The sequence below is a fragment of the Bos mutus genome, chromosome 23 (genome assembly GCF_027580195.1).
Source record: "Bos mutus isolate GX-2022 chromosome 23, NWIPB_WYAK_1.1, whole genome shotgun sequence".
Classification (NCBI taxonomy): Eukaryota; Metazoa; Chordata; class Mammalia; order Artiodactyla; family Bovidae; genus Bos; species Bos mutus.
The window spans coordinates 5,210,571-5,282,659 of NC_091639.1; the positions used below are offsets into that span (position 1 = coordinate 5,210,571).

The following is a 72,089-nucleotide window of genomic DNA, read 5'->3' on the forward strand; positions in this document are numbered from 1 at the left end:
ATCACCAGCCTCAGCATCACCAGCATCACCAGCCTCAGCATCACCACCATCACTCTCATCATCACCAGCCTCAGCGTCACCACCATCACCACCATCATCATCCCAATTATCATTTTTAACCCTGGTAGAAACCCAGGTATACACACAAATTAGACCTCTCCAACTCAGAAAATGTAATTCTAAAGTCACTGGCAATAGTACCCCAAGAGGACTCAACCTATGAATATAAAAAACCATTTTGCTATCTCAGCAGCATTTACCTTATAATGTTTTATTTTCATCTGAGCAGAATCAGAAGGATTGCTACTTGAACATGTCAGGGTTTACATGATGATACACAATGGGGGAACTGAAAACAATCATAGTCTTACCCTCCAAGTTACAAGGCGTCTGAAACTGCTGTCTTTAAAAACGTAGCTAACATTTGTTTTCTCATTGAGAAAAAAAGAGAGCAGGTCTTTGATTAACTGGAAATTACTCATCATTATAGACTAATATCGTAATGCTTTTCACTCCCTCTTTTATTCATATTTAAAATTTTGTGTTTGTAATTATCATGAGAATGTATCATGAGTTAAGATATGTTTGGAAAAGATTTCCATTTATTTAAAAGAAATGTGATTAACTCAGTTAATCACATTTTCTTTTTAAATAAATGGAAACCTGTCCAAACATATGGGATGTTTTCAGTTTAATTTTTCTACTCTACAATGAGGAAGCACATGGAGAGATAATTTACAGTGGAGAAAGTTGACATAGCAAAGATATCATGGTTTATGCAAATGCTGTGTTTAAAAAATAGCTGTGATGAGTTGTAATGCAAATAATAAATTTAATTTGCCGTTATTTAATATCTAATAAAAATATGCTTCAAAAAATACTGCCCAGGTGGCCCATATACTCCAATGTCAAGCTTTGCCATCCAGTGACTGACAGATGCCATTGCTGCACACTTTGTTTTACTGATGGCTCTTGTCTGCTGCTGCTGCTAAGTCGCTTCAGTCATGTCCGACTCTATGCGACCCCATAGACAGCAGCCCACCAGGCTCCCCTGTCCCTGGGATTCTCCAGGCAAGAACACTGGAGTGGATTACCATTTCCTTCTCCAATGCATGACAGTGAAAAGTGAAAGTGAAGTCGCTCAGTCGTGTCCAACTCTTAGCAACTCCATGGACTGCAGGCTCTTGTCTAGAGTGTTCCAATTTCTTGAGTCAACCACTGAAGACTCAAGCACATGCTGGATTCAGACTTTGGCTAGATCGTAGGCTTCCTGAGGATAGACTGTGTATTTCCTTATTTGTGACTTCAGAGCTCAGCCTCGTGTCTGCTGCTGATGGACTGATGACGATCTCTCAGCCTACAGGCTTCATTTTGATGAGTTTGAGATATGCAATCAATAATCACTTGTTGCTTCCCATCCCTTGTCCTCCCCGCAGTGAGGAGGTTATTACACAAATGTTGCCCACTTGGCCGAGAACCAGGCTTACATCCTGGAGTGAATGCTGTTGTTGGGTTCAGTCTCTAAGTTGTGTCTGACTCTTTGTGACCCCATGGACTGCAGCATGCCAGGCTTCCTTGTCCTTCACCATTTTCTGGAGTTTGCTCAGACTCATGTCCACTGAGTTGGTGATGCCACTCAACCATCTCATCTTCTCCTTTTGTCTTCAATATTTCCCAACATCAGGGTCTTTTCCAATGTGTTGTCTTCAGACTGTGAAGGAGTAAATGTCTGTAGTTGAAGCTGTCCAGTGTGGTCTCGGTTAGGGAAACTAATTCACGGTCTTTCCTGGTTTTATCTCAAGCAGTTTCTCCTCCAGTGTGCTGAGGAGGAGATTGGCCCCTGGCCCCACCCCTGCACAACTACCTTGGTGGATTTTTATTAATTGTTCATATGCTAATATACATGACATATGTCTTCAAGCATGCACTCTGATTCTGGAGACTGGGCAAACTCCAGACAGTGCCCATCTTATTTTCTTGTCAATACCACCTAATCAATATATACTTATTGATTGATTGGTTGTAGGAAGAATGCATTTCAGGACTTCATATTCTCTGCCAAGTGTGTTAGATGTGTGTGCATGCTAAGTCCCTTCAGTCACGTCTGACTCTTTGCAACCCTATGCACTATAACCCGCCAGGCTCCTCTGTCCATGGGATTCTCCAGGCAGGAATACTGGGGTGGGTTGCCATACCTTCCTCCAGGGGATCTTCCTGATTCAGAGACTGAACCTGTGTCTTTTGTGTCTCCTGCATTGGGAGGCATATTTTTTTTACCACCATCACCACCCGGTTGTTGGTTGTGTTAGGTAGCCCAACAATAATTTTTCTCCTTAGATAAGCAAAGCAGGTTTCACTGTAAGCCTGCATTAGGCATATAGTGGTGCTAAGGCTCATGGTTTAATACGGATGTTTGTAAATTCCATTTTGGGGATCCCAAACTGTGGCAACAAGTGAACCTTAAAGTCTTGCCTTTAGATTTGCTTTGAAAATGTTGAACTGCTTATTTTATTTGATCTCTCAGCCCCCTTCCATCCCAGTGGGGTAAGCAAAGATTCTGTTTTTCCTATTTGAAAGATTAAAAAATGAGGTTCAGAAAAGCCCTTAAACAGCTAGAAAAGCACATAGGAAGCTCCTGGGACACTGACCACTAAATTGGCAACCCACTCCAATATGCTTGTCTGGAAAATTCCATGGACAGAGGAACCTGGTAGCCTACAGTCCATGGCGTTGCAAATAGTCAGCCACGACTGAGCACTCATGCACACACAGGTCCTGTGATGAAATCACCCCTGAGTAGTTTTCATAGGAGGAACACTTTTTTCTCTTACATTTCTCTTCACCCCTTAACAAAAGTCCCCACTGCAACATGCGTGTGAACAAGCCAGAAACTTTTTCAGCTCTCTATGCCACAACTTCTTAGCTTTAAAACCAAAACTTGAATGTAATCTCCGTAGAATTTCTCTGGGGAGAAATGACCTACTTCATTTCCTATGCTCTTCCTTGTAGTCACTCTGAGTCTTGGGAATTACCTTGTCCATGTATTTTCATTCAGAATGAATGCTTTAATATATTTCTTTAATCATCTGTTGCATCCGAGAATATTGTTTCATGCATATTAAAGACTTGGGCATGTAATAGACCAGGGCTCTGACTAATAAAAGCACTCAAAGCATGTCACCAGTTCTTATTGCTTTTCTTGGCTTCAGGATAGATGTGTTTTATTTGGCAAATCAAAATAATAATAATGAAAACAATAATGATGATAATCATGCTTATATTAAACAAAAGGAATCATTTTATTTTGTAAGAGTGCTATGGCCTTGTATAGATCATTATTCTTTTGAAGGGATTGACCTTCCATCATATTTTCAGAGTGGGAATCAAGCAATGAGTATTAGGAACCTCCTATGGCTATATAGAGAGGCTTCTCAGGTGCTACAGTGGTAAAGAATCTGCCTGCCAATGCAGGAGATGCAAGAGACATGGATTTGATCCCTGGGTCAGAAAGATTCCTTGGAGAAGGAAATGGAAACCCACTTCAGTATTCTTGCCTGCAAAATTCCATGGACAGAGGAGCTTAGAGGGGTACACGACTGAGCATGCACACACACACACACACACACACACCCCTACTAGAAGTAGAAAGTCTTCTAGTCTGGTTTGTGCCTATGGGACTTTCACAAAATAAATAGTTAAATGTACAAACCACATGCTCTACGAAAATAGAGAAGGGAAAGTGTTTCCCAGGGGATGAGGTTTAAGTGTGATTTTGGGAAGAGGAGAAAGAGCAAGATGACTGAGCAAAGGGAGAAGGGGATTTGGGGCAAGGGATGAGAATTTAAAGATAAACACAAAGTTGGAATCACTGAATAAACGTTTACTAGGTGAGGCGGCCCCAGGACCAATGAAAGATGGGGTCCTGGTTCTAGGCTTATGAGTAGAGAAGACCCTCGGAGGTGTTGGAGGCAGAGTGGGAAGTACCATGTTGGGTCTGAGCCAGGGATGCTACCTGACCTCAGAGGAGGCTGCACCACACAGCTGGGGGAGAAACGAGAGGACATAGAAACCTTTCTCAGAGTTGGCAATGGCCAAGAAGAAACTTAAGGCATGAAGGAATTAGCCAGAGGAAGGATATTCCAGGCAGACGGAATCGTTTGGTGAGAGCAGGAGGAAAGAGAGAAGAGAGAGCTCATCATGTGTCTTAGTTTGGCTGGAGGGGGCATGTGTGCCAGGAGAATAAATAGGCTGGGGGACCAGGGAGATTATAGTAAAGAATCCTGACTTTACCCTGAGAGCAGTCAGAACAAATGCCATATTGGTAGAACAGCTGGAAGAAAGAAGGTCTGATTAGCGCACAGAATTCTGCAGAGGTTAAAAAAAAAAAAGAAGGAAGAAAGAGCGTGGAAAGGGAATGAGAAGGAAGACTTCACTGTCTTTCAAGAGATCAGGATTAGAGCCAGGAGGTTGCGTGGTCACTGCAGGTTCATGTTCTTGCTCTGGCGTTTATTTCTGAGACCCATTTGCTGTGACTTTCATGCGTGTGATAACACACAGTCAAAATAATCAGACCAGGTTGTGTGAACAGGGGCCATCAACGTTGTGCGGTCTGATTTAGCTAACGTCATCTAATGACAACGGGTGGAAGATTAGTGTTGTGCCCTCCATAATCTCAGTGAGTGCCAGTCTTTCTCGAATCACGTTTTGTCCCAGTTTCTGATGTGTTGAAACTCCTCGTAGGAAAGAACATGTGCTACAGTGGCTCTGAACATCACGGATGGTATGTATTTCTTTCTTTATTCTTAATTCCTATTTGTAGATTCAAAAATCTTTGGGAGCAGGTTTACCTGGTGGTGGTTTAGTTGCTAAGTTATGTCTGACTCTTGAAACCCCACAGAGTCCGCCAGGTTCCTCTGTCCATGGGATTTCCCAGGCAAGAATACGAGAGTGGGTTGTCATTTCCTCTCCGGGGGATCTTCCCGACCCAGAGATGGAACCTGGTCTCCTGCATTCCAGCCAGATTCTTTACTGACTGAGGGCAGACATAGTCTTCTTTCCTTGATCTCAGTCAATCAAGTACATTTGAATTGTCTTTTAACATTCAGATAATGGAAAATTGAAAAGTACAAGAGAGACTAATAATGGAGTGTTTCACCATGATCCTTTAGTAGGATTCTGAAAATAAATTCACACAATCTTGCTATTCAGTTTACCAGCCAGTAAAATGTCCTTAACAGCTTTCCTACACAAATGCCCTGGGGATGGATGATGCAACTAATGGCAAATTTCTGTATGACTTAAGGATTTATCGCTGAAAAAGGAATGTACTGTGATTCAGAGTCTTCTGGAGTAAGTGACTATTTTCAGTATGTATCCGCCTGTAATTTAGAAGTGGGGTCTTGATATGAGATGATAGAGTATAGCTCTATAGTCCAACAGGCTTATGCAACAGACAGAAAAGAGCATTTTCAAGGAATATTAAAGGATCAAGGTTAAAAGGAAATTAAACTGCTAAAAGTTTGGTGTAATGAAAATATAGGGTTTTATAAAACATAGAGGCCAATTTGAAGGAACTCTGAGATGTAATCTGGGAACTGCTGTAAACTGAGAAGCCATGAAAAAGAAGAAAACCCCCCCCATAGGTCAGGATTCAAGTCAATGGCCTTATTTCCATGGCCCTGTTATGTAGTCAGTTCATTTATTTAAAAGTAATTGAATTTTAATTACCCCAGTACTGTTTCTGCAATGCTCACGTTAAAAAGGACAGACTAAATTTCAACTGTGTTGAGAACAGAATGTTTTCTTTAAAAGCATCAGTTTTATTTAGCAAATGCAGTTCTTCATTTATTAGAGAATTCAAAATAGGTACACTTCTATGGGACATGTGTCATCACAGAATGACACAGTATATGGCTAAAATTTGTACTTTTTAGGACATGCATGACATCCAAATATGGCAGATGTCAATCAAATTGCATGCCTTACTCAATTTTTTTCTCAAAGGATCATGTCCCATAGGCACCATCAGTCAATATTAAGAGATGGTCACATCGACTGATTAGAGCCCGTCTCGTAATCTGACCTGAGAACTGCTTAGTCTGGCATTGATTTGAGCTCTGGTGTCGTGCGGATGTAGTGCCTGGATCTCCTTGAGGGATTTTCTTGGGAGGGCCTGAGAAAGCTGCTCCGCAGGAAGAAAACCACACACACACACAGAGAAGCCGGAAACAGCCATGTGGGCAGAAGGGACGGAGGAACTGCCTGGGATCCTGGTGACTTCCTTTATCCTTCTCCCGTCCAGTGGGAGGCCAGTTTGCATTTCCTGCTCTCGGGTTCTTCTAAGAGATATCGCAATGCCCTGGTAATAAATCCACTCCCACACTCTCGACAGACTATTTAAAGATGACTTTTTAGCACTTGTACTCACCAATCCCTCTATCATCAAACTTTATCTTGGCGAACCAATCTAGAACTAATCACATTTTTATTATTTTTTCAGCCAGTGTCCCCTTGTTTGCTCCTCCCCTAAGCAATTGTATATAAGTTGTTTAAATACTGTGCTAATCTGGCCAAGCATGGCCATACACTGGATTTTAAGGAGCTTCTAAGCCCAATTAGTGCTTTCCAGGTGGCTCAGGTGGTAAAGAATCAGCCTGCCATTGCAGGAGATGCAGAAGACGTGGGTTCCACCCCTGGGGAAGATCCCCTGGAGAACCCACTCCAGTATTCTTGCCTGTAAAATCCCACGGACAGAGAAGCATGGTGGGCTACAGTCCATGAGGTCGCAGAGTCAGACACGACTGAGCACAAACACACACACAAACGCAGGTAGTAAATTTGGTACAATTTCCAACAAACATATACCATCGGTTAAAAAGAAGCGGTTAGGTTTCAGAAAAGACATATCATTGCAAATCTATCAGTTGGAAATCCAACAGAAGATGCCCAATGAGTGTAAGTTAGTGTCAGTATGGGAAATGAATGATGTTCTTACCACGTCTGTCTTATCTATGAAATCATTTACATCCATAAATGCTTTATGATTGATTCCTAAACCTCTCCAAGGTTAGAATTACCTGGGAACACTTTGCAAACATTAATTCCTAGGTCTGTCCCAAAACTATAGAGTAAGAACGTAAGGGACATGTGATCTGGAAATCTGTGTATTTATAGCTCTGTAGGTGATTCTAAGGCTCAGCCAGCTTTTAGGATCATTGTTCTAGAATACATATAATGTCTAGGGAGAAGCTTGCCATTGAAAATAAAACACCAATCAATACAGAAAAAAATCAATTATATTTCTAGATATCAGCATGGAACAATTGGAAACTGAAATTTTAAAAAGTGTAGTTCATAAGAGCACCCAAAACATTAAATACTTGGGTATAAATCTACTGACAAGTGCAAGATATATATATTCTGAAAGTTATCAAATACTCACAAAAGAAATCAAAGATCTAAATATATGAAAATAAATACAATATTTATAGACTGGAAAATTTAATATGGTTAAGATGTCAATTCTTCTAAATGGATCTGTTGTTCCTACCGAATACCAGTTGAAATCCTACCAGCAATTGTAAGTTTCAGGTGTGCATGTGTGCTAAGTCGATTCAGTTGTGTTCGATTCTCCAGGCAAGAACACTGGAGTGTGTTGCCATGCCCTCCTCCAGGGGATCTTCTCCACCCAGGGACTGAACCACTGTCTCCTTTATCTCCTGCAATTCTTTTTATTCTCTTTGCTTATCTCTTTTATTACAAATTAGTGTATATACGTTGATCCCAGTCCCCTAACTTATCCCACCTTCCCTTTCCCACCTTGGGTTCATATGTTTGTTCTTTATGTCTGTGTCTCTAGTTTTGAATTTTTTGTCAGCTGTAGAATTTTTTTGCAAGAACCAGGTTGAATTCCTACTCCCATAATGTACCGTGAATACATCGTGGGTCAACCCAAGCCATAGGTGGGAAAAAGGTCCTTGAGAATAAATGAGGGTCTAGACACACCCAGAAATGCCAAAGAGGGTCACTTGGTTGTCTAGAACCAAGTTGCGACCAGCTGTAGTGTCCCTTGACCACATTCTCAACATTTGATGAAAAGTAATGTTCCATCATGGAAAGATAAGGAGTCCACATGGGATAAGACCAAAGTTAAAAGAGAAATTTCTGTTTAATGGATGAAAGCAAGATGTTTTGGCCGACTTTTTTCTTTTAGTGGTAAACAAAAAGAGGAGTTGACGTTAGAAGCAGAGTGAATTGTGTGACCCATGGTTTGAGTTTAGCCAGCTGAAACCTTAAGAAAATAAATGCTTTGAGAGTGCTTTCCAGTTTTTTTGCTTCCTGTCATCATAGCTCCTTTTTTAAAATGTATTTTTTAATTGGAGGAAAATTGCTTTACAATGTTGTGATGCTTTCTGCCATACAGCAATGCAAATCAGCCATAATTACATATATATCACCTCCATCTTGAGCCTACTCATTCTTATCAGATGTGTCGGTACTATAACTGTTTTAAGAGCGTTTTAAGATTTTGAAAGTATATTTCTGAGGGTAATAGAGTGATCAGAAAAGATCTTATGGTGAATATATAATGGCTTTCTTCTTCTTTGCTTTAGTGAAATGCTTGAAAGCCTACTCTTTGTGCTGAAAGGATGATTTGCTATTTTAAAACTATTATAGACTCAGCGAGATGGAGTTTGCACGTGCATTTTTAAATAACCAGGGCCGACTCCCATGGGACGAGGGTGGTGGGTAAAATGCATGATTCATGATAAGAAGCTGCTGCCTTGAAATCACTTCTTACCATAACACTGGCCACTTCATTAGAGTGGTAATTAGAAAGAAAGAAGGAAGGAAGGGAAAAAACAGACAAGGCCATTTGAGGGGGAAATTAGCGCTTAATTTCCAAGACTGTTTTATTTTAATGAATGCAACCCTGGCAGGATTTGGTACTTAAACTGCAAACTGAAGAATGATAAGGCTAGTGTTTTAGATCTGTCTTCTAAATGGAAAACGCTTAATGAAGAATGTGATGAAAACGTATCTAATGAGTGAATTCATCCCTACAGTCAAATATAGTGTCTTTGAAGAAGGATTTAAGAAATAGATGTATGTAGGTAGGCATGTGTGTGTAAGTCACATCCATTTAATCAGTTGCTACTGTCATTAAGCAAAGAAGGACTCTTTCGGCATGCATCCTTAGCTTGCTAAAGGTACTGGTAGGTCCAACCTTGTGTGTTTCTTTCGGCTGTGCTGTGTGGCGTGCGGGATCTTCTCCACAACCGCTGCTTTGGGAGCACAGGGTCCTAACCACTGGACCACCACGGAATTCCTAGATCAAGTCTTAAGACATTTCATTTGACTTCTTTACTGACAGGTGTCAACATCAAGACAGTCCTGAGATTTTATCATTTTGTGCTGCTTAGCAGAGAGATTGCAGAGAAACATTCTATCAATTAGAATATAGTTAGAAACTAGAGAAAAATGATTACTTACCTTTATGAATCTTCTCTGAATGTATGTACAAAATATATTCTTAACAGTTAGGATACGTATTGATAGTAATGGACATTTTCAGAAGGTACCAAAAAATCAGTCCCCAAATGGTCATACTCTGTTGAGTCAGAGATGAAACCCAATATACACTTGGTGGCTCAGATGGTAAAGTCTGCCTGCAATGCAGGAGACCCGGGTTCAGTCCCTGGGTCAGGAAGATCCCCTGGAGAAAGAAATGGCTACCCACTCCAGCATTCTTGCCCGGAGAATTCTGTGGACAGAGGAGCCTGGCGGGCTACAGTCCATGGAGTTGCAGAGTTGGGCACGACTGAGGGACTAACACTTCTACACACTTGGTCGTTCATTCCTTTCACTGTAACTGGCATTAGGAGGGGAAAAAGAAAAAGAGAGGGCAGTGAGACCTAAAGGAAATCCATAGACCTTCAGACCGCGAGGTCTCATTCTGTCATTCTCTACCGTGAATAATTATCCACGTTTTACTTATTTCATCTATTTAAATCTTATCAATCATGTCAAACTGATTAAAACGGTCTAATTAATTATGTTTTAGAAATTTTTGGGGTATCATAGGATTAAGGCATTTAATAAAACACGTTTTGTGATTAAAGTCTCCGAAGAATCCCATAGTGTTAAGCCCTACTTCCTGAGCCCTCTGTAATATACAGTTCATTCTGAAGCAGTGGTAAATCATTGCAGTGAATGTTTTCTTCATAATGTCACTGCAAAATAGCATAAAGAGTATTCTAACTACATGCCATGAAATTAAAACAACAGACCATGACTGGTAGGAAATTATGGGTTTATCTTAACTTTTGTGAAGATTTAAAAAAAGCAATGTTTATGGAAAAAGTAATGAATATTAAATCTTTCATACACCTGCCATGATTAAAGAATTCTTTTCACTTATAACAGCAGTGACTTTGCAACATGGTAAGATTTCCATTCCGTTTGAACAAAGAGACCCAGACAAGTTAAACAGGCTCAGGCCACAGAGAACAGTGAGTCTGAAAAGCAAGCAGAAGTCTATCGGGTGAAAAGTATTCAAATAATTCCAGATGTCCTGATATTGAAAACATCCCGAGTCTGTAGCTAAGACCTCCACACTGGCGTGTGGTCCATGGACCAGCATAACCAACGCCTCGTTGGTAAAATTTCAGGCCCCAAGCTAATCTTACTGAATTAAAATCCTGTTTTCAAAGAAGATGCTCAGGTGATTCATCTGCATACTCAAGTTTTATAAGAGCTACCATTGTGGGGAATTATCAATTATCATTCAAGGCTAGCAAGATCTTCCTGGAAGGAAATCAACATAAGTTTATATATTTTTATGTAGACATTACAGCAAATCTTCTCTAGAATGGGTGTACCTTAAGAGGTTCTTTATGTGTGGAATCTAAAAAGAAATGATACAAATGAACTTCCAAAACAGAAAGAGACTCAGATTTAGAGAATGAGCTTAAGGTTGCAGTGGGCAGAAGGATGAAGGGAAGGGGAGTTTGGGATGGACATGTTCACTCTGCTGTATTTAAAACGGATAACCAACAAGATCTACTGTGTAGCACATGGAACTCAGCTCAATGTTATGTGGCAGTCTGGATGGGAGGGGAGTCTGGCGGAGAATGGATACATGTATATATGTGTGGCTGGGGCTTCCCTGGTGGCTCAGACGGTAAAGCATCCGCCGGCAATGCAGGAGACTCGGGTTCCGTCCCTGGGTTGGGAAGAAACCCTGGAGAAGGAAATGGTTACCCATTCCAGCATTTTGCCTGGAGAATTCCATAGACAAAGGAGCCTGATGAGCTGCAGTCCACGGGGTCGGATACCACTGAGCGACTAACACCTTCACTTTGTCACTTTCACAAGTATGACCGAGTCCCTCTGCTGTTCACCTGAGACTATCACAACATTGTTAGTCGGCTACACCCCAAAATAAAATACACAGTGTTTTCCTAAAAAAATGAGGGCTGTATTTGATTCTTTTTGTGCATGAAAAAAGTGAAAGTGAAAGTTGCTCAATCATGTACGACTCTTTGCAACCCCATGGACTAAACAGTCCACAGAATTCTCCAGGCCAGAATACTGGAGTGGCTAGCCTATCCCTTCTCCAGCGGATCTTCCTGACCCAGGAATCGAACCGGGGTCTCCTGCATTGCAGGCAAATTGTTTACCAACTGAGCTATTTTTTGTGTGTGCATGCTCAGCATCTAATGTAATGCTTGGCTCACATTTGGTTCCGTGAGAGTGAATGAACAAATGCTGTTAAAATAAAAATAGAGCAGCCAAGGGATTTCCTTGGTGGTTTCCAGTGGTTATGACTCCGTGCTTCCACTACAGGGGGCACAGGTTCAATCCCTGGTCAGGGAACTAAGATCCCTAAAATCACTCTGAGGTGTGGCCAAAAAAAAAAAAAAAATAGAGCAGTCAAGTCAGTGATGTTATAGCATTTGTTACAAAGGTTAGGATGGTTGGTTCAATGGACAAGTATTGATACAAGGACATCCCATGGGCATACGAGAAAAGCAGAATGTGTACAAATGAGACAGTTTTGCTCAAATGAATAAGGGAAACAGACTGTTATTTAATTAGTTAGGAAGGAAGCACACAAGTTTTGAGCATCACTCTGCTTCACCTGATAATTTGAAAACCATGTCATTTAAAGAGCAGTTGTGACGCCAGGATGCATAAATATTTTCATCATGCCAAGTCATACTGTTGGTTCATAATCTAAGTCAAATTTTACTAGAATTCTGTGTTCTTTGACCAAGGAAAATCTAGAATATAAAATGGGTTAAAGATAAAAATCACTACAGGAGGGAGTTCAAACCTGGTTCTCTGTGGCAACCAAGAGGGAGCAGACATATGTATACTTAAAGCTGATTCATCTTGACGTATGGTAGAAACTAACACATTATTTTAAAGTGATTATCCTCCAGTGGGAAAAAAAAAAGACACACACAAAATCACTGTAGGAAATTAAGAGACTTAGATAACAGTCCAGCGAATGCCAGAAGTTATTTTAAAACATCTGTTAAGCCTGAAACCTGCAGGGTAGTCCTATCTATCTGCAGCAGGGTAAGTGTCACAGGTTAGGGCCACGGTCCCCTCAAGACTGCCCTTGTTTCAGAACCAGCTGCAAGCCCTGAGGACCCCAGGCCACCAAGCGGTAATAAATGTGGGGTGTCCCCACTTCCCCCTCAGGTTCCACACTTTGCTAGAACAACTCACAGATTCCGGGAAGCACCGTAATTCCACTGCATTTTATCATGTGTGTGCTGTTCTGCGCTCAGTCGTGTCCGACCCTTTGTGACCCCAAGGCTTGTAGCCCGCCAGGCTCCTCTGTCCATGGGATACTCCAGGTAAGAATACTGGAGTGAGCAGCCATGCACTCTTCCAGGGCAATCTTCCCAACCCAAGGATTGAATCTGAGTCTCTTATGTCTCTTGCATAGGCAGGCGGATTCTTTACCACTAGCACCACTTAATCATAAAGGGTACAAAATCAGGAACAGACAAAAGAGACCCGTGGAGTGAGGTCTGGCAGGATTACAAACACTAAGCTTCAGTGTCTACAGGAGCATCATCCTCCTGGCACATCCATGGGTACCTCCAACCAGGAAGCAATCCCAAGCCTCAGTGTCTAGGGGTTCTACTGGGTCTCATTACATAGCCACGATTTGTTGAATCACTGACCATACAATTGAACTCAATCTCCAAACCTCTTACTTTCCACAAAATTGAGCTGATGTCCTGAGGCTCAAAACCCCGAATTGTAGTCACATGGTTAGTCTTTCCAGCATGGCCAGCCCCCACCCTGGAAGCACCACGACTGGACCGCCAGGGAATTCCCGTAGTTAATATTTTAAATTCCCTTATTGTTAATTTTTGGTAGTGAGGCTATATATCTGAAAGATCATGTTTTAAGTCTGGCACAAAGTACACATTCAAATGTTGATTTCCTTTCCTATAGAAATTAGTATTTTACACTACTACTATTCCATGGATACAAGTTAAGTGAGATAAAGTTTAAGTCCTTCTGATGGCAGGTCAAAAAAGATGGGAATAGAGTTAGCCTGACAAACTGACTTTTAAATAAAATGCTATACTGTTTAAAATTGGGGGTAGGGTGGGTGGGATGGGGAGTTTGTAACAGGCAGACAGTAAAAAAAAATTAGAGAAGTATGGGGATAAAAGGATGGATAAGTTAAAACTAGTATTTCATCAAGGATTTAGAAAAATGTTTTTTTTTTTTTTAAAGCACAAATCCTTATTGTCTTAGAATTTAAGGCAGTAGTATAAAAAGCAACAAATTAACTTTTCCCTTTAAAATATGAAAAGTTTCAAAATGATTACCATTTGGGGAAAAAGAGACCCACATTATTTTATTTAACATATGATACATAAGCCAACTCATTGGAAAAGACCTTGATGCTGGGAAAGATTGAAGGCAGGAGGAGAAGGGGATGACAGAGGATGAGACGGCTGGATGGCATCACCGACTTGACGGACATGAGTTTGAGCAAGCTCCAGGAGTTGGTGGTGGACAGGGAAGCCTGGCATGCTCCAGTCCATGGGGTCGCAGAGTTGAACATGATTGAGCGACTGAACTGAACTGAGGGAAGCCTGGCGTGTTGCAGTCCACGGGGTCACAAAGAGTCAAATGCGACTGAGCAACTGAACATGAAAATCAGGCAGAATTTCTTGGGCTAGATCCTTAATTATCATGGGTTCTGTTGTACCCATGTATGCACATAACAGGTTAAGGTCACCATCAGAATATGATGTAATTTTAAAAATGAAATTAAATATTCCAAGTATACTATACTCACAAAATGTAAATGATATTACTAAGAGCGTGGATATCAAGCTGTTTTAGCCAGTATTACTTACAGTGAAAATGAAGATTAATAGGATTTAATACAGTTAAAGCAATTCCAAAACTCAAGTGCTAAAAAATCAGGGCCCAAATCTTTCTGAACTTAAGACTCAAAACTGTGCATGCAACATACTGTGCAAATCTGCTAGATTTACTTGTGCTCTTAAATTTATCTCATTTCATCTTCAAGCTGCCAAATTAAATTTCACTTTAAGAGAAACTATGATAATTTTATTATTATTTAAAAAAACAATTATTTTCCCTTCGGGATTCCCTGGTGGCTCAGTGGTAAAGAAACCTGCCAATGCAGGAGACATAGGTTTGAACCCTGGGTCAGGAAGATCCCCTGGAGCAGGAAATGGCAACCCACTCCAGTACCCTTGCCTGGAGAGTCTCATGGACAGTGAAGCTGGGAGGCTACACTCCACAGGGTTGCAAAAGAGTTGGACGTGACTTAAGAGACTAAACAACATTTTCCCTTCAACTTAAAAATTCAGATCATGACGTTTCCTAGCACCTCTGATGAGTAGTAGGAAATGTGTCTTGTGATATATATACTTATAGGACGCAGGATGACAACTCTTCTTCCTCTATCCCGTATATTCCACAGAAAAATTAAAGCACATTTTATGTATACTTTTAAATGATCAGAGAAAAGCCTAAGATTTAAAGTTTAAGTATACTTTACTTTCCCTCTTCATAACAAAATCCAACCTTTATTTCCCCTCTTTATAAAAAAACTTCATCAAACACATTCTTTAAAAAAAAAAATCACAGAATAATTTTTATTTATAATGAAGTTATTCTCTCTGGACTTTAAATCATCAGTTCACTCTTACAACAGAGATTCAGTTTAAATAAGACCACCACAATGGAATGGAAAGAGGACAGCAGTCTGTTTTTACATATCAATCTCTCTGATATGTCTTAACGATACACTCAGTCCTACCCCATGGTCCATCTCCAGCGAAGTTCTCAACAGACTGCAAGCACTCAGGGTCCTTCATGCTGACGTACCGGGCGTGCCCTCGATTGCTCTGGAGGTTAGACAAACAGGGTTCTGAACAAAGGCCGACTTCACACGTGATCCATCCACAAATGGACAGCATGCCTTCAGAGCCTTTGGTTTTTATAAGTCCCTTTGGAAAGTTAAGTGATTGATGAATTAATTCTATTTTACAAATAGAATTTTACAAAACGAGCCACTGCCTATACAGTTTGTGCCAACGTCCTTGACTTCCTTAGGTCCATCACTCTGTTTATCAGATCATATGCTGATGGCAGCCTCATTTTATCCATATTTTTGCTGTAAACATTGAGAAATATACCAAGGACAACTAGGAAACCAGACCACACATACCTAAGAGAAAAAAATAAGGAAAAAAAAGATTAATGTCAGAGTAACAATTTATCATTAACCATAGAGTTTGATGGATTTCACAAAAATTCTTCAATATTTTGCTACTGGATACCTAATCTAAAATAGCACTAAAATAGTATTTATTTTATTTTACAAATAATATTTAGGTCATAGTAGATGGAATTCTGTATTTTTAATGTTTAGTATGTATGTCAGAAAAGTATTTTAAAAAAGAATTTTAAATATAGTGCACTTGAATTTTGAGGATAATAGTAAATTCAAAGTCCAACATCTACCAGAAGTCTCATAAGTATGTTTAAAGCACTGGATACATAAATCTGTCAGGGAATTTGACACAGCAGCCCAACTAGTTACCCCAGAGCGGGTAGAATATACCCAGACAGACAGGGGCGCATCCTGAGAAAGCGGAATGGGCGTGGGCAGCACAGTGAGCGCCTGCCCCACGCAGAAGGAGAGGCGCTGACAGAGAACCAGCCTCACAGCTGCCCCTGCCGTCAGCTGGGCGCTGGTTCCAGACTCACCCCTCCACCCAGAGGACACTAAAATCTGTGGAGGCTAAGGTCGTTTATATAAAATGGCAAAGTATTTGCATATGTGCACAGCCTGGTGTGTACTGTAAATCATCTCTAAATTATTGTAAGACCTGACACGATGAATCTGCCATGCAAGTTCAAACTGCACCTTTTTCAACGTTCTGGACTTTCTCTTTTCTTGAATATTTTTGCCCTGCCGTTGGTTGAGCCTGCAGATGCAGATACCTGTGGATACAGAAGACCGACTGTACAGGGATGATGATTTATCGTGTGGTTACCTTTACGCTTGTACACCTGACACTTTGAGGTTTGAAAAGCACAGGTCCACTTATACGTGGTTTTTTAAAAAATAAATACACAGTCGGTCCTCTGTGTGCATATGTGGAATCTGGATGCAAAGGGCTGACTGAAAGGGACTCCAGCATCCTTGGATTTCAGTCTATCGTGTCCTGGACTGGTACTCTGTGGATTCTGAGGGATGACTGTACAATGACCATGTCTAAGTCTGAATCTTCTCAATTACCAACCAGTATAAGTTTAAATGATGCTAATTTCAAATACATAATAGACAGTAAAGAAAACAGTCAGTGTTTCTACCAGAAGCCAGAAATTGATAAAACCATTAGGACACAATTTACAGAATATTTCTCTACCTCAAATCCTTTGTAGGAAAAGGCAGCAAATAACCTTAAGAACCATCTATGTAGATATTTATAATTTCTATATCTGTACCAGGGCAAGGGGAATCCCTTAATCTCACCACATCATTCACATTCATTTATATGAGAAACAGGGTCACAAGTGCATTGGGACTGGTTAGGCAATTTAAGTGTACAAAATGATTTCTTCAAAATAATTACATACATTTCTGAAACAGGAGAAGACACATCCATAAATGTGGGTCAAGATGAAAAGGTTTCTTTATAAAGAAATTAAGGCTGTTTAAGAAGAAATGTGAAAGTACCCAAAGGTAGAGAGACTTGCTGAACTGACAAGTACTTACTGGAATGTGAATGGTTTGGCAAAGAATATAAATGAAAGAACAACGGTCATCGCTTTTCTCCCTGTCGTCACTGTAGGGAGAAAAAGGTAGGTTTAGAGTGTGCCTACTATTGGTAATACTTTGGAAATCATATATTTGACAAATCTTTACAGAGCCTACTGTGCACCAAGATCTACATGAGGTGTCAAGGAAACAAATTAAAAAAACAACAACAGAAAGTCACTGCTCCTGCAACCGTGGAGTTCACAATCGAGCAGGGTTACAGACATTAAATAATAAGGCTAAATTTTACAGTACAACTGTAGTAAGTACTTGATGGAGGCCATGTTGCTATGGAGCTTCACCATCTTTTAGAGAGACATTCTTAGTCTGGCAAGAAACATTATTCCAAGGAAGATAGGATTAGGTAGAATGGGGGATATTCTTTGAAAGCGACAATCTATAGGTCATCCTAACACTCTAACGGTGGGCACAGCTGGATAAAACCATGAACATCTTTCCTGTCCTCTGTTCACTGTCCTTCAGGGGTTATGGCCAGAAACCCTCCTCCCCGGTCCCACCCGGGGGGGACAGGAGCTCCGCATGCGGCTCCAGGACACCTTCCTCCCCTGGACCGTGTGCTGCTCAGCTCTCTCTCTTATTGGTCCTCCATTCCCAGACTCTACATTCAAAGCATGAATGAATGAATACCAGAACTATTTTGGAAACACATGTCAGAGCCTGACTCCCCAAATCTATTTTTCCTTCTACCTTAGTAAAAGGATCCCATTTTTTAACCAGGACACCTGCCCAGCCTCTCCTACAGTTGCTGTGGTCATGGAACTGGGTTTAGTCAACCAAGTGTCAATTCAAGTGTCAGCAGAAGTGCTGTCTCTAGTGTAAACACTAGGGAGTTTACAGAAAGAGACAGGATGTGGGCAGAGAGACAGAGGGACTGGATTCCCAAGGAGCTGGAGCCACCACGCCAGCTTGGGCGGTGCTGGGCATACGGTTAAAAGGACAGGTCTGGAGTCACATGCTTATTACATAATCTAATTAAGTACGTCATTCTTACCTGTTACAGCAAGAAGTGCACCAAAAATTTTAATCAAAGCCAGAACAAAAGAGATTCCAAAATACCCAGTGAGGGAAAAAAGGAAAGCATAACCATAGGTCCGAATTGGATCCTGTAACATATAAAAAAGCCTTTTCTAACGAAAAATGCAAAACAAACTCTGAGGTATTATAAATGAAATAAAATTACAGATTTTAATCAACTTCTTGAGCAATAATAAGCCATTCAACAATGCAATCAAGCAAAGATTCTTATTTAGTTCTGATTTAATGGAAAAATAATAATGAAATTAAAAATCCCCAACTTATACATTATGAATAGTTTAAAAATTAACTTATAGAAAAGAGCAAGGATAAAATAAATTTAAATATAAATCATTTCATTTCTAATTTCTGATCTATATATATTGTATTAAAGGAGTCATCAAGTTAAATGAAATACAGTCTTTTTGAACAAGGAGAATCAGAAATACAGAGGAAACTATTTAATGGAAGATGTTTATTTTAAAAAATGTGATTAGTGTTTACCTTTGAACAAAATGTTACTGCAGGGCCTAATCCACTAGTGCATGTCAATCCCAATAAAATGTACACAAAACCGATTGAATACGAATACAAAACCTAGAGAAGAGAAAAATAAAGTGGAAAAAAGTGGTATTTAACCAAAGGTGGAAATGAATAGTTTTCAATATGTGGCTCAATTAATCTATTCAATTAAATTTGCAGAAGAAACCACTTTAAAAGTAACATCATTGTTTGGACATGGCCTAATTTTCTGGAAATGATGGTTGATCCTGTTTATAAGTTTTAGGTACAACATAACCTGTACAACAGAGAAGGCAATGGCACCCCACTCCAGTACTCTTGCCTGGAAAATCCCATGGACGGAGGAGCCTGGTAGGTTGCAGTCCATGGGGTCACTAAGAGTCAGACACGACTGAGCGACTTCACTTTCACTTTTCACTTTCATGCATTGGAGAAGGAATTGGCAACCCACTCCAGTGTTCTTGCCTGGAGAATCCCAGGGACAGGGGAGCCTAGTGGGCTGCCGTCTATGGGGTCCCACAGAGTTGGACACGACTGAAGCGACTTAGCAGCAGCAGCAGCAACTTGTATAACAGAACTCAGCAGTTCTAATCCTTTCATATATGACTACCTAATTATTCATTTTTTGTTTGGCTTAATTACTGAATTCAAACCAGATTTTAGTGTTGGGATCCTAAAAACATACACAAGACAAAGATACTCTGAAAACTACATATTAGATATGAAAAATCCAAACATTAAGCTTGCAAAGACTATTAAAATATAATGAAAATAAGCAGTATATGGCATATTTATTAATTTCTCAACTTTCCTACCAATCTTTCTATCCTGGTTTATTATACTCCTTATAAGCAGAATCAGCATTATTGTCAAACTTCAAAACCTGCTATGTGTCAGGTACTGTGCTAATGATGCTCTATATAAATTAATCCTTTTTATTTCTCACAACCAGCTGAAGAGACAGGCACGTTTTTTATTTCACGCTATATATATATTTTTTCTTAACCTTTTAATTTTGCATTGGGGTATAGCCAATTAACAAACTGTGATAGCTTCAGGTGAGCAGTGAAGGGATGTGGCCATACGTACACAGGTGTCCACTCCCCCCTCATCCAGGCTGCCACATAGTACTGAGTAGAGTTCTTTGCGCTGTCCAGTAGGTGAGTCAGGCACTCTTGACCATCATTTCCTACCAGTGTGTGGATGGGAAAACTAAAACTTAAGAGATGGTAAGTCATCTTCCCGAAAGAGGAGAGCTAGTACAGGAGGATATAAACCGAGGCTACCTCGGATCACAGTGCACGTTGTAACCACCGTACTGCACTAACTTTCTAGTTACCCACAGTCCCTTAATTCTCGGCTCTTTCCCTTATCTAGGAAGAGCGGTGATGATCAAGAAAACTCCTGACCAAGATTAAGGTTCCTGTGTTCTCAGAGACTCTGCAGAGATGCCCCACCCTGCTCCCAAGGTAACCAGCCCTACATATCCTTAATGCAGTGAGCTCTGTCTGTCTAGCAAGGTGGTTGGCTGTAAAACTAATGCAAACACACACATGACGTATTTACTGCATACAAATACCAACCAGTTAGAAGACACATGGGAAGAAAAGATAATATTTGCAGTAATAAGGGCAAAAAGATGAAACACCTAACAATAGCTTCAGTTAAAAAAATAACTGGATTTACACAAAGAAAATTGTACAAAGTCTAAGGGACATTTAAAGGAAACACTTGAATAAAAGGAAAGTCATACCTCATTCTTGAAAGAATATACACTTGAAAGAATCAAGTGTATAGATGCCATTCTCCCTAAATTAATTTATAATTCAATGCCATAGCAATCACAATACCAACGGGATTTCTAGTTTATCTGGGGATATGGACACCCAAGAGTAACTACTGGTAGTAAAATTCTGAAAAACAAAAGGAATGACAGTGGCTAGTCCTAACAGATGGTAAACGTCTGGGGATAAAGCTTCTGTCGTATAGTTCCGGAGCAGAAATAAACTGGAAAGGATAAAATTCTAAACTCTGCATCAGAACATGAGAGGATGGAAGAAGATATTTAAAATAAAAGTTGGAAAAGTGAACTATTCAATAAGTGATACTAGTGCAAGTGGATAGTCATATGGAAGAAAATTTTTAGAAAGCTATGGCTGGATCAAAGATTTCATAAATAAGGAGATTATAAAACTAGGAGGCAACTGGCATAAAATTCTTAAAATTTGAGAGTTGGAAAAGCCCTTTTCAATAATAATGCACAGCCAGAAGCCATGAAGCAAAAGATAAGCTAAACTACATGCAAATTACAAACTGCTAGATGGAAGATAATACCAGATACAAAGAGAGAATAAAAATGATGCAACAGAGAAAATTTTTTAACATGCCCCAAACTCCTTGAATCAGAGAGGAAAAAATGATCAAATGCTTATCATACGGTATTAGTGGTGGTGATGGTATTTTACTTTTTACCTTCGTATGACACTTGAATGTGCTACTTTTATGAAAATAGTGATGATAAACCAGTTTAAAAATGCAATGCAAAAATGCAAGTCTTCAGTACTATAATTATGTCATAAAACTAAGGACATCATCATTTTTGAGTCTGTCTGATGTGATGAAAAAGCACGAGAGCATTTACCATTTCTGAATTAGAAGCATTATGCAGCTTCATAGCTTTCTCTTGGACATTCCCAATGACAGCATCTGCGCACAGGGCCAGCGAAATGAGGACCACACCTTCAAGAAGGCATAAGAAAAAATAACCTCCTCATTCAAATGCATGAACAGTAATCAAGACTTAGCAGAAATTTAATTGGGCTAAAAAAACAGCAGACCTTAAATTACACTTGCTCAGTAGAATACTTTTATCCACATTCAGTTGTAACAGGCATGTAGATATTATTTAAGAAAACAAAACTAATACTAATAAATTGCATTAATGCCATCACCTTATTGTGTTTAATAATCACATCAAATAATAGTTTTATGTTTAAAGTACTGATTTTTAATAGGACTTGAGATCATTATTTTGAACAGTTATCCTGGATTTTATATGTGAAGTAGTTGACATACACATTTTTGTTTTAAAAGGCTCTTTTGGAAAGGCTCATAACACATAGAAGTGAAGTCAGGCTGTTTAAGAACTTTAGTGATTAGGTTACAAGTCTCAAAGAAACACTGTACTAAACGAACATGGTGAGAAGTTAGAGCTCCTGACACCGCCTCTCCTCGTCGTCATCACCCACACCCCACGGGCAGGTGCTTTCACATCCACTCCTCCAGCATCTCACTTCTACGCTCCCACTACCTTCGTGTGAGGCGAGCTATTATCTCTTTTTATGTGAACCACTCCTACCCCTGGTGGCTCAGACGGTATAGTCTGCAATGCAGGAGACACAGGTTTGATCCCAGGGTTGGGAAGATCTCCTGGAGGAGGAAATGGCAATCCACTTCAGTATTCTTCCCGAGATATTGCATGGATGGAGGAGCCTGGCGGGCTATAATCCACGGGGTTGCAAAAGAGTCAGACACGACGTAGCAACTAAGCGTGCACACGCCTCTAAAGTCACTTTTCCCCTCAGACTCCAAATATAATTTTCCTTTTGTGGGTGCGGACACAATGAAGCTAACAGTGAAAAGTAAGTGTGCACGTTTCTTTTTTCTTTCTTAAGAAAATAACCATTACTACTGTGGTTCTGTAACTTGTGTGTATGGTTCCGACTTAGTCCTTTAAAGATTGACCTACCAAGTACTAGAAAACAGGAGATTCTCACCAGGCAAACAGCCTCCTGTCATGCCCAAATACAAGAGGACTGAAGACAATGGTTATGTTTCAGAGATGTAACCTTTTCACTACATCTTATATAACAGTCCAGAAACTTTATGCTAGATATGAGAACCACAGATGTCACACCATCATGTAAGACCCTAATGAAACTGTAAAAATTCTTACTCTGAACTGAAACACTGACAAAATCCAAGAAGACAAATAATTCCTTACCTGTCAGGTTGAAATTTGGCGCAACCGTGCTGTCGGCTAGGGTAAACCATATCAGGCCGAGGCTCATACATAAGGCAGCAGACACGTCTGCAACATTATAACGCTTTCCTGTGTATAACAAAGGGTAAGTCAACCTCGTCATGCAATCATCCATTCAGCACAGTGTTGGATCTGTGTGTCTAACAAGCTCAGCAGGGATTGCTTTTTATATACAATGTCAGAAATGATCAAGAACATTTTAATCAAGGCATGGGATGGTCACAGAAGGGTTTCTGAAAATTAAATTATCCTGTGAGCACCAAAATGTCCTTTAAATTAGACAGGAAATCCTCCTTTCATCTGCTATGATAGTGATTAAATCAGAACATTTAAAAGTTTGTGGAATTAGTGCCTCTTTTATTTTATAACATAAGCCTACGAAGTCTCTTACAGTTCATAAGTTTACAAAACAACCAGAGTAGTTATTCAGGCACAGGTTAAGTCATTTACAAAGTTAAATGTGATTTTTAATAGGAATTGAGATCATTTTTTCCTATGTGAACAATTATCCTGAAATTATACGTTACAGTTGACATACATATTTTCATTTTAAAAGGCTCTTTTGGGAAGGCTTATAATACATGAAATGAAGTCAGGGCTGTATGAGAAATCTAGTGTTATCTAAAAAGGAATATTCCTCATGACAGTCATAGGAACTTGCTCCATGGCTTGTCACTATCACTGCTTCCTCTTTTACTCCTGCTTTCATAGGCCTGTAACTTAGTTGGGGCTCAGCAGAGTGGGTTAAAGAACACTTTTGCTCAGCTTAAGCTTTACTTCATCATGAGAATTATCCATTTGCACAAGTGGAGCCGTGGAGAGTAGGAAAATCAAAGAGTTGAAAACAGAGCTTTCTGGGTACTTGTGAGCTAAGCCTTCAATATGTGAGTATGGCCTTTCAGCAATGTAGTGGACTCCAGGCAAAAAGAATAAAACAAAATACTATTTTGGTGTTCCCCAAGTCCAAAGATTTTAGATCCTGAGGTATATCAGCGAAGTATCAGTGTTTTTATAATATCTTATTTATATTAGATTATCACTCAAAATTGTTACAATACCTAGAATGTTCATTAAAGATGTGAATCGGAGTTTAATGTTTTTCCTAATGCTAGATGTCACAGCATATCCTGTTAGCTTCAAACAGTATGAAAACATATCATTACTATACCTTGAATAAAAACTCCTCCTAGCATAACAGGAATCAATTTGCAGCACTTGAAGATGACTTGGGTAGGATAATTCAGGTAGCCCAAGGAAGTGTTTGATAACCCCATAGTACCCACAGTTAGAAAAGCTATTATCATGTAGGTTTTTCCTGGTATTCTGTAAAAGACAATTTTCAAAATCTTCATTTTGGGACCCAATTATACTACTGTAAGAGAATGTGCTTACAATGTGTAAATTCCTAATTACTCTTCTAATTTCTGTTTAATACTTCTAGAAATATTGGTAAAATATCACTATTCTTAAAGGTATAGCACTGCTTACTTGTATAAGAGAATGCTGGTAAAAATAACAGTTTACGCTTATTTAATGGACTGTAAGTGAGGACTCTCAACTGTGTGAAAAAGTAGTACATTAGACAGTTACTTAGATTCTTACAAAAAGTATAAATGTTTGTTACATTTAAGGTTTTTTTAACAGTAGTTACAGTTACATACAAAAACCATCTTGACTAAATGCAGAAAATAAGAATTGATTTTTAAGAAACATTGGTTTCTAAAATGACAAAAAAGCACCTTGCTGTTGCTCAGTCACTAAGTTGTATCCAAGTCTTTTGCGACCCCATAGACTGTAGCCCACCAGGATCCTCAGTCCATGGGATTCTCCAGGCAAGAATACGGGAGTGATTGCCATTTCCTTCTCCAGGGGATCCTCCCGACCCTGCGATCCCACCTGGGTCGCCTGCACTGCAGGTAGATTCTTTACCGTCTCAGCCACCAGGGCTGCCTTAGTTAACTTTCAGCTCCTTTTAACTCCTAACTGCTGTTCTGTTTCCTGATGTTTCCATCTAGCATTAGGAAAAATATATCTGTCCATTCTGCTCGAATAATCAGAGCAGAATTTCTCTAGGAAGTCCACGGTGGTTTAAAACCGTAGATGATTTTTTATTACCATAATGTCTTATGCCTTATATCTAATGCTATTAATTCTATAAATTGTTAAAACAACCAACTTTCAGATGAGGAATCCGACTCTCTCATGATCCCAGATGTTCTACTTTGGATTCTAACTGGACTTCCTAAAGGAGATTCTCAATATGGCACCTTCAGAATTTTGAGCTATTCTTGGGAGCATATGCTTACTTTGAAGAGATACTCAATGGTCTAAAATAATAACCTTGTACATTCACATAATTCTATTATGTTGCATTTTTAGATTTATGTTGCAGATTTAGATCTAGTTTTCATTTTGGGATTTGGGCTCAGGTTTAAATCAAGACAACAAAATTCCACATTTTTTTTTTTTACATGGCTATGCAGAAGGCAAAATAATTTACTAGAAAAGTTCAATTAAAATGTATCATTTCCAATTCAATTTTGAGACCTTTGCTTATATTTAACTATGAACACAGTGGTCAATATTCAGAACCCACGAGGAAATAACTGGGCATGCCCATATGTATCAGTGTACACAGACGCTGGTTTCTACATTGTCCGTGGGGTTTAACCCTCAGTGGGGGTTACCAGTGAAGGAGGCACAACATGACTTCTCCAGGAGATGACAGGAGTCAGAAGGGGCAAATTTCCTCACTCATAAATTGCAAACAGTGGCCAGAAAATTCAAGTCAGAAGAATCACAAGATTAGAAAAGCAGTGCAGTAAAGGAGAAGGAAAACCAGCCTGCCACTTAGGAAACCTAAATTCAAAAGGTTCCAGCGTGGGGCATGAGCTCATGGAAATCCCAGCTCTCCTCCAGGTCTGCTTTCTCACTGGTGAAATGAGGCTAGATTTCACCATCTTGCCTCTAGGACTCTAAGCTGTTTCTACTTGAATACCCCAACTACTTACTACTTTAGATATGATGGGAAAGCTGTAACTTTGAAAAGTCCTTTGAAAAGCAATTTGACAGATCTCCTTTACTGAAAACTCTCACAGAGTAACTAGCACTAAAGCTACAAGGTCATCTTCGATGAAATAACAAGGCGCATACTTAGGGTATGCTAGACTGTGACGCGCGACACCGCACATCGAGGTGGTTCATCCTCAACATGAAGCGATGTAAGAAGCTCCCCGAGGAACCGACAGAACTAAGGGGGGCTCAGACCCACATTTTCTAACTCCAGACTCTGTGGTTGTATAAGCTCATGGGTATTCATATGAATACAGCAAGGGAGAAAAACTAAGCCAAGAATTCAACTAATCAGAGGTCTAAAGAGCAGTGCCACTTAAATAAATTCATAGATAGATACATATACTTGCAAATACATTCAAAAATATGTGATTGGGCATGTTTTCACTGTAATACATCTTTAAAGATCTTTTTTTTTTTCTAAAAAGGGTTTTGAGGTGCCTTGGAATGAAAAGTTTTCAATTCATAATTACATTTTATTATAGGCCTATAAATTCTTCTACCTAATTTCTTCAGCTGTGTTTACATCAAACACAAACGACTTTATCTTTAAATATGTTATGGGCATGTGATTTGAAGGCTGGGGAAAACATGACTGATGGCTCACTCTCCATCTTTTGGTAGCTGAGAAGGAGCTGTATCTTTTTAAAATTTACCACTTAAGAGGATGCGTCATCTCGTGTTTTTTCATCTAATAAATACAGCATTGTGATTTTTTACTTTAAAGCAATCAGTGGTCCAGCAGTTTGCAATACATAACAACTCATCAAGCTTCCACGTATATTAGTCTTGACAGATGCATTTACTTACTTTCTTTTCTATCTCCTATGGCTGAGCTAAGTCTTGTGGAGTTTCAGAGCACGAAAATAATAAAGATGATCTTGGAATCAAACATTTTAAAAATTGCTGCCATAATAATTTATTGGCAATATAGAGGTTGAGAAGTAAAATTAGACCAATGATACTGATGTTGCTCATTTAAATATTTAAAATCCTATAGTTATCTTCATACAAACATCAAAAACACTTATTTAAGAAAAAAAAGTAGCTATGAGGATTTTTTATTTTTACTTAAAGATTAAACATGTATATCAATGAAAACAATGTCAACACTGCTATCTCCTTGGTACACTTAAACTATCCAATATATGCATGAAATAATCACATTTTAGGGTCTGACATGACAGGATAACCACACCTAAACTTACCCAGAAAATGTTATATTCAAATTCCCCACCCCCTTCTGATGTAAGAGACAAGGTTTTCACTGCATATTGTTCAATATGCCAGGAAAAGTATTTCAAGATATTACTCAAACCTAACTGGTCATTAATTTAAAAGATACTATCATATAAACTCTTAAGTTTTGATGGGAAGGAATATTATGAAATTTCTCTAATGTCCATGAATATAATCCCTACTGCTGGTCATTACAAATGTGATAAGTGGAACATATCCTACAAAACAAAGCATTAACTATCCATTTCAAAAAACCAGTATAAAAATAGGTACTGACACTTCACATAATCACACCTATTTCCATTTTAAGAACATATATGTACATCTGAATACATTCTGTTTTAAGAAAATCTATTTTATTATTGAGTCTAAACAACATTTTGTTTTTGGCTGCACTGTGTGGCTTGTGGGATTTCAGTTCCCTGACCAGGGATTGCACCAGGGCCCCTGCAGTTAAGTGCAGAGTCCTGACCACCGGACCATCAGGAAATTTCTTCAACAATTTTTTGGTAACGTTACACTTCAGGGGATATTACTTTTTTCAACATATAATGGAAATATCAAATTTATTATTTTTAATATGTTAACAACACTGATGAAAATTCTTGGGTATTAAATGTTTTATTAACGTAAAACATATTTCACATATAACATACTTCATGAGCTCAAAATAATAAAACAAAAAAATTAACTACTAGTCATGTACTTAACTGCCAAAAAAAAACAAGCAATCCACATACCTCCTCCTTTTGTCCTGAATTAGCTGAAGTTCTATGAGGCCAAATATGGAGTAAAATGCAAACTGTACTAAAGTAAGATACCAGCCATAGGGCTTAAAACCCTCCACTGAAAATATTAATTCCTGTCAAGAGATACATGAACACTGTTAAGTTCAGCGGCGGACCAATCTCCTCACAATGAATTCATGTAAGCACAGCATTTTAATAGAAACCAAGCTTCACCCCTCAAAACAGCAAACTGAACCAAAAAACATCCAAATGTAAGGCTTCTGAGAGGTAAAATTGGAGAAGCTCTGCGAAGTCACTTCAGTCGTGTCCGAGTCTGTGCAACCCCAGAGACGGCAGCCCACCAGGCTTCCCTGTCCCTGAGATTCCCCAGGCAAGAACACCGGAGTGGGTTGCCATTTCCTTCTCCAAGCTCAGAAGACTTTAAAAAGACGTGATGGCAGACATCCAGCACAACAGGAGAGGGGGAGGAAGAACTAGGAAGTAACCCCATCACCTGCTTTTCTCTTTTTTTTAAAAGATCAAAATTAAGAGAGTTGCCCAAAACAATGAGGGAGGCAGCTGACTGAAGAACTCATGTACTTTTAAAAAAGCAAGTCTCGTTAGAAGTCTACTACCTCAAGCCTGTTTTCCTGTATTAACATAGTCATTCAACTCACTGATTAATGGTTTTTTTAAGAAATCCTGCGCCATGGATTACATAAAAAACTTTCCCTTATAGAAGAATGGTTACTCTTCCTAAACATAATGTTATTATCATGAAAAAAATTTGTTAATTGTTAATAAGCCATTCTTAATCTCATTAAGAAGTAGTCTAATAAAGTTATCTGGCTTAACTGAATAAATCATCTACCACATATATAAATATTATATAAATTGCATAATATATAGTATAAATAATATATATTTCAGCTATACTTAAAATAAAATTTAAAAACATGAAATTGATGGATAAATTCATGTTCAAAGAAAAACTAAACATATGCTCTAAAAAGATCCTAAACTGATTTTGTCCATTTAGGATTCTGTGCAATTTGCCAAATTTAGATTTCATGTTTAAATAAGTCTGTGAGTTATTTAGTAGGAGTTATCTGGTTTATAAAAACACAAAAAATATCTTTATTAATATCCTGACACTAGGTAAATATTTCATTTTCTATATTGCTAAATTAATACAAAACCCCATTTTCTTTAAACTATTTTAATACGGAGTTTTATGTAAGAGTTAGTAGCAATGTCAGTTCTCACAAAAGTAATGTTACAATTTAATCAGTTTATCTAATTTTAAAAGAAACTTCGAACATATTAGTTTTTAGTTAAAATCCCTGATCATTTATCAAATAGAAAAAAATTTAACGAAATTTGTAAATTTCTAATTCATTTTCCATTACAATGGCTAACTGCTCCCAAGCTATTTGGTAACAATGGTATTTCAAAGGAGAAAAAAATGCTTCTCAACAAAAAATTCCAACATCTGATAAAAGTTACTATTTTGTGTTGTTCTTCATTGTTATACCTGAATTTTTATATCATCTTCTAGGAGAAAAATCAGTTACCAATATAAACATTAAGATTTTAAAATTCATGTTGTTTTACACTAAGACATCCTATAGAGCACTTTTAGAAGCAAAGGAATAGTCACAATTCTATTTTCTATTTTTAAACTTACTTTTTATATTTTATTTATATAAGATAAAGGAAAAGCAAAGAATAATTTTAAGATCACTGATTATAAAGAATATCAGAAATATTATCTACATTTAAGAAAACGCATCACTTTTCTTTTCTTGAATTATAAAGATTTCTCATGTTAGGGAATTGCAAAGAAAAAGTAAGTTGACAAAGGCTGAAAATACCCACTACTGAACTGATAATTGAGAATATGTCTGCTGTTTACACTAGTCTGGACTGTCACCCATCCAACTCATGTCTTTGAAGGTCGGGACTTTGCTGGTCAGATGTATACACTATCCCATAAAACAACACAAATATAAGACAAATTGTGGCAATGCTAGACATTTTTTGCTGAGGCAAAAATCACAGAAAAATAAGATTCTGGCAAAGTTGGCTTCCCTTGTAGCTCAGCCAGTAAAGAGTCTGCCTGCAATGTAGGAGACTGGGTGCGATTCCTGGGTAGGGAAGATGCCCTGGAGAAGCCACTGGCAACCCACTCCAGTATTCTTGCCTGGAGAATCCCATGGACAGAGGAGCCTGGCGGGCTATAGTCTATGGGACCGCAAGAGTTGGACACGACTGAGCAGTAAGCACAAAGTTAGTTTACAAGAGGAAACCAACAAGGATGAGAACACAACAGATGCTTAAAGAATGATTCAAACAGTATAGGATTAAAGACACCCTTGGAAAAATATTAAACATCCAGATATACTCTTGCAAAATGACCTCTTACTGACCTCTAGGAATTTAAAAATGAATGGGAATATGGGTTTTGTGCTGTTGTTCAATTTTATGTAAAAACTGTGTTCCAAAATACTAATCAATACTTGAGTCATTTTCTTTAAAAAAACACATGGTTATAATTACTTATTACACATCTTCCAAAACACTTCATATTTTTTCATAATTTTAGTTTTTAAAAATTGTCTCCGGCTTCCCTTCCCCCATGTAAAACTCTTCACTGTAAAATTTGGATCCCTGTTTCCAGCCAATTTTATCTTAAGTAGCCCTTTTCTACTAGTATATTAAGAAACTCAAATTTGTGAATCAACTTGCTATCCTATGAGGGGAAGTCTCTTGAACAAAACTGTTGGTAGTGCCCATAATGAGCTCAACTATTACAAATAATTAACATATTATAACAAATAATTTTTTACCTGTAAATATCCATAAATTAGGTAAAATACAAAAACTCCAGCAACACATATAAAAAACTGAGTCAGTTTGTTGAATCTGCTGAGATTTATGCCAAGCACGACAATGTCATCTATAGACTTGATGTGTGGTGACATTGCTTGGGTTTTGGATGGGACAGTGATAGAAATGTATTTCCTGGAGGTGTTGAACTTGAGATCCATTGTTCTTGTTTTGCCGCATTCAGTGCTACCAAAGTTATCTTTGTTGGTTTCCTCTCCTTTGTTCAGGCCTCCTTCTGCCTGCTGAGCCAAGTCCTAAAGAAGGAAACAAACAATTCAAGCAAAACATTTAGACCATCAAGTAAAGTGCTATGCTCCAAATACTATCTCAGATCACATTTTGAAATTTATATAGGTAAGAGTCATTCTCTCTGGATTTTAATACATTAATTCTCTTCTTCAAGCTTCCAATCGACCAAAATAGGTTTACTCTCCAAACAATGTACCTTCACCTGATAAAGACCAATACATCACTAAATATACACCATTCTTATCTCCACAGCAACACATCAAAAGCTAACCTTGTATTTATTTCAAAGAAGTAAGGGTGCCTTTATTATGCTTCTATTTGTAGTGAGGATATAATTTTTAAAGCCCACAACAGTATATGCAGAACGTCTTCAACATTAAAGTCAATCTCTAATTGTAGAAAAGAGTAAAGAACAGCCCAAACTCCTACAGCTGCTAAGCCAACTGTAAAATTTATCTGCTAATGACACTGTAAAATAAAGTCAAACTTATGTAAGTTATGTAAAAATCCAGATTTATCTGAGATTATAGAAAAGATACTACGCTTTAGCAACAGCATCTCTTGAGTTAAAAGGAAATGTTTTCTTCCGTTGGAGAACATTACTGTAATTTAAAAAGTCTTTGGTATAGTTGTTCAGTGGGTATAAAGCTTGAATTACACCAGATAACTCTGGTCCTAGACATCACCTGTTGCAGAGACCCTATAACACAGTGCCTATGGTTAACTATGTGGAGCTGTGCACTCAATCATTTGTTAAGTGGGTAGATCTTATGTAAAGCATTCTTTTTTTTTTTAATTTTTTTATTTATTTTATATTTTATTTTTAAACTTTACAAATTGTATTAGTTTTGCCAAATATCAAAATGAATCTGCCACAGGTATACCTGTGTTCCCCATCCTGAACCCTCCACCCTCCTCCCTCCCCATACCATCCCTCTGGGTCGTCCCAGTGCACTAGCCCCAAGTATCCAGTATCGTGCATCGAACCTGGACTGGCAACTCATTTCATACATGATATTATACATGTTTCAATGCCATTCTCCCAAATCTTCCCACCCTCTCCCTCTGCAACAGAGTCCATAAGACTGTTCTATACATCAGTGTCTCTTTTGCTGTCTCGTACACAGGGTTATTGTTAGCATCTTTCTAAATTCCATATATATGCGTTAGTATACTGTATTGGTGTTTTTCTTTCTGGCTTACTTCACTCTGTATAATAGGCTCCAGTTTCATCCACCTCATTAGAACTGATTCAAATGTATTCTTTTTAATGGCTGAGTAATACTCCATTGTGTATATGTACCACAGCTTTCTTATCCATTCATCTGCTGATGGACATCTAGGTTGCTTCCATGTCCTGGCTATTATAAACAGTGCTGTGATGAACATTGGGGTACACGTGTCTCTTTCCCTTCTGGTTTCCTCAGTGTGTATGCCCAGCAGTGGGATTGCTGGATCATAAGGCAGTTCTATTTCCAGTTTTTAAGGAATCTCCACACTGTTCTCCATAGTGACTGTACTAGTTTGCATTCCCACCAACAGTGTAAGAGGGTTCCCTTTTCTCCACACCCTCTCCAGCATTTATTGCTTGTAGACTTTTGGATTGCAGCCATTCTGACTGGTGTGAAATGGTACCTCATAGTGGTTTTGATTTGCATTTCTCTGATAATGAGTGATGTTGAGCATCTTTTTATGTGTTTGTTAGCCATCTGTATGTCTTCTTTGAAGAAATGTCTATTTAGTTCTTTGCATTCTTAATAGCAACACACACTCACACCCAGGGGACACAAGGCACTTCTGGTGGGGACAGATATGTCTATTACCTTGCATATGGAGATGGGATCACAGGTGTATGCATATGCCCAAACTCATCCAATTCTAACTATTAAACATGTGTATTTCTTGTATGTATCAATTATACCCTAATAAAGCTGTTTAGAAAAAAGAAATAAAAAATAAAAAAGTTCTTGGGTTTGTAAAAAGTGAAAAAATGTAACTTTTTGTTAGTTTGTGAAAAAAAAAAAAAAAAATCATGAAAGCTCCACAGATGACTGTCAATTTCTCCTTGGATTAATAGAAACTGGAAAATAAATTCATGTAAAAGTTGACGAGAGAGTGTAGAAGTATGACAAAGAACAGAACGAACTTATTAAGAAAAAATTACTTTCCTACAAGAGACTGTTACAATCCCAGAGGGAACTAAAACACAGACTCTACGTGAAGGAAGAGGATAGTAATAATTTTGACAGTGAATTATCCGAAAATCTTAAAAGAAAAAACAAAACACACCACCCCCCCGCGATATGGAAGCTTAAAACGGCGATAATTAATTCCTTCTTCAAGATTCCTTTTAATCTGCTGAGTTAGAGATTAAGTAGGCCCCTTTCTGCAATTTAAACTTGGGGTCAAGGCTCTGAATACAACTTGTCACTAACAGTAATACACAGGCATCAAAGAATGTTTGTTGAACAAGCTACCCACCATGTTTCTAGATAGAAAAATGTGTAATTTTAAGAAAAAATGTGTAATTTTAAAAAGTTTTTACTGTATTTCCTTTCCGTGTTTCTTCTTTTACACACGTTCTTATTTCCCACACGCTTAATCAATGTCATTTCTGTTTAGACTTTTAAAGTCATCTTGCAGGATCCCCTTGAGATATGACTTTCATTACAAAGCATGCCTTACAAGACCTTACCTAAACCGTTGTGTTTGAATGTAGAAGAAACAAAAAAGTTAGCAACTATTTTCCATACGTTTTGGCCTGGGTGTAGAGCACCATTCAAATAATTTGTTCTTGTGTAGGTTTTTAAACTTCATCTCCCTTCCTGGAATTGAGAATGCAATGTTTTATTAAACAGAACTTCGCTGGTTTAGATTATGTGACTGATGGAGGAGGACAGAGCTCTGATCACCAGTAACTGTGATCCTGACAGTCATATTCCTTCCATTTCAGGCATTAGTGACTGATATTAATCATTCTTTGGAATAAAAAAGTAGCATTTCCAGCACATATTGAAATTTAAAAATAAATGAATGGTGAAAACATTGATTTGAAATGATCTACTGAAATAAAATTTAATTTCTTAATCTACTCTTTCTTAACCTTTAGAAGAAAAGTCTCCCACTACAAAAATGTAGACTATGAGGAAAATATGCTACTATGATGTGAATAACCTAAAAAAGAAAACCCCGATTTTGTATTTTGCCACACTATGCTTTACAATTAAAAGAATCTTGCCATTTACAGCTAGATTAACTGGACTCTGGATATTAATCATGACCTGTCGGGTATAATTATAAAACAGAGAAAAACAAGATTCTGTGCTATTTCTTAGAACACACTTCACTGCACAAAGTTCAAGAAACCGTGTGCTCATTTTTAAAGGTTACTGTTTTTCAGATTGCTGGGAGAAATATCAATAACCTCAGATACGCAGATGACACCATCCTTATTGCAGAAGGTGAAGAGGAACTGAAGAGCCTCTTGATGAAAGTGAGAGAGGAGAGTGAAAAAGTTGGCTTAAAATTCAACATACAAAAAACTAAGATCATGGCATCCGGTCCCATCACTTCATGGCAAATAGATGGGGAAACAATGGAAACAGTGAGAAACTTTATTTTCTTGGGCTCCAAAATCACTGTAGATGGTGACTGCAGCCATGAAATTAAAAGATGCTTGCTTCTTGGAAAGAAAGCTATGACCAACCTAGACAGCATATTAAAAAGCAGACATTACTTTGCCAACAAAGTAACTTTACAAAGTAAAGTTGACATTACTTTGCCAACAAAGGTCCATCTAGTCAAAGCTATGGTTTTTCCAGTAGTCATGTATGGATGTGAGAGTTGGACTATAAAGAAAGCTGAGCATCAAAGAATTGATGCTTTTGAAGTGTGGTGTTGGAGAGTCCCTTGGACTGCAAGGAGATCCAGCCAGTCAATCCTAAAGGAAATCAGTCCTGAATATTCACTGGAAGGACTGATGCTGAAGCTGAAGCTCCAATACTGTGGCCACCTGATGTGAAGAACTAACTCATTGGAAAAGACCCTGATGCTGGGAAAGATTAAAGGCAGGAAGAGAAGGGGGTGACAGAGAATGAGATGGTTGGATGGCATCACCAACTTGATGGACATGAGTCTGAGCAAGCTGCAGGAGTTGGTGATGGACAGGGAGGCCTCGTGTGCTCCAGTCCATGGAGTCGCAAAGAGACACGACTGAGCAACTGAACTGACTGACTCTTTTTTCCCCAAAGGAGAAAACTAAAATTAGGATTGAACAGGTATATTAAGAAATTAAGTACAAATAAAAGTGTTAGTTGCTCAGTCCTCTTGGATTGCAGCCTGAGAGGTTCCTCTGTCCATGGGATTCGCCAAGCAAGAATACTGGAGTGGGTCGCCATTTCCTCCTCCAGGGGATTTTCCTGACCTAGGGATCGACCCTTTGTCACCTGCAGTGCAACCGGATTCTTAACGCTGACCCACCTGGGAAGCCCTAAGTACAAATAACACCTATCTAAATTATTTTCAAAAGCTGTATCTCTCTTCCGAATCCCAAACTATGTCAATTAGAAAAACATCCATCCAATAAACAGTTCTAGACGTCTGATATCTTACTGCAGAAGAAATGCATATGCTCAATACTTGAAAAAAAAAAAAAAAAAGAACACCGAACCCTTTCTCCTCCTTTCAACTTCTCAGAAAACAAAAAGGTGGTGGGAGAGAGTGAAACTGCAAAGCCTGGAGGAGTGTGCAGAGCCACGAGTGGAAGGTCATGACACGAACTTGACACCCCGATGAGGACAATCACCTCGCACTGCAGGTGGACAGCAGAGTGCCACACAGTGCCCAGTTGAACGCAGAACCGGGAAGTAGCTGTCAACTCTATACGCTGTCGCGGTAGGAGGCCAGGAAGTGGCTGACAGGGGTCCAGAGGCCCGGGGGAATAGCCTAGCAGACCAGACCCTCCCAGAGGTGGTCTCGGGCCTGCGGGGCCACACACCGGCCCGAGCGAGCTCTCGCCGGCCGGAGGGCACAAGGGGAGACCGTGCCAGCAGGTTTCCGTTAAGCCGGGCCCCGGCGCCCTGTCTCCCGACCTCGTCCCGCTCCCTCACGAGGACGCAGGTGGGCCGTGTCACGGTTCTCAGCGGGGAAGGGGATGGCTGGGTCCCAAACACGGCGAAAGGCCCGGGGGTTGAGGGGGGGGCCCTGGGTCACCTGGAAGGGGGACCCCAGCCCAGGGGCCGCCAAGCCAGACGCAGCGTCTCCCCCTCCCCAGGTCCGTCGCCATCACCTCCTGCGTCTCCTCCTCGCCCACTCCGGCACTTGCCACCTCAGCCTCAGCCGCCGCCGCTGCCGCCGCCTCCTCTCCAGGTGCTCTCATCCCCGGCGTCCGCGCGCCACTTCCGCTTATGTGTCCGCCTGCGCGTGCGCAGTCGCGAGGCCCCGCCCCCTCGCCAGCCCCGAGACTCCGCCGGCAGGGGCGCGGCTACGTCTCGCGCATGCGCCCTCTGCCCCGGCGCTCGCTGGCCCAGCGCGGGTGTGGTCCAGAGATGATGCTGCGAGTGCGCTCCTCTGCCCGTTAGATGTAGCGTCCCTGCGGCAAGTGACGGTCGGGTGGAGAGCTCTCCTCCTCCGAGCTGTGCTGCTAGTGTTTCTAGTTTTCGAGCCTCTGAGCCCGTGCAGCTCCTTTGGCTGCAGGGCCGGGGACTCTGGGCCCCGTGGGCGCCCACGCAGGTGGCCTTGCCCTGGAATTTGAGAAGGAAGCCGACTGGAGAATGTTGAACCCCATACAGACACCCCAGGGGTTCCCTCTTACCTCTGCTCGATCCAAATGAGATGGGGTAAAGTCACAATACCTTTCTCTACTTCTATGTTCTACCTGCTTTCTGGGTGAACCCAAGTAATGTTTGGGTTGCCTCTGACGGAATAATTCAGCTTTTGGCTACGGCAACCCCGGTCCTTTTCGCGAAAATTAGCGTTGTTGTGACGGTGCCACTTACTGCTCAGAATGTGGAAATCCCACAGCTCTGCCAGCCCCTAAACGTTTACAGGAAATGGCAACCCGCTCCAGTGTTCTTGCCTGGAGAATCCCAGGGACGGGGGAGCTTGGTGGGCTGCCCTCTATGAGGTCGCACAGAGTCAGACACGACTGAAGCGACTTAGCAGCAGCAGCAGGGCTGCAGGTGCAGTGATGATTGGTTTGGGGGTAACGCTAAAATGGTACAGATTACTGTACAGAAGGAACATTTTTGAGAGCATGCTTTAGATACCCAGGAAAGGAATGAATTGGGTTAATATATAGGTTGCAATCCAGTTGTGTGCAGCTTTCAGAACTTCACAGGCATTGTTCAAGGAGCAGCGTTTGAATTTTGTATAGGGCGGGCAGTGAAGGTTTATACTGAAGGACAGAGGGCATCTCGTGTTGTAAGTGGTGGGTCTGCTAGGCATTTCCATTTAATACGTGTTAGGTTGAATTTTCCACAGTTTGGAAAATTCTGAAAGAGATGGAAATACCAGACCACCTGACCTGCCTCTTGAGAAACCTATATGCAGGTCAGGAAGCAACAGTTAGAACTGGACATGGAACAACAGACTGGTTCCAAATAGGAAAAGGAGTACGTCAAGGCTGTATATTGTCACCCTGCTTATTTAATTTATATGCAGAGTACATCATGAGAAACGCTGGGCTGGAAGAAGCACAAGCTGGAATCAAGATTGCCGGGAGAAATATCAATAACCTCAGATATGCAGATGACACCACCCTTATGGCAGAAAGTGAAGAGGAACTCAAAAGCCTCTTGATGAAAGTGAAAGAGGAGAGTAAAAAAGTTGGCTTAAAGCTCGACATTCAGAAAACTAAGATCATGGCATCTGGTCCCATCACTTCATGGGAAATAGATGGGGAAACAGTGGAAACAGTGTCAGGCTTTAGTTTTTTGGGCTCCAAAATCACTGCAGATGGTGACTGCAGCCAGGAAATTAAAAGACGCTTACTCCTTGGAAGGAAAGTTACGACCAACCTAGATAGCATATTCAAAAGCAGAGACATTACTTTGCTAACAAAGGTCCGTCTAGTCAAGGCTATGGTTTTTCCAGTGGTCATGTATGGATGTGAGAGTTGGACTGTGAAGAAAGCTGAGCACCGAAGAATTGATGCTTTTGAACTGTGGTGTTGGTGAAGACTCTTGAGAGTCCCTTGGACTCCAAGGAGATCCAACCAGTCCATCCTAAAGGAGATCGGTCCTGGTGTTCATTGGAAGGACTGATGTTGAAGCTGAAACTCCAATACTTTGGCCACCTCATGTGAAGAGTTGACTCATTGGAAAAGACTCTGATGCTGGGAGGGATTGGGGGCAGGAGAAGGGGATGACAGAGGGTGAGATGGCTGGATGGCATCACTGACTTGATGGACATGAGTCTGAGTGAACTCCGGGAGTTGGTGATGGACAGGGAGGCCTGGCGTGCTGTGATTCATGGAGTCGCAAAGAGTTCGGACACAACTGAACGACTGAACTGACCGACTGACTGAGGTTGAATTTTACAAATGTTGACTGTGGCTTAGACAATTTAAATGTCTTCAAGAAGTAGTAAATGATAGGCTTGCAATGATGCCATTCTGTTACTTGGATAATGTGGATTTAAGTCTGCTGTTAGGCATGTATACGGCATGGGTCATGCACATAATCCTTAAATTAGAAATGTAAGCTGTCTGACCTCAAAGAGTTAGAGAGACACAGGAAAGGGTAAATGTTGGCATGAAACAATTTACAAGAGATGTCCTGAGTTACTATCTACTTGTACCTGGACAATTGCAGTAGTCTTCTAGCCTGTCTTTCTGCTTCCCCTTTATTTCTCTATATCCCAGTTCCCTTCAGCAGTGGAATGATCCTTTTAGAACCTGTGACAGAATATACCATTCCTGTGCTCAGAACCCATTTTACTCAGATTCAAATTCAAAAGCTTTACCTTCCAAGTTCAAAAGTTCCTCCTAAGAAGAAAACTCGATCTGGATGAACCACATCCACAGCTGCTATTTAAAGCCCATCTCACTCTGTCCAGCCACCCTGGGCAGGAGCCCTCAGGACTCACTGTTCCTTCTTAATGGACCACTGCCCTCCCAGCTACCCACGGAATGAGTGCCCTCACTTTGCAACGTAGCTGCTCAAATGTACCTTGGTCTGAGTGTTCTTCCCTGACTGCTCCATCCAGGAGAGCTAACCGCCACCTGCCCCATCCACCCACACCCACACACAAACCCACACAGTGTCCTCACTCAGCTTCACGGGACTGCATAGCACTTGAGATGACTTCCCACACGTGTGTCATTTGTATCTCCCTCACCTCTTTCAGTTCAGTTCAGTTCAGTCGCTCAGTTGTGTCCGACTCTGCAACCCCATGGACGGCAGCACTCCAGGCCTCCCTGTCCATCACCAGTTCCCAGAGTTTACTTAAACTCATGTCCATTGGGTCGGTGATGCCATCCAACCATCTCATCCTCTCTCGTCCCCTTCTCCTCCCACCTTCAGTCTTTCCCAGCATCAGGGTCTTTTCACATGAGTCAGTTCTTCACATCAGGTGGCCAAAGTATTGGAGTTTCAGCTTCAGCATCAGTCCTTCCAATGAATATTCAGGACTGCTTTCCTTTAGGATGGACTGGTTGGATCTCACCTCTTTGGCTCTGCTGAAACATCCCATGAGAGCAGGACTTTGGTCTGATTTATTCACAGCGCTGATGCCATCATCTAGAACTGAGTGCTCAGCCCACAGGCTGCATTCAGTAATTACTTGGTGAGCGAATGAGTCAGTGCCAAATGAGTGTGAGGATAGTAATAAGGAAATTCAGGAGAAATAAAATATTGGCTGGAGTGGTTTGTGAAAGCTTCCTTTAGAAGGCAGAACCTAAAGGATGAGGAGGATTCCCATTGGTTAAAGGGGGATTTTTAGAAAGCAGGAAAGGGGAGTGAGGGGTAGTCAGAACGGAGTCAACCAAAACAAAGACACTGGACAAGGCAGTGTGAGTCTGCAGTCATTTTTAGTGCCATCCTCTAAAAGCATAACCAAAATGGGGAACTGCTATTGGCACATCTGTGAAAATTTACCTTGCCTCATCAGGGCTGGTTTATCTTTCCCTCTTTCCTGGCAAATCCTAGCCTTCCTAGATTGTATCCATCAGATACTGTCAATTCCAGACTGACAAGGAAATATACTTAGAGAATAGTTGAATTGAAGTCATGAAAAAGAAAATACTGAAAATAACATAGAATTAAGTGTTTAAATAAAGCATCAGTGATGCACACACATTTAAAAATTTCTCATGTACCTGAAAGACAAAGAAAATAATATGGCACAAAATAACCAGCTGGATTAAATGTCCCTGTAATTCTCTCTGGAAGTCCAAAGGTATTTCTTTATATATGAAGAAAGAAGAAAACCAAACAGTTTCATTTTCTAAAATTGTCCCAATTTCAACTATGATGCTGCTTCATTATAAAGTTATGTTTAATTCTTTGCCATAAGGTTTTAAATCACTTTATATCTATCAATCAAACAAGAAATAAATTATATAAATACGTGTGTGCTGCTGCTGCTGCTAAGTCGCTTCAGTCGTGTCCGACTCTGTGCGACCCCATAGACGGCAGCCCACCAGGCTCCCCCGTCCCAGGGATTCTCCAGGCAAGAACACTGGAGTGGGTTACCATTTCCTTCTCCGATGCATGAAAGTGAAAAGGGAAAGTGAAGTCGCTTCAGTCGTGTCCGACTCTGTGCGACCCCATAGACTGCAGCCTACCAGGCTCCTCCATCCATGGGATTTTCCAGGCAACTAGTTATCAGTAATTTTCATAATCCTAATCATGAAGATAAGCATGACTTTGCCTTTTTGATAATCAGAGAATCAGATTACCAGAGATTCCTACTCTTTAGGAATCCAGGGTAGCTTTTATATTAAATCAAATGAGCAGTACTTTAATTAAATATTATAAATACTTTTTTAATGTAGAAGTCAATGTCACAGGCCATGTCGCGTCTCCCACAAAATTCCTGTGTTGAAGTCCTAGCCTCTAGTACCCTAGAATGGGACTGTATTTGAAGATATGGTCTTTAAAGATGTAATTAAGTTAAAATGAAGTCAAGAGGGTGGACTCTAATCCAGTTTGACTGGTCACCCTGTAAAAAGAGGAAATGTGGATACAGACACAGAGGGAAGACCACTTGAAGACACAGCACTTGAACTTCTAGCCTCCGCAAATGTGAGGAAATAAATTCTGTTGTCTAAGCCATCGATCCGTGGTATTTTGTTAAGGCAGTCTTGGCAGAGTAAGACAGTCAGTGACATATCTTTACAGGTCAAATGTGAGCTGTGTGAGAAGCAGTCTGGAGTCGTTACAGAGGAGGCACTTAACCAATACCGACTGCAGAACGCTGCCGCCCATTTAACCTGTGAGAACCCTTGTGGTCCCACAAAATTAAAGATGTGCAGCTATGAGTTGATTATAACGTCTAAGAAATTGACTGTCCTGTGTGTCAAAAGCCTTCAGTGTCCTGACCCGTATTCTCGGCGTCCCTTCTAGCATCTGGCTCGCTGGGGAACAGTCTTACGCAGGCTTCCACTCTTCTCCCTGACGGCTTCTCCTCTGCGTTGGCCAGGCTGCCTGAAGCTCTTCTGACTTTGCCAGCCCCTGAGGCCAGTGCTAGCTGTCTCAGCTCATGCCCTGCACTCCTCTGAAGCTTTGGGGAGTTAACACTCCTGGGTCTGCCTTCAACCAGGCAACGGTAGCCAGTGGATAAAGGTTCTTGTCTCTCCCCCTTTAGCAAGATAGGTTGGTAAGACCGTTCTCTGAGCTTCTCAAGAGGTCCTGGGGAAATGGAGCTTCGATTGCTTACAGCACCAACTTCAGTAATACACGCTCGTATCATGTTCTGTATGTTTCTCCTTATCCTCTTTCTAACTAGGATCACCTTCCCAAGTGACCTGGCCACACACAAGTAGTTGTCTTAGGTGATGCTTTGTGGGGGAAACCAAGTAGGAAGTTTTGTGTAAGAAGTCTCAGATGAAGCCTCTCGGGTCTCTAGAATTGCTGTTGCTCACCAGTCAGATGACAACAGGGCTATCTCCCGGTGTGCTTGGCATCAGGGCTACTAAGGCACTTCCTACCTGTTGTGGGTAGAAGGTGAATCATTCATCTTCCTGGTCGCTCTGGCATTTAGATGGGAATGGGGCAGTGGTACTTCTAAGGATGGGGGATTTTATTTTTTAATCATCACGATCACCCAGCTGTCAACTCAGGGCTCACCATGAGACCTGGTTGTGGACCCCATATCAATATTTAACTATGGATATGTATGATTAATATTGGAATTGCAGTGCCTGTTAGTATTAAAAATTTAGTTAGTATTAAAAATTCATGTTAGTATTTTTAAAATTTAGCCCAAACATACTGTTGACAAAATATAAAAAGGGACAAAATTGGGTCATTCGTAGTGATGTGGATGAAACCAGAGTCTGCATACAGAGTGAAGTAAGTCAGAAAGAGAAAAGTGGGCATTGTGTATTAACACACATATATATATATAGAAGTTAGAAAAATGGTACAGGTGAGCCTATTTGCAGGGCAGGAATAGACACAGTCATAGAGAATGGACTTATGGACACGGGGGGCACGGGAGGAGAGGGCGGATGAAGTGAGAGAGGAGCACTGTTTGTATATACTTTGTTGTTGTGTTGTGAAGTCATGTCTGACTCTTGCCACCCTCTGGACTGTAACCCAGCAGGCTCCTCTGTTTACAGGATTTCCCAGACAAGAATACTGGAGTGGGCAGTGATTTCCTTCTTCAGGGGATCTTCCTGACCCAGGAATGGAACCCGGGTCTCCGACATTGCAGGTGGATTCTTTACTACTGAGCCACAGAGGAAGCACGTGTGTGCACCACCACGTGTAAACAGATGGCTAGTGGGGAGGCGCTGTACAGTACAGGGCGCCAGCACGGAGCGTTGTGATGACCTAGAGGGGGGGGATGGGGCGGCTGGGGGCTCGTGAGGGAGGGGCTGTATGTATACTTAGAGCTGATTCACGCTTTTCTACAGCAGAAACTAACACGACATGGTACAACAGTCATCCTGCAACTAAAAACCATTAAAAATAGGTGTTGGCACAGAAGAAGGAGGAGATAGGAATACCAAGCAGTCTTGTAGAGAGGTCATATTGTGTGATTAAAGGTTCATGGTATATGAACAATAGTGATGAATCAGAAAACTGACATTTCATAATGTGAAATAAATGTCCTTTTCTCTAGAATGTTAATTCCTTTAACCAACATTTATTGACTAGATCAGGAAAAATATATCATTTCTGGAATTAAAAAAGTATCATACAGAGTAGCTTCACTGCCCTAAAAGCCCCCTGCACTCCACCTAGTCATCCATCCCCTTCCCCCCGTATCCCTGGCAACCACTGCTCTTCACTGCTGTCCTTTTTCCAGAAGTCCTATGGCTGAAATGCACATTATGTAGCCTTTTCAGATTGACTTATTTTGTTTAGCAGTATGCATTTAAAGTTCTTTCAGACCTCTTCATGTCTTGATAACTCACTTCTTTTTATTGCTGAATCATATTCTACTGTATGAATTACCACAGTTTATTCACAGTTTGAAGGTCATTGATGCTATTTTCTAAAGATTATTTTTTACTTTATATGAGGTTTAAAAGATTAATTAAATGCAGAAATTTATTATTTCCAGAAACAAAAGATATTAGAAAATATACCTCATGGTAAAGCATTCAATTAAAACCTCTTTAGCTCTGAAATCAGTATTTCATCAATATAGAACAAAATTTAGATTCTGAAAATAGACACGCTCTTTTTGTAATCATAAAAACAGTCATTTAAAAATTTCATCTTCTTCATAATCAAATCTCCAACAGCATGAGAGGGTAGACAGAAATCTTTTCTTATGAATGTTTATCGCATTATTATGTCTCAAAAATCTTTTTAGTAGGAAAGTTTTTAATGTATATTTTGTTAAGGCTTATATTATAGAGAATTCTTCTATACTATGGAAAATTCTTCAAGAGATAGGAATACCAAATGACCTTACAAGCCTCCTGAGAAATCTCTATGTAGGTCAAATAGCAAGTAAGAACTGGACGTGAAACAACAGATTGGTTCCAAATCGGGAAAGGAGTACGTCAAGGCTGTATATTGTCACCCTGTTTATTTAACTTACATGCAGAGTACATCATGCGAAATGCTGGGCTGAATGAAGCACAAGCTGAAATCGAGATTGCCAAGAAAAATATCAATAACCTCAGATATGCAGATGACACCACCCTTATGGCAGAAAGTGAAGAGGAACTAAAGAGCCTCTTGATGAAAGTGAAAGAGGAGAGTGAAAAAGCTGGCTTAAAACTCAGCATTCAAAAAACCAAGATTATGGCATCTGGTACCATCACTTCATGTCAAATAGATGGGGAAACAGTGGAAACAGCAACAGACTTTATTTTCGGGGGCTGCAAAATCACTGCAGATGGTGACTGCAGCCATGAAATCCAAAGATTTCAAATGAAATTAAATCTTTGCTTCTTGGAAGTAAAGCTCTGACCAACCTAGACAGCATATTAAAAAGCAGAGACATTACTTTGCCAACAAAGGCAAAGCTATTGTTTATTCAGTAGTCATGTACGGATGTGAGAGTTGGAGTATAAAGAAAGCTGAACCCTGAAGAATTGATGCTTTTGAACTATGGTGTTGGAGCAGACTCTGGAGAGTCCTTTGGGCTGCTAGGAGATCCAGCCAGTCAATCCTAAAGGAAATCAGTCCTGAATATTCATTGGAAGGACTGATGTTGAAGCTGAATTCCAAGACTTTGGCCACCTGATGTGAAGAGCTAACTCACTGGAAAAGACCCTTATGCTGGGCAAGATTGAGGGCAGGAGGAGAAGGAAATGACAGAGGATGAGATGGTTGGATGGCATCACTGACTTGATGGACAAGAGTTTGAGTAAGCTCTGGGAATAGGTGATGGACAGGGAATCCTGATGTGCTGCAGCCCACAGGGTCGCAAAGAGTCAGAGATGACTGAGCAACTGAACTGAACTGATACTATAGAGTCCTAGAATGTACAGAGGGAGTTTAGAGTCATCTGGTCCAGTTTGAATTTCTTCTTTGACATTGAGGGCAGGTAGTCTCAGAGCATATATTTAAATGATAGGAAGGTTACTGTTATAGATCAGTGGGTTTTAGTTTTTTAGATAACTCTAAACATCACTTCATGGCAAATAGAATGGGAAAAAGTGGAAAAAACGTGCAAGCAGTGACAGATTTTATTTTCTTGGGCTCCATAATCACTGTGGATGGTTACTGCAGCCATGAAATTAAGAGATGCTTGCTCCTTGGAAGGAAAGCTATGACAAACCTAGACAGTATATTAAAAGCAAAGTCATCACTTTGCTGACAAAGGTGTGTCTAGTCAAAGTTATGGTTTTTTCAGTAGTCATGTTTGGATGTGAGACTTGGACCATAGAGAAGGCTGAGCACTGAAGAACTGATGCTTTCAGACTGTTGTGTTGGAGAAGATTTGAGAGTCTCTTGGACTGCAAGGTGATCAAACCAGTCAATCCTAAAGGAAATCAGCCCTGAATATTCATTGGAAGGACTCATGCTGAAGCTGAAGCTTTAATTATTTGGTCACTTGATACGAAGAGCTGACTCATTGGAACAGACCCTGATGCTGGGAAAGATTGAAGGCGGGAGTGTTGTGGCCACGCATCCCGGGAAACAAACTCACTCAGAAGGACAGTGCAGACAGCAGAGTGCAGTTTATTACAGCGGCGGGCCCAAGGCAGAGTCTCCTCTTAGCCAAGAACCCCGACCAGTTTTTGTGAAAACCTTATATACCCTAAGTGTACGTGCCCAAACCCACCTCCTCAAATTCCCTGAAATTAGTCTGAACAAAGGAAGAGAAAGATACAATCAAAGTTAACCCGTGATTCATATGCCTTAAGCCTAGGTAGTTAACAGTGGACAATTAATAGGCCTGTGGTCATACCCCAATAAGCATAATAGAATTTATGATTCTATTTGGTTACACAGATAATTAGGGTATTCTTTTAGGCAATGGAGAGTCTAGGTATGAGCCCTGGGGTTCTTCCATCTGGGGGCCTGGTTTTCCAGTTGGTATGTCGTTTCCATAGATACTGGGCATAAAGCTCAAAGTCCACAGTCTGGCCCAAGACAGAGTCCTGCTTTCAAGATGGAGCCTATTCTGTCTGTTTCCTCCTTCAGGAGGAGAAGGGGACGACAGAGGATGAGATGGTTGGATGGCATCACCGACTCAATGGACATGAGTTTGAGCAAACCCCAGGAGATAGTGACGGACAGGGAAGCCTGGAGTGCTACAGTCTTTGGGATCACAGAGTCGAACGTGACTTAGCGACTGAACAACAGCAACAATCATTAGAAGAGCCTTCCTTTTATTGAACTAAAGTGTGTTTTACCATAATTTCTACCCATTCATTCTAATTCTACTCCATGAATCATAAAGAAGAAATTTAATGTTCTTTTCCAATGATAGTCCTTTGAATATTCCAAAAGCAGCTATGAGATCTTTGCATATTGAACTTCCTGAGCTTCTTTATGACCCTACATATCGCCCTCTGCATTGTTGTGCTAATGCTGTTGTTCAAAAACATTTTGCGGATGCATCACCCAAGTTTTTCTTGTTTATTCATTTGCTGTATCTTGAGTGCCTGCTTCCTGATAGACTCTGTTAGGCTCTGCGAATGTAATGGTAAACAAGACGAAAGATGAAACCTACTTCTGGACTTCCCTGCTGGTCCAGTGGCTAAACCTCTGTTTTCCTACTGCGGAGGCTGCGGTTTCAGTTGGGGCCAGGAAGCGAAGATTCTACATGCTGCACAGCATGGCCAAAAAAAGAAAAAAAAGATGAGATATACTTCCTAGGGCTGAATTGTGTTGTATTTAGTCGCTAAAACAAAGTCATGTGACTCTTCTGTGACCCCATGGACTGCAGCCCGCCAGGCTCCTCTGTCCATGGGATTCTCCAGGCAAGAATACTGGAGTGGGTTGCCATGCTCTGCTCCAGGGGATCTTCCCAATCTGGGCACTGCACCCACGTCTCTTCCATCTCCTGCATTGGCAGATAGGTTCTTTACCACCAGTGCCACCTGGGAAGCCCGGAAATAACCCAAGACCGACAGAAAGCCCCTTACAATGAGGAGTTTGTTGCAGACCTTACTAGGACGTCCAGAGGTGGGCAGCTCCGGGATTAGTCCGTTCTGAGGCGCCACCATGCCCTGGTGCTGGCCATGTTCTGCTCTGTCGTCTGTATCTCACCAGTGATGTCCCCTCAGAGGACCACGAAATGGCAGCAGCCGTTTCAGCCACTGCTCGATGAGTGAGGCATTTCCTCCTGAGTGTGTTTGTACAGATAAGGAAAATCTTTCCCTCACAGTTGGTGGCCAGAACTGAATTAAAAAAAATCACGTGTGCACCAGAATCTGGCAGATGAGATGGAGAGAGCCAAGCAGGGGCTTTGAATGACGCCTGATTGCTGGCTTCCACCGCTAACCAGAATGCCCTCTCTGTTGTTGCTGTTTTCCTTTTTATTTTGGTTGTGTGGGGAAATCAAGAGTTCCCTTTTGTATCTGTTAAATCTGAGATGCTATAGGACATATACGTTGCAACGTCAGGGAGCAGTGGGCTGTTTACTCTCGGAGTGAAAAGAGGAGATAAACATGTAGGCGTTATTTGCCGAAAGATGGCTTTTGCCTCCGTGCAGTTGATGACGTGACCACAGGGGAGTGGCTGGGAGGCGGTGGGAGGTCCATAGTTCAGTCTGAAGACCCTCCGCACCTCAGATCTGGGCACGAGAGGAAACCCAGGCAAGTAGGAGGGAGGGGCGCGGGCAGAGGATGGCATCCTGGAGGCCATAGAAGCACCTTTTCTCAAGGAGGGCGTGGTTAGCTGTGTCATTTTTGCTGAAAGGTTGAACAAAATGAAGATGTAAAAGTGACCTTTGGGTTTAGCACAGGATGCTGAGCAAGGAGGCAGATTCATAAGAAGCTGAAGGATTCATGGGGTATGAGCGAGTGAATACAGCTCCTGGAGGGGTTTGGTCCTGAGAGGGTGATGGTAGCTTTAAGAGAATGTTAGGTCAGGGAGGTGGAGGCTTGCAGAAGACTCCAGAATGCATCTCAATGCTGCTGGAAACTTTCCCTCATAGAAAAGGGGAATGATTGACAATACAGAGAGCCCAAGGCGTACAGTCCCCGAAAGGGACACACATGTATGCACATTCTTGTATAACTTAAAAATTAATGATTAGCATGCAAATAGAATATCCATTGTTTGGGGAAAGTGAGTTAAATGGTATGTAGGATCTATTAACTACTTTTGGTGAAATGGTTTTTGCAAAATGGCTAAGAGTCCAGACTGCTAGATCTAAGTGGCTAAGAATCCAGATCTGCTAGAGAGAGATCTTTGTGGTTTCAAGCTGTGTGACCTTGAGGAATTTACTTAACCTCTCTGGGCTCCCTAGTTTTTATAAAATTAAGATAGTAATAAAAGCACCCAACCTCCTTGGGCTGTCATCAAGATCACCTTAGTTAATATACGTAAAGCATTTAGACCAGTACATCATCCATGATAGATGCTCTGTGTCTCAGGCACGTGCTTGCTAGTATTTGCTGGATCAGGTTCTACTACGTGATTTAAGCTAAAGGTACTGTTATCAGGAAAAAAAAATATTGATTTAAATTTTATTACTATTTTTTACATGAGTTCAGAGTTATGTGTAGAAAAGTGTCCTATATTGAAATGCAACCTCAAATAAGAAAGTGCAATTGACACCGTAAACAGTAGTTATCCTAGCATTTACCAAAATCAATCGGTTAGTCTCTGCTACGTGTTATTTTCTTCTTGTAGGAAGTCTTGCGATATAAAAATTCAAAAAGAATCACTAGACGTTCATCAGAAGGCATCCAAAGAAATACTGATGGGAGCGGGGAAGGTGCTGAGCTAACCAACGTGGCCCGGAGTGTGAGGTGGATTTGTATCTTGTTCTAGGCACAACAACACTTTTCTTCCTCCCTCACTGACGCTTAATTCCCACCCTAGCCTGTCTAGCTGCTTGCAGGAATCTGCAAAAGATAGAGCATTGATAGGAATTAATGCTTGGTGGGTTTCCAACAGGGAGACCCCCAAAGAAGTGAAAAAGCATGAATAAATGTATTCCAATTAACAGGCGAACGTGGGAGCGAGTCGACTGGCGCTTAGAGGTCTGGATCAGCTCGCCGGCGATGTGGGCATTATGGAGTGATTTTTACTTTACTGCCTTTTCCATCAGATCATCCCCTTCCTTTCACACACAAGGTTAATTCACTTCTTGATCACATTATTTCCTCGCTGCTCTTTGACAATATAAAAATTCTGAGTGGACAGCTCAATCCCTCTTCCATCTCAGATTTGATTGTTATGGTATTGCCTGGAGTCCCTCCGCGGCCTCCAGCAGCCCGCGCCGCACTTTATGACACTTAAATGGCTCGGCTACAATTTCTCCATCTATTCACGAAATGCTGTTAATAACTCATTTCCAAAGAGGCCCTTCTTTATGTCTTGGCATTAAAGGAATTTTTATTAGGTGCCAGGATAGGTGACCCACAGCCCCAGTAACCAAAGAGTTAATTAATCTGTTGAAATTTATTGCCTTTTATACTGCACTCAGTGTGACAGTCCCTAAGAGAAACAGATACTGTATTTACAACCCGGGTTGAAATATTCAGTAATATAGTCTGCATACTGACCTACTCCATCAGTGTATGCCTTCTGCTGGAATGTCCATTCATCACAGAAGATGAATTTGTGTAATCTGTCTTCTTTCTTATTCTGAGATTCCAATAAATATTGAAATAATTATTTATTGATTACCTTGCAATATAAATGTGTAGTAAAGTCACCCAGGACGTTGGCATGGTAATGCGTTCTGGAAGTTCTTGGCGTTTGGTGGGAATGAAAGGCAAGATTGCAGTAGGAGTGACGTGGAATACTGTTGTGGGTAAAACACCAAACTTAATTTCATACTGCGTGTAGGGAAGTGGTGAGGCAGGGTGGTTTCTGGACTACAAGATGTTGCAACTACAGCCACGATGATTGTTCTCCAAAGTAAACATCAGAAATATTTATTATCTGCACCTTGCCTTCTTGTGTATTTATTGTTGTTATTGAGTCGCTAAGCTGTGTCTCTTGGGGACCCCCTAGACTGTAGCCCACTAGGCTCCTCTGTCCATGGGATTTCCCAGGCAAGAATACTAGAGTGGGTTGCTGTTTCCTTCTCCAGGGGATCTTCCTGACCCCGAGATTGAACCTGTGTCTCCTGCACTGGCAGGCAGATTGTTTCCTGACTGAGCTACAAGGGAAGCCCTCTTGTGTTTTACCTCCAGAATATTGTAGATCACAGATGCTTGCTTTGTATCACCTTCACTTGTAAAACCACTTCTTTCCTGCCTGTAGTCCAGGCAAAGATTAAAAGGATTTAGGAATGGTGGGTACCGCCTTCCATTTAATTCCAGTTATATCTTCTAGGAGAAGGAAATGGCAACCCACTCCAGTGTTCTTGCCTGGAGAATCCCAGGGATGGGGGAGCCTGGTGGGCTGCCGTCTACGGGGTCGCAAAGAGTCTGACATGACTGAGCGACTTCACTTATGTCTTCTAGGACCGTTTTATAGATTCTCAGTCTGAACTGTATATTTCCTATGACTGTACTTTGGAGGGTCTTTTGAAGTCTTGACCTAAATCTCAATTCCCTTCTACAGTTTTTTATGGGTTTTTGCTGTTACTTATGGGACAAATTTTTTGTCATGTTTCTAGGATCATGTTAATTTTTTGCATCAAATCTGATTTGGTAGAGAAACATGGGAGAAGTGTATGAAAGATGTTGTAGAACATTGAGATGTCCTTGTGCATCAAGCACAATTATTGTTAAACACTTAGAAACTCTAAATGTCTTTATATCTGGATATATTATGCTGTTTGGGTGAACATGAGCTGAACAGCCAGCATTTCTGTTCTGCATGCATGCCAACACCAGCAGCTTATACCTTAGGGTTTGTTGTAGGCGCAGTTCTAGTAGAATTCAGTCGTGTTCAGTTAATGTAGCCTACCTCTGGTCTCCATAATAATTTATCTTGGTTTTGGGCAACTCTTCATAATCAAGATAACTCTTCAGAGTGGATGAAATTCTAGTGTGTGAAGTTTGTTTTCTAGCGCTTTACTGATGAGGTTAACCAGGTGGTGAAATGTAATAGCTTGAAAGATTCGGTTTTGATATACGGTCAATCAGTTCTGGAATAAGGAAAAAGCAAAAAGAATCAGAGCTTTTTAGATTCATTTTTTTGGTCATGAAATTGAAAATATACTCTTTTGGAGGATAAAGAAGTATCTCGTCATAATTCTCCTGACATCTAAACCTCCTGGCTATATGTTTTTAAAAGAAGACAAAGTATGTCGAAAATTTTGTCGTAAAAGCTTTATATAGAGTATATCACATTTTTCCAGGTGAAAAATTATGAAACTTTTTAATGGCACCTGAAAGTGTTTCTGATGTAGATTCCAAGTAAAATATATTTTCTTAAGTATTTTTAGTAACAGTAATACAAATTAAGTCGTATGTTTCTTCTGTCTCTATTTTATTCTGCTGCTATTCTTGTTCAGTGGCTCAGTTGTGTTGGACTCTGTGGCGCCATGAACTGCAGCACCCTGGACTTCCGTGCCCTTCACTATCTCTCTGAGTTATTGTATTCCGATGACACTTCAGGTAAGTGACTACCAGTGTATTATAGAATTATGCAGTCCCTCAAGCTTATTCTGCTGTAACACTTGCTGCTCTGGCCCCGATGTTATTCCTTGAAGGTAAACAATATATAGTTTTTTAATCAGGTTTGATTTCCACTGATTTGATTATTTTAATTCTCGATTGATTATGGATACATATTTAAGTATCTAACAAAAGAATTATATTGATGCATTCAATTGTTTCTTCAGCGATGAGGTTTGCTATGAGATGGTAACCACGTAATCACTGTGCTGCTCCTCTTATTATTATTATTATTTTTTGATCCTTTTTACTCATTGACATTAATAGCTGCTCCTTGTTCTGCTCATGTAAAGTTATGTTCTGATTGAAGCTTTCCCTGGTGTTTGGCTAATTGGACTATTCATTTAAAGTGTACGATGTTTTATTACCTTATCTTCCGTGGTATTTTACATTTTGGATTGACTGATTCTAATTCCTATTTCAGAGTACTATAATTTCACAGTAGCATAACCTTGGGGATCCGTTACATTTGGCCTTTAAAACACTGCTTTATTTTTCTCTACATAGTAGTGAAAATCTGCGGCATTTTCCAGCACCCACATTGACTCCCTTTTTATAACAAAGCCACTTTCCCTTCCCCTCTTCATTTAAATCAGTGCAACACAATATACATTTATTAAGCACCACTTACATGGCAGGCTTCCCTGGTGGCTCAGCTGGTAAAGAAACTGCCTGCAATGTGGGAGACCTGGGTTCAATCCCTGACTTTGAAAGATCCCCTGGAGAAGGGAATGACTACCCACTCCAGTATTCTGCCCTGGAGCATTCCATGGACAGAGGAGCCTGGCAGTTTACAGTTCATGGGGTCACAAAGAGTTGGGCATGACTGAGTGACTTGCACATTCATTTACATGGCAAATGCTGCTTCAGGTACTGAGTACATGGACTTGAATTGGCAAAAATGCCACTCTCACACTGTTCAAAGACAAAGTCTGTTGACTGAGACAGAAAAGTAACAAATAATGGTTTTTAAAAGCCTATTCCTGCCTCTTCACACAACGTCTTTCATTTTGGGAAATAGAAGTTGAATAATTTTGGAAGCTAGCTTTTTATTTGGCTTTCATCCAAGGGCAGGACTTCATTGAGCACTTGAAATGGATTGTTTTACTTAATCTGCACAAATTGTTGTTGTTGCCATTCAGTTGCTAAGTTGTGTCCAACTCTTTGTGACCCCATGGACTGCAGCACACCATGCTTCCCTGACCTTCACTATTTCCTGGAACTTGCTCAAACTCATGTCCATTGAGTTGGTGATGCCATCCAACCATTTCATCCTCTGTCGTCCCCTTCTCCCCCCACCTTCAATCTTTCCCAGCGTCAGGGACTTTTCCCGTGAGTCAGCTCTTCTCATCAGGTGGCCAAAGTATTGGAGCTTCACCTGAAAGCTGTGTGCACAGGGCTTTGTGGCAAGAACTGTCATTGTGTCATCCCCATTTTACTGATGGGCGGGGTGAGTTACAGAGAGGCCACGGCACCTCCCCAGGCCGTTACTCCTAGTATACCCCTGAGGGGATTGGAATGCTGCTACCGAGTCCAGTGCTGGGACACCTGACCACTTCCTCCCCCAGTTCTGCAAGATAAGACACAGGTTATCCAGAGTAAGAACGGACCACTCTTTTGTCTATTTATTGCTCTCCTCTGATTATTGAATCCTTTCCCCCAAATTTACAGTGCCCCTCCATCATATAAAAAGTTCCCACACATATACAAGACAATTTCTAGGCTCTGTCTTATTCCTGGGTAATTCATACTATTCTTTTGGTTTGTCTTTTTGTACTCTTTTCCAACACTGTTTTAATTACTATAGTTTTATAACAGTTTTAATGTCTGATTTGGTGAGTCTCCTTTTTTTCTTATTTAAAAGGTGTCTTCTGACTCCTTAAACTATTTTTTATTGTGGAATGTACAAAATTTTTTTATCATGGAATGTATTATGCACACAAAATTACATAAAAATTTATGTCCAGTGTAAAGAATAAAAATAAAAAGAGCCATCATGAATCTATTATCCGGGACAAGAAATAAAATATTGGTTTGATATAATTCTTGTTATGGTGCTCCTTGATTTCATTCTTCTCCCAAGAGGTGTTCATCTCCTTGCCTGTTTTTACACTTTTTCTATTTTCATCAATAACATTGTTTTACCTGTTTATGACACTTATATAATGAAAACAAATTGTATATAATTATCTCTGCCTTTATTTTATTCAAGGTCATGTTTTCTCACATTCATCCATGTTGATGTAAGTAGCCATAGTTGTTTTCACCACTGTATAATATTCCATTGTATGAACACAGACAGTCTTTCCTACTGGCTCAGATGGTAGATGGTGAAGTCTGCCTGCAATGCAGGAGACCTGGGTTCAATCCCTGGGTCAGAAAGATCTCCTGGAGAAGGCATTGGCAACCCACTCCAGTATTCTTGCCTGGAAAATCCCATGGATGGAGGACCCTGGTGGGCCCCAATCCATGGTGTCACTAAGAGTCAGACATGACTGAGCGACTAACAAACACATATACCTTATATTGTGTGTTAGTTGCTCAGTTATGTCTGACTCTTTGTGACCCCATGAACTGTAGCTCACCAGGCTCCTCTGACCATGGGATTCTCCAGGCAAGAGTACTGGAGTGGGTTGCCATTTCCTTCTCCAGGGGATCTTCCCAACCCAGGGATCAGACCCAGGTCTCCTACATTGCAGGCAGATTCTTTACCAACTGAGCCATTTTATTGCAATTTGTTTTATTGCCATTCCCAGATATTGCCTTTTTTTTTTAAATAAATGGAAGTTTTGTGGCCATGCTATGTTGAGCAAGTCTCCTGGTGTTATTTTCCCACACTTTGCATCTCTGTGTCACATTTTGGTAATTCTCATATTATTTCAAACTTTTTCATTATTAATATATTTGGTTATGGTGATCTGTGATCAGTGATCTTTGATGTTACTATTGCAAAAAGATTAATGCAAAGATGGGCTCGATAAAGGACAGAAATGGTATGGACCTAACAGAAGCAGAAGATATTAAGAAGAGGTGGCAAGAATACACAGAAGAACTGCACAAAAAAGATCTTCACGACCAAGATAATCACGATGGTGTGATCACTCACCTAGAGCCAGACATCCTGGAATGTGAAGTCAAGTGGGCCTTAGGAAGCATCACTACGAACAAAGCTAGTGGAGGTGATGGAATTCCAGTTGAGCTATTTCAAATCCTAAAAGATGATGCTATGAAAGTGCTGTACTCAATATGCCAGAAAATTTGGAAAACTCAGCAGTGGCCACAGGACTGGAAAAGGTCAGTTTTCATTCCAATCCCAAAGAAAGGCAATGCCAAAGAATGCTCAAACTACCACACAATTGCACTCATCTCACACACTAGTAAAGTAATGCTCAAAATTCTCCAAGCCAGGCTTCAGCAATATGTGAACCGTGAACTTCCTGATGTTCAAGCTGGTTTTACAAAAGGCAGAGGAACCAGAGATCAAATTGCCAACATCAGCTGGATCATGGAAAAAGCAAGAGAGTTCCAGAAAAACATCTATTTCTGTTTTATTAACTATGCCAAAGCCTTTGACTGTGTGGATCACAATAAACTGTGGAAAATTCTTCAAGAGATGGGAATACCAGACCACCTGACCTGCCTCTTGAGAAACCTGTATGCAGGTCAGAAAGCAACAGTTAGAACTGGACATGGAACAACAGACTGGTTCCAAATAGGAAAAGGAGTACATGAAGGCTGTATATTGTCACCCTGCTTATTTAACTTATATGCAGAGTACATCATGAGAAACGCTGGACTGGAAGAAGCACAAGCTGGAATCAAGATTGCCAGAAGAAATATCAATAACTTCAGATATGGAGATGACACCACCCTTATGGCAGAAAGTGAAGAGGAACTCAAAAGCCTCTTGATGAAAGTGAAAGAGGAGAGTGAAAAAGTTGGCTTAAAGCTCGACATTCAGAAAGCTAAGATCATGGCATCTGGTCCCATCACTTCATGGGGAAATAGATGGGGAAACAGTGGAAACAGTGTCAGACTTTATTTTTTTATGGCTCCAAAATCACTGCAGATGGTAACTGCAGCCATGAAATTAAAAGACGCTTACTCCTTGGAAGGAAAGTTATGACCAACCTAGATAGCATATTGAAAAGCAGAGACATTACTTTGCCAACAAAGGTCTGTCTAGTCAAGGCTATGGTTTTTCTAGTGGTCATGTATGGATGTGAGAGTTGGACTGTGAAGAAAGCTGAGTGTGAAGAATTGATGCTTTTGAACTGTGGTGTTAGAGAAGACTCTTGAGAGTCTCTTGGACTCCAAGGAGATTCAACCAGTCCATTCTAAAGGAGATCAATCCTGGGTGTTCTTTGGAAGGAATGATGCTAAAGCTGAAACTCCAATACTTTGGCCACCCCATGCAAAGAGTTGACTTGTTGAAAAAGACTCTGATGCTGGGAGGGATTGGGGGCAGGAGGAGAAGGGGACAGCAGAGGGTGAGATGACTTGATGGCATCACCAACTCGATGGATGTGAGTTTGAGTGAACTCCAGGAGTTGATGATGGACAGGGAGGCCTGGCAGGCTGCAATTCATGGGGTCGCAAAGAGTCATACACGACTGAGCGACTGAACTGAACTGAAATTGTGTGTCAACATCTTTTTATATTGTGTTGTTTGTTTTTTTCTCCTTGATTCATGGAAGTTCTTTGTATGTTCTTGATAGCTTTTAGTTTAGCCCCCAAGATGATAGCTTAAATTTTGGGGGGGAATCCTGGATGAGTCCCCAAGATGAAAGCTTTAGCTTAGTCCTCAAGATGATAGCTTACACCTTCTCTTGGGTTCTGGACAATCCCCCAAGATGATTGATGAAAACTTACAGTGTTCCACCAGATTTGTGGTCTCCAAAGGAGAAGATTGGAGAAGTCAATGGCAACCCACTCCAGTACTCTCGCCTGGAAAATCCCATGGACGGAGAAGCGTGGTAGGTTGCGGTCCATGGGGTCGCTAGGAGTTGGACACGACTGAGCGACTCCCTTTCACTTTTCACTTTCATGCATTGGATAAGGAAATGACAACCCACTCCAGTATTGTTGCTGGAGAATCCCAGGGACGGGGGAGCCTGGTGGGCTGCCATCTATGGGGTTGCACAGAGTTGGACATAACTGAAGCGACTTAGCAGCAGCAGTAGCAAGGAGAAGATTTAATTCCGGGACCAGAGAGAGTCTCAGTCTCTCAGAGCTTTGTGTAGTAGAAATTTTATTAAACTGATAGTGACAGCAAAAAGCTTCTGATACAGACATCAGAAGGGGGTAGAAATATTACCCACCTTGCTAGTTTTAAGCAGGGCATTATATACTTTTCTGCTAGCTGCTGAGGATAGAAAAATACCTCAAGGCTGTGAAAATTTTGTCCAGACCCTTTCCCGTAGCAAACACCCTGAGATGACATCAGCACAAGTTTAGCCAGAGCTAGCCCAGAGTTAGCCAGAGTTTAGCCAGAGTTAACCCAGAGTTCATTCTAAAGGAGATCAGCCCTGGGTGTTCTTTGGAAGGAATGATGCTAAAGCTGAAACTCCAGTACTTTGGCCACCTTATGTGAAGAGTTGACTCATTGGAAAAGACTCTGATGCTGGGAGGGATTGGGGGCAGGAGGAGAAGGGGACGACAGAGGATGAGATGGCTGGATGGCATCACTGACTCAATGGACATGAGTTTGAGTGAACTCTGGGAGTTGGTGATGGACAGGGAGGCATGGCGTGCTGCAATTCATGGGGTCACAAAGAGTCGGACACGACTGAGCGACTGAACTGAACTGAACTGAACTGAACCCAGAGCTCAAGGCTGTGGAAGTTTTACCCAGACCTTCTCTCTTAACATACATTCTGAGCTTAAAAAAACATGTCCTTGAGCAAGAGATACTGTTGCCTATGAGGCCTTCGTGTCTGAGGCAAAAGAATGTGGAAAAGAAAGAATGTTCACCTCCTCCTTAAGGGGGCCTTAGGCTTGGACTCCTTTTCAACCTGCCTACGTTAACTCTCTCATTCTCAATATAAGTTCTTTTTCAGTTATGTGTGTTATATGTTATTAGATAGCTTCTTATAGCTAGGTATGTCTTTTTTATACAGGATATAATATTTTGAATTTTAATCTTATTTGGCTATCTTTGTCTTTGATTTGGAGGATATAGTCCATTTATATTTATTGTACTATTTATATATTAAATGAATGAAAATGTAGTAAATCTAAGGTGAGCACTGTAAACTATGAAAAATAACTAAATGGAACATGGAGAAGAGAAAAATAGCATATTGGAATTAAAAATAATTCCTTAAGGATCTTAACAACATATATATGAATTAAAGCATATCAGCTTACTTGAAAAACTGATTAACATAAATTATTTAATCTGCAACTCCAAATAAAAAAAGAAAAGAAAGAACAAGTCTTTATGGTGCTATTGTAGTCATCATGAAATAATAGATGAACCCCTCCACCCCCAGTGTGGTTCAGATATCAAGATTGGTGATATTCCCCCCACCCCCATGCATAGCAGGAGGGTATGAAAAAGTTTATTACTCATATAACAAAGGCATTTGGGAGAGCTGAGCAGCCCTCTCGATCTGATCTGAAAAGGGCTAAAGAGAATAAGGAAAGGTTAATGCTCCGCATCTCTTGCTGGTGTCAAGGGGAGCTTTCTTACCAGCTTTACCATCTGTAGGGCTGAAGGGGAAGAAGAAAGGACTTGGTTTGCAAGCTGTCAGCAGTTTACTGTTATAAAATGAAGCCATAGTCATGTTACAGAAACAGTATCAAAATGCCTAAAATAGAGAGTGTAGGACGCAGAGGAGAAAGAGGATGTGCATGTGGCAGAAAAGAATTGTTTGAAGATTTTGTGGTTAAAAATGTCCAAATTTGCTGAAGACTCTTACTGTAGACTCAAGAAGCTTGAAAACTCCAGCAAGATAAGCACAAAGACAAGCACAGCCAGTCAAATTTCTGAAAACCAAAAGTAAAAAAATCTTGAAAGCTGCTAAATAAAATTACACATATCTTTCATGAGACCAGGACTTAGGAATAGGTGAACTAGTCATATTGTATATCAAGCAGGGTTCAGTCAGAAGAAACCATAGTAATTTGAGCTGTGGAAGTATAATATAAAGAATTATTTAGCTGTAATAGGAGAGGGACTATACTGATATAAGAAGTGAAAAAGTTAAAGTGTTAGCCACTCAGTTGCATCCAACTCTTTGCAACCCCATGGACTGTAGCCTGCCAGTATCCTCTGTCCATGGAATTCTCCAGGCAAGAATACTGGAGTGGGTTGCCATGCCCTCCTCCAGGGGATCTTCCTGCCCCGGGATTGAACCCAGGTCTCCTGTATTGCAGGCAGATTCTTTACTGTCTGAACCACCAGGGAAACCCATATCGATATAAAGAGAACTCTAAAGGCTATTTCAGGACTGAGGAAGAATACCCACAAGATAATATGGTTGGAAGAGAGGTTGTTGTTCAGTCGCTCGGTCCTGTCCAATTCTTTGTGACCGCATGGACTGTAGCAAGCCAGGCTTCCTAGTCCTTCACCATCTCCTGGAGTTTGCTCAAACTCATGTCCATTGAGTCAGTGACGCCATCCAACCATCTCATCTTCTGTCGCCCGCCTCTCTTCCTGCCTTCAGTCTTTCCCAGCATCAGGGTCTTTTTCAATGAGTCAGCTCTTTGCATCAGATGGCCAAAGCATTGGAGCTTCAGCTTCAACATCAGTCCTTCCCATGGATATTCAGGGTTGTCTCCCCAAAGCTGGAGTTAGTTCTCACTGGAGAAGGTATTATTGTGGCCTACTGATAGGTGGAAAAGATCCCTGGGTTCCTGTGCCCAGAACCGGTTCATCGATGCCAGGCAAGCTGGAAACAATGCTCTGAACTACAAGTGAGCTGAAGATGGGGGCAGGTACATAGAGCAAGAGTATTGCTGTTGGGAGCACAAGGTCTTCAGAGCATGGGGTCCACGTTAGGAGGGCCATGGCAAGATAGTAATTTGGCCTAGGCTGTTGCTAAGGGGTTGCATATCCTGGGCATGCAGCTGGGGCAAATAGCACTAAATACTGTTGATGGGTTGTGTGGCAAGAATAAACAAAACAAGACACAGCGGACCTGAACTGTGAAGCCCCTGTTCCTGCAGTGTTTCTCTAGTGCCCTCTACTGGCCAAGCTTAACACTGGCTCATTGTAAGGGAGAAATGCTCAGAGAGCTGTCCGTTACTGCAGAGCAGGTTCTGAAGGATGAACCTGAAATTAGGAAGCAGGAAACTGATAACTAGCATGTGTGATGAGTATATGTTTAAGTTTATAAAACGTTGTACTTTTTTCTGAAGTATCTGTGTCATTTTACATTCATACAAAAGTATATGCATAGAGTCCCAGATGGTCAATGTCCTCAATAACGCTTGGTACTGAATTTTACCCGAGCTAATCTATGTGTAGCAGCATTAAATTATATTTGGATCTTCATGTCCCTAATTATTAATAGCATTGTTACTTCCTCATTGAAATCTCACTATTATGCTCACAGTTAAGATTTTTAAAAGGGAAAGGATACATTAAAGCAGCTGAGAGAAGAGATGTGTTAGGCAATTTCTGGGAGGATTCCAAGCATGAATATTCCATTGCCCTTAGGATATGTTACCCTTCTGATGTCAGTGTCTGGCAATTCACATGGACACTGACAGCCAGGGAAGTTAACCCCAGCTTTTGTATTTTGTATCTGTTTCTTTGTGTTTAAAGTGCCTTTCTTGTAGACAGCATATAAATAGAGCTTGTTTTTAAAGTCTAATCTGATAATCTCTACCTTTTATGTGTAATATTTAGACCATTTATATTTATTTTGATCAGTGTTTCTGTTAGATTCCAAGATGCCTTCTTTCTGCTTGTTTTCTATTTGATAGAGCTATACTTTGGCCCCTTTTGCCTCTTATTTGCCTCTTTTTGAATTAGTAGATATTTTTATCATTATAGCTCTCCCTAACACTGACTTACGGAGAAGGCAATGGCACCCCACTCCAGTACTCTTGCCTGGAAAATCCTATGGACGGAGGAGCCTGGTAGGCTGCAGTCCATGGGGTCGCTGAGGGTCGGACACGACTGAGCGACTTCACTTTCACTTTTTCACTTTCATGCATTGGAGAAGGAAATGGCAACCCACTCCAGTGTTCTTGCCTGGAGAATCCCAGGGACGGGGAAGCCTGGTGGGCTGCCGTCTATGGGGTCTCACAGAGTCGGACACGACTGAAGCGACTTAGCAGCAGCAACACTGACTTATTGCCTCACTTTGTGTGTGTGTGGTTGCTTTTGAATTTATAGTATACATTTTAATGTATCTCATTTTATCTTAATATTATATCACTTTACATGTAGTCTAAGAATCTTGCAACATTATTACTTCTATTTATACTCTCTAGTCCTTTGTACTCAGAGAAGGCAATTGCAACCCACTCTAGTACTCTTGCTTGGAGGATCCCATGGGCAGAGGAGCCTGGTAGGCTGCAGTCCATGGGGTCGTTGGGAGTTGGACATGACTGAGCGACTTCACTTTCACTTTTCACTTTCATGCATTGGAGAAGGAAATGGCAACCCACTCCAGTGTTCTTGCCTGGAGAACCCCAGGGACGGGGGAGCCTGGTGGGCTGCCGTCTATGGGGTCGCACAGAGTCGGACACGACTGAAGCGACTTAGCAGCAGCAGCAGCAGTCCTTTGTACTATTGTTTAAACATTTTATTTCTACATATTATAAATCCTAAAAAATAAAAAATATTGGTACAAAGTTCTAACTCTGAAAAGGTAGAAATTATTGACCTAGACTAAAATTGATATTAAAATAATAGATTCATATCAGAATGCCTCATTTATACCTATATTTTTCCTCTCATAGTTTTTAGTCACAACATGTTAAAGAAGAAAATGAATATAAATAATTTTTCTCAAATAATTCCCCTTTCTAGGTGGCTTCTGCTGATACCATGGGGAAATAAGGATCTATTAATGCTGGCCAGTGATAAAATTTTTGGCTCCCCAGTCAGAAATTCTAGCAGCATCCTGGCCTCATTACAGTTAAGTCAAGATGGAAGACTTGATTCAAACCGAGCATTTGCTGAGAGTGAGCGTGAAACTAATTTTGTTTTTCTGTCTTGTCTAACTAGAATGGACTGGTGTTTGTATAAAGGTGTTTTTGCTAGGCTGTCACTTTCCTGGTCCTTTAGCTGGAGAAAAAGAGCAGTGTATGTTGAGCTTTTGCTGTTGCTGTTTTGTTTGCTTGAATTTATTGGCATTTCTGGTTTGCTGGCTTCTCCATCACTTGGTCTTGTTATATTAAATAAAAGAAAAGCCTGTGGCCTCTCTGGTGTATTGTTCCTTAGGTCCCAAGCTGGTCTCCCTTCTTCCATCTGTTTCAGAATCTTCTTGTGTTTGCTTTATAAATAATGTTCAGGGTTTTAATTTAAGCTGTACCTAACTGGAAAAATAGGAGGAAGTATCTATTATATCTTATCCAAGAACTGGAAAGCATGCAGATAATCTTTTATTGGATATTGGGCAGTATGAATTTTGTGTTCTTTGATGTTGATTTTTAAAAATCTCTCATGAAATATTCCTGGGATTTGTTCTGGGATGAAATTAAGTGACTTTGAAAGAGTTTTAATATTTCTAGGCTTACCATCATGGTTTTTTAGCATTGGCCTAGATAAATCTTTGTTCAGGAGTTAATTTGCCCTAAATAATACTGTCCTAATGCAATACCGTCTTTAGGATTTTACCTAATGTCTTGTGTATTGGGATGTCTTTCCCATGGGCGACTGAGAAAATGAACTGGTCTCAAGCCCTCTGCTGGCTTCAGGGGATGGTCCTTCTGTTGCTGCAGGTGAACCTTTCCCGCTCTGCCCAGCATTCTCACTCTTATCCACAGATGGTATCTCAAAGTCTTTTGGGATCCTCTGATGATCTCTAGAGGGAGCTCTTTCTCTGTGTAGTTCCTTCTTTGGTATCAGACCCCACATGCTAACCTGCTTCTTCCTGAGGCCTGCATAGTCTCAGTAACTCAGTGAGGGCATGGGATTCTCTTCGGGGGTCTCCTCCCTGTGCTGCAGCTTGGAAATTCTTAAGCTGTGAAAATTCTAAGATTCACCTCCTGTGTTTCCCTGTCATACAATGTTTAAAACTATGTATCACACGTTTTGTCTGATTTTCTAGCTGCTTAAGGTGGAAGGTAAATCCTCCCCTTTTAAATCCACCAAGTTGGAAGTGGATGTCCTTGCTCTTTGCACCATTGCTTTTTCCCTTCTGGTTTCAATTTTCTTTAGTTAATTTTTTCCAGTTACTTTTCAGTTACTAGTACTTTTATTTAAATCTTTATTAATCTACCATTTATCTTTGATTGGGTTTATTTATTTTTTTGGTGTGTGTTTTTGCCAGAATGATATGGTCTCAGGGTTTGATTATTTGAAAATATCTTCATTAGGCTACAACTTTTGGATGATATATTAGGTGAGTTAAAGTTTAGAATTTCAATTATTTTATTGTAGCATTTTGTATCATTTCATTCCATGAGATTTTAGCATTAATTGTTACCAATGAGATGTCTGCTCTCAAGTGAACTTAGAATGTTTTACACAGGTCCACCATGTTTCAAATGTCAAGGTAATTTGTAACTTCGAAGATGTATTCTTGCCAATACAAGAATGAAGATGATGAAAATTAAGAGATCCGTGGAGTGGTCATGATGTGAAAACACAGTCAGTGTATCTTAGAGCTATTTAAGGCAGTGTAAGGTGATGAATTGGGATTCCCTGGTGGCTCATTTGTTAAAGAATCTACTTGCACTGTCAGAGACTGGCTGTAATGCAGGAGACCTGGGTTCGATCCCTGGGTCAGGAAGATCCTCTGGAGAAGGAAATGGCAACTCACTCCAGCGTTCTTACCTGAGAAATCATATGGACAGAGAAGCTTGGCAGGCTACAGTCCATGGTGTTGCAAGAGTCAGATAGCACTTAGCGACTAAACCACCACCAAGGTTATAAAAAATGAAAGATAGTATAACATGGAAAAATTTCTCTTCAGAAGGATTTAAACATAAAATATAATATTGTTATAATGAAAATTTTTGACTTAAAAGTCTGACATAATATTTATAAAAATTGAAACAAGTGGAGAGAAGATTTTTCAAATAGGAAGATTCAAACAAATTTCTTTATATTTGTGACTATGACAGGTAAACATAAGTTAAAATACTTTGAAAATCTTAAGAATAAGAACTAACCTTTCAAAAGAAATAACAAACAAAAGGGCACAAGTACTGTCCATGTAGTAAACAAAACAGCAAGTAACCAGCAAAAGAAGCATGAAAACAGAAAAAAAAAAAAAAACCAAACAGGACAAAGGACCAAATATAAAAATGAATGCATTAAAACACAAAGACTCAAATTGAATCAGGCATTGAAAGGAAGCAAAACAAGAGGAGAAATCAAGGCCTGAAACATTAAAATCAGACAAAGTCCAGACAATTACATGGAATAAAGAGAACCCCTTTGCATTGCCAAAGTGAACAATTCATGATGATAAATGTAACATTAATCTTTATGTGCTGAATACTCTATTATCAAAATATACAAAGTAAAACTGTTAGAATATAATAAGGAAATGATAAAAAACATTTTGGTTAGAGATTTTAACTACCCTTCCCAGTCTATGTTGTCAAATAAATATAGAGAGGATCAGGAGGACATTATTGATAAGGTAATAGATACATATGAAATTTTGTGACCAAGAAAAGTAAATTGTACGTGTTTCTATTCACTTGGTCATTCATAAATTTGATAATTTCTGAGGCCAGGAAAAATATCTTAATAAACTCCCCCAAGAATAAATGTTTTTTCATAAGATTAAAAATGAAAATTAATAACAAAGATTTAATTCCACTGGCAACTACAACTTAATCATTAAAAAACCAGCTTTGATGGTGCTTCTTAAACTTCAGTGTGCACGTAGATCACGCGGAGGATCTTGTTAAAGTAAAGATTAGGTTGTGCTAGGTCTGGGGTAGTCAGTCACACTTCTGACAAGATTCCTAATGTTGCTGGTCCGTGGACCACATTTTGAATCTGATAAGGACCCTTAGAATTTTAGCTTTTCTGATGCTGCAGATTTTGAACTTTCTAGCCTCAATCACTGTGTGAACCAGTTCCTTAAAGTAAATACATACACACCTTAACACACACACACACACACATTTTATTGTTGTTCAGTCACTGAATCATGTCTGACTCTTTGCGACCCCAAGGACTGCAACATACCAGGCTTCCCTGTCCTTCACTATCTCCTGGAGTTTGCTCAAACTCATGTCCATTGAATCAGTGACACTAACCAGGTTCTCATCCTCTGCCTCCCCCTTCTCATTTTGCCTTCAATCTTTCCCAGCATCAGGGTCTTTTCCAGTGAGTCAGTTCTTCACATCAGGTGGCTAAAGTATTGGAGCTTCAGCATCAGTCCTTCCAGTGAATATTCAGGGTTGATTTCCTTTAGGATTGACTGGTTTGATCTCCTTGCAGTCCAAGGCACTCTTAAGAGTCTTCTCCAGCACTACAATTTGAAAGCAAAGATTCTTTGGTGCTCAGCTTCCTTGATGGTCCAAGTCTCACATCTGTACATGACTACTGGAAAAATCATAGCTCTGACTATATGGAGCTTTGTTGACAAAGTAATACACACACACACACACACACACACACACACACACACACACACACCCTATTGATTCTCCTTCTCTGGAGAGCTCTGAATAATAAACTGTGGCACTCTCCATGCTGTTTTGTTCCTTGGCTGCATCACTAGAAGCCAAGATCTCCAAAGATGATGGAACCGCATGATGGATGGGTTTTGGGTCCCTCGGTCACCACTGAAGCCAAAATGCCCAATATTATGTGACCTACATTCACCTTTGTACAGGCTAGAAATAAATATTCTTTTGTTAAGTCACTGGGGAAAAATAAAGTTGTGTTCCTTTAATATAACACAATTCTAGTTTTTAAAAAGTCTCATTTCAATATGTTCACTGTTGGAATCCAGATGTCCTAGCTCATTCAAGGTTAAAGTTCTCCCTCCTATTCCTTTCATAACATAGTGGTAGAGCCTGGAGATAACTCTTTCTTATAAAATTCTTTTTTTTTTTTGTAAACTTTTTGGCTGCACTGTCCAGCATGTAGGATCTCAGTTCCCTGACCAGGGATTGAACCCACTCCCCACTGTAGTAGAAGCGTGGAGTCTTCACTGCTGGACCACCAGTGTGGGTGAGTATCAGTTGTGTCTGACTCTTTGAGACCCCATGGACTACAGTCCACCAGCCTCCTCTGTCCATGGGATTCTCCACGCAAGAATACTTGGGTGGGTTGTCATTTCCTCCTCCAGGGTATTTTCCTGGCCTAGAGATTGAATCCACGTCTCTTGCGTCTCCTGCATTGGCAGGCAGATTCTTTACCACTGAGCCACCAGGGAAGCCCTTGGACTATCAGGGAAGTCCCTTTCTAAAAGTTCTTATTGGAGTATTTCCAATTTACAGTGTTGTGTTACCTTATGGAGCTTTTGTACAGGAGACCCTCCTTCCTCTGATCCACACCTCACTGAAAATCTCTAACCTGCAGTTCTTTATTTCCTCCATAAAGTTAGCTTTCCATGCAGTCACCTTTGAGATATAGTGGCCACCGAGGTTGGCTACCTTTTATCTGTGTCTTCAGTTCAGTTTAGTGACTGGTCAGTCACGTCCCACTCTTTGCGACCCCATAGACTGCTGCACGCCAGGCTTCCCTGTCTGTCACCAACTCCCAGAGCTTACTTAAACTCATGTCCATCGAGTTGGTAATGCCATCCAACCATCTCGCCCTCTGTCATCCCCTTTTCCTCCCACCTTCAATCTTGCCCAGCATCAGGGTCTTTTCCAATGAGTCAGTTCTTTACATCAGGTGGCCAAAGTATTGGCGTTTCAGCTTCAGCATCAGTCCTTCCAATGAATATTCAGGACTGATTTCTTTTAGAATTGATTGGTTTGATCTCCTTGCTGTCCAAGGAACTCTCAGGAGTCTTCTCCAACACCACAGTTCAAAAGCATCAGTTCTTCAGTGCTCGGCTTTCTTTATAGTCCCACTCACACATCCATACATGCCTACTGGAAAAACCATAACTTTGACTAGATGGACCTTTGTTGGCAAAGCAATGTCTCTGCTTTTTAATATGCTGTCTAACTTGGTCATAGCTTTTCTTCCAAGGAGCAAGTGTCTTTAATTTCATCCTTGCAGTCACCATCTGCAGTGATTTTGGAGCCCCCCAAAATAAAGTCTCTCACTGTTTCCATTGTTCCCCCATCTATTTGCCATTAAGTGATGGGACCGGATGCCATGATCTTAGTTTTCTGAATGTTGAGCTTTAAGCCAACTTTTTCACTCTCCTCTTTCACTTTCATCAAGAGGCTTTTTAGTTCCTCTTCACTCTCTGCCATAAGGGTGGTGTCATCTGCATATCTGAGGTTATTGACATTTCTCCCTGCAGTCTTTATTCCAGCTTGTGCTTCTTCCACCCCAGTGTTTCTCATGATGTACTCTGCATAGAAGTTAAATAAGCAGGGTGACAATATACAGCCTTGATGTACTCCTTTTCCTATTTGGAACCAGTCTGTTGTTGCATGTCCAGTTCTAAATGTGTCTTAGGTGAGTCTAATCTGTGTCTTAGGTGAAGCTAATAGTCTCCATTTTATTAGCAGTATTAGCTCCAGTATCTTTCTCTTGTGGTCTCTCCCCTCCAGGAGGATTTATTTAGGCAAGATCTAAGACTCCCTAGCCTGGCTGTGTTTCTTGAGTGGACCCCACCTGGTCCACGGGAAAAACCTCAAGCATCATTTGACCAGACACATCATGGGAGGCCAGGCCATTCCCAGTGGAACAACTTTCTTTTGTCCAACCTTGGATTAGGTATCCAGTCATTGACTCTCATCTTTAGATTTCTCAGGCTTACATCAGACACGAGCCCACTGTGCCCCCCTCTCTCCGAATGGCCCCACTGATGGGCCTCTTCCCTGGCTCTCGAGTAGGAGCAAGCACACTGAATTTCAGCCCCTTTGGACAAGGTCACAGCACAGCTTCTCCAAGAAAACCTCTCTCTCAGTTCAAATTTAACCCAGTTTCTTGAGTGTTTTAGATTTTTTAAATCTCAGTTTTCAACCACCACTTCGCAAGTTCTGCATAGAGGATCTGCTGATGCGTTTCGGGTTGTGGGCGTGGCTGGCACACACTTCTGCATACGGTGGCCCTGCAGGAGGCCGTTCACCTCCTGGCCACTGCGGAGGTGATGGTTATGAGATGGTGATGACTTCTCATGAGGATATTCTAAATGCTTTTTGTACAGTTAAGAAAAGGTTGCCTTTTCCCTAATTTCACAACATTCTCTTCTGATCTAGTAGTCACTTATTTTGTCATTAGTTGTCTTGGGTCTTCAGAAAAACTGGGAAGTGCTGTGTTTTTAGGAGTATTTTAAAAAATTGAGTAGTTAAGTCTATAAAATGTGATGAGGGTAGTATATATAATATATTTAATTCCTTGTTATTATCCCTTGAATACCAGTGAAATTTTTTTTAATTTTTTAATCATTCTTTAGCTCATTCTGAGGACTTTTTAATTTTAGAAAAGTAAATATAAAATAGAAGTATTTGAATTTCAGTTATTGTTTTTCTTCATCTATCCTGAAGTCAGGGTGTTCAGTTCCTTTAGCTGCTTTATATTTCTAACCAATATTTCAAAGCACATGTGTCTACAAATCTTAATTTTAATAGGATTATCATTCTAGAATTCATTCTTTGAATGAAATATGGAATGATATTTATCTATTAGATGGCTTTTATGCACACAGATTTTTAATTTTATAAGTTAGGCAAAGAACATTTTATGAGGTCCTTTTTCAGAGAGTTTATTTTCTCTTCAAGTTTTCAGTAATATAATTTTTGTCCACGATATAAGGACCTAAAGGGAGACTTAAATTATTTAAATTATTGCAATTAAGGAAAATGTTATTGAGTTTATACATCTGATGATTTAATCTTGTAGTTCCTTCCATAATATGTGTAAGTCTTAGAAACTGCATTTCATTGTAGAACCCGTGATACAAATCTCTAGAGTTTATCTTTGTGATTTCTCATTCTCCCCTGTAAGGACCAGCAATGCTCATTCCATCTATCTATGAATAATATTAGTTGACAATCAAAATATATTAACCCCAAGTGACCTCAGAGCAACCCATCGTTTCTTATTCTGAAGGCTGTTTGACAAACACATTTAAATCACTTACACACCATAAGAATTCTTACAAATGAAAAGCTCAATGGCCTCTCCTACAAGATAATTGTTAGATATTGTAACCTATGATTTCAGAATTATATTGCCTTTTATCATGATGATGGAAAGTGTAGTAAATTTTCATTGTGTAAGACCCAATCTGAGATTCGATTGTGAAGACAATTCTATTCAAATTCAATCAGATCAGAACAGATCAGTCACTCAGTCGTGTCCGACTCTTTGCGACCCCAGGAATCGCAGCACGCCAGCCCTCCCTGTCCATCACCAACTCCCGGAGTTCACTCAGACTCACGTCCATCGAGTCAGTGATGCCATCCAGCCATCTCATCCTCTGTTGTCCCCTTCTCCTCCTGCCCCCAATCCCTCCCAGCATCAGAGTCTTTTCCAATGAGTCAACTCTATTCAATAGTAAAAATCAAATTTCTCTCCACCTTTGGCCAGAAGAGGGAAGCAGCTGACTGCCTCTGAAGCATATGTATAATAATTCTAATCAACTTTTTGCTTCAAATTAATTACCACTCCACAGTTCAATAGTTAAAATAATGCATATCTCTTAAATGCCACCTTGCAAAATTACCAATAATGTATTTTCTCTTCATTCATTTACTTGTTGAAATTTTTGTTTCTCTTGAATTGTGTCTATTTGTGAAATTTAATGAATGTTTTCCAGTTCATGGTCAATCTCTGCATTAAGTCCAAATTTTACCAGTGGATTTCATTATTGCAGATCAATAATGAAACAGTTGGAAGATCCACCTTATAGTTTAGGGTGTAAACTTTTGCCTCTGATATAAGAATATAATTTCTTAATTGCTTTGCACAATTAAATGCAAGCCCATGGCAACATAAGATATTTTTTTTTAACCTCAAATATTGTTTCTATTACTATAAGTTTAAAGAATCTTTTTCATATTAGGAAGGAATCACTCCCTTAAATTGATCTCTTTTACTGTTCTGTTTTTGCTCTATATCTGGTATATTTGGTAATACTTGAAGTTCATCTAATGTGTTTTCCTGAATTAGTTTGTATTCCAATGGTTAGGTGGAGTAGAGAATTGAGGGAAAAATTTCTGGATAATTCAATTAAAAAAATAAATTAATAAGCACCTGTTATTGAGTAAACATAGAAATTTACATATTTCTATATTGATGATTGCACATATTTTTTTTTTTTTTTGAAGTTGATATTAGTTGTGTTTGTACATCCCACATTTTCACTGTGACAATAAAATGCCAAGAATTTTATCTACTTGCCTCATGATACATGGTATTCAGTTAGGCCTTGCAAAAATAGGTTTATCGACTGACTCATCCTGAATATCTTCTTCACTCTTTGTTCAGTTACAGACCGGGTTTTAGGAGGCTATTAAGTTTCTTTACTGTATTTTTTATTCTTGACTGTATTCGATTTTTCTTTTTTCTTCTTTTTACTCTGGTCTAACTTCCTAATTAGGAATGCTTTTGTAAAGAGCCTAAAAGAAAAATATGTACCTGAAGAAGCCTCAAAATATCACTAGCTCAAAATCTATACTCATTTTAAGTGAATAAACAATTTGAAGAACATTAAAGATGGCCCCACACTTTGATGTTCCTCTTATTGAGGCAAAGGGTCTTTGTTTCCTCCTCTTGAGGCTCCATGATTACTTTGGCCAGCAGCATAAAGTCGGGGTGAGGTGGTTTCTGACTGAGACTTTAGGAGACTAGCAGCTCCTGCTTCTTATTGCTTGGACTCTTTGCTCTTGGTCTCCAGCTGCCATGCTGTGTGGAAGCCCAAGAAGCCCCGTGGAGGTTCCCACGTGGAAAGGGGTCAAGGCTGAGCCAGTTGACAGCCAACACCAGTCTGTCAGCTAAGTGAGTGAGCCACCTTGGAGGTAAGTATTCTCCAACCTCAGTCCAGCTGCCCCAGCTCTCACTGGATAGATATAAGCTGTTTCTCCTGAACCCTGCTCAAACCACAACTTGTGAGCAAAAATAAATGTTTTATTTTTTTTAAGCTTTCTTCAGGCCAGAAAGTTTTAGGGTGGTTTGTTGTACAGCAATACATAATTTTTTAAAGTAAATATTATTTATTTGGCAGTTCTGCATCTTAGCTGAGGCCTACAGGATCTAGTTCCATAACCAGGGATCAAACCCAGACCCTCTGCATTGCGGGAAGGGGGTGGGGGCAGGGAGCGCTTCCCAGGTGGTTTGGTGGTAAAGAATCCACGTGCCAATGCAGGAGCTGCAAGAGCCATGGGTTTGATCCTGGGTCAGGAAGATCCCCTGGAGAGGGAAATGATAACTCACTCCAGTATTCTTGCCTGGGAAATCCCATGAACATAGGAGCCTGGCAGGCTGCAGTCCATGGGGTTGCAAATAGCCAGATGCGACTGAGTGACTGAGCACTCTTGCATGCCCCTGGGAGTGCAGAGCCTTAACCTTTGAACCACCAGGGAAGTCCAAATACATAATTCTTCACACACAATCTATTTTCAAAGAAATTCATTCATAATAAATGGTACAAAGCAGACAGTTTGGTCTTCTAAAACTTTTTAGGGGGAAAGTGAAGCAATGTAGGCTTGCAAACAGCATTAGGGAAAAGAAGAAAGTACTGTTAAACTTGAAGTCCTGTCCTTGGCAACACCACTTCAGGACTGCAGTGTCAGCTGCTTCCCTGCTCTTGGACAGTGTGGGTAAGTTTATAGTTTGTCCAATGTCCTGAGTTTGTAATTGTG

At 40.4% G+C, this 72,089-nt stretch overlaps 1 protein-coding gene across 3 annotated transcripts; it reads right to left on the minus strand.

Moving 5' to 3' along the window:
- Positions 1 to 15,075: 15,075 nt before the first annotated feature.
- Positions 15,076 to 36,540, minus strand: SLC35B3 (solute carrier family 35 member B3). 3 transcript variants are annotated; one of them, XM_070360792.1, is made up of 10 exons: positions 36,332 to 36,467; positions 30,832 to 31,125; positions 27,995 to 28,116; positions 24,112 to 24,266; positions 22,905 to 23,012; positions 21,543 to 21,640; positions 18,884 to 18,976; positions 18,357 to 18,468; positions 17,303 to 17,372; positions 15,076 to 15,745 (listed from the first exon to the last, which is right to left on the minus strand). In XM_070360792.1, the coding sequence occupies exons 2-10, from the start codon at positions 31,030 to 31,032 to the stop codon at positions 15,595 to 15,597; spliced, it is 1,110 nt and encodes a 369-aa protein (XP_070216893.1). In that variant the 5' UTR covers positions 31,033 to 31,125; positions 36,332 to 36,467; the 3' UTR covers positions 15,076 to 15,594. The 3 variants fall into 3 exon arrangements, with proteins under 3 accessions (XP_070216893.1, XP_005908245.2, XP_070216892.1); XM_005908183.3 differs by having other exon boundaries at positions 15,077 to 15,745; positions 36,408 to 36,540; XM_070360791.1 differs by lacking the exon at positions 15,076 to 15,745 and adding an exon at positions 15,782 to 16,524 and having other exon boundaries at positions 36,408 to 36,540.
- Between the last annotated feature and the right edge of the window lie 35,549 nt (positions 36,541 to 72,089).

Excerpts from the sequence above, each read along its gene's own strand:
- SLC35B3 (XM_005908183.3), bottom strand. The coding sequence starts at position 36,497 with ATGAGAGCACCTGGAGAGGAGGCGGCGGCAGCGGCGGCGGCTGAGGCT. Across the intron at positions 21,641-22,904 it reads GCCAAATTTCAACCTGACAG|GTGTGGTCCTCATTTCGCTG; the intron begins GTAAGGAATTAT and ends GCCTTCTTGAAG. Across the intron at positions 18,469-18,883 it reads CAGTAACATTTTGTTCAAAG|GATCCAATTCGGACCTATGG; the intron begins GTAAACACTAAT and ends TATATGTTACAG.